At 35.7% G+C, this 72,089-nt stretch overlaps 2 protein-coding genes across 4 annotated transcripts; both read left to right on the forward strand.

The window, feature by feature from the left end:
* The first annotated feature begins 11,434 nt into the window (after positions 1-11,434).
* Positions 11,435-15,118, forward strand: LOC149235945 (uncharacterized). Of its 3 annotated transcripts, none has more exons than XM_089372285.1 (4): positions 11,435-12,890; positions 12,976-13,044; positions 14,345-14,514; positions 14,606-14,837. In XM_089372285.1, the coding sequence occupies exons 1-3, from the start codon at positions 12,777-12,779 to the stop codon at positions 14,498-14,500; spliced, it is 339 nt and encodes a 112-aa protein (XP_089228411.1). In that variant the 5' UTR covers positions 11,435-12,776; the 3' UTR covers positions 14,501-14,514; positions 14,606-14,837. The 3 variants fall into 3 exon arrangements, with proteins under 3 accessions (XP_089228411.1, XP_089228412.1, XP_089228410.1); XM_089372286.1 differs by having other exon boundaries at positions 11,581-12,890; positions 13,000-13,044; XM_089372284.1 differs by lacking the exon at positions 12,976-13,044 and having other exon boundaries at positions 11,587-12,890; positions 14,606-15,118.
* Positions 15,119-48,260: 33,142 nt separating this feature from the next.
* On the forward strand, positions 48,261-52,125 carry LOC149235946 (uncharacterized). The gene is made up of 4 exons (XM_089368720.1): positions 48,261-48,413; positions 51,053-51,151; positions 51,367-51,432; positions 52,062-52,125. The coding sequence occupies exons 1-4, from the start codon at positions 48,261-48,263 to the stop codon at positions 52,113-52,115; spliced, it is 372 nt and encodes a 123-aa protein (XP_089224846.1). The 3' UTR covers positions 52,116-52,125.
* The last annotated feature ends 19,964 nt before the right edge of the window (positions 52,126-72,089 follow it).

The following is a 72,089-nucleotide window of genomic DNA, read 5'->3' on the forward strand; positions in this document are numbered from 1 at the left end:
CCAAAGAAGCATTGGAGTACTTACCCGACATATCATGCTTGTGTTTAGCTGGATTCTGTCTCCACTCTCGGAGAGGTTCGGATGGCGATTCATTCTCCTTCGCGAATTTCTCCAAAAAAGCTCTATTATAGACTAGCTCGGGTTGAGGCAAATGATACATCCGTCTCAAGTCATCAGGCTTGAAGGAACCGAAAATCCTTCCATCCTTAGTATGGAAGGTTCTATCAGTGAGAGTAATTTCTTCAATTGCCCAACGTACCACATCAGTATAAGGCAAGACTTGTTCTCTGGCTGCTATTCTGTGCAGAAAGGAGTCAGCCAAATCTTTAAGAGTTGCCTCAGACTTTCTTAGTTCATCCACACTAGCCTCCGTTACTGTCTGTTCTGGTTGTTCTGCTTCTAGCAAATTGTATGTACCTTGCCATGTAGTACCAGGAAGACCAGTGCATGTAGTATCTGAGATTAAGCCTTTCTTTGAAATCATAGCAGCTTGGCCTGAGACAGGTGTTGGAGTAGAACCTGCCACCTTCTTGAACTTCTTTCCCATCATATTCAGACTCCTCTCGGTTGAATTCTACACAAATGCACGAGAAATCGTAACAAAGAAATAACAATGACGATCCATAACGGGATAGATATATAACTTGAAGCGTGGTGAGATTAATTCTAAGAGTGGCTGCGGATCTAATGATTTGAGAGGGCACCGCAGATGCAATGATGGTGATTTTACGGCCTGCTGCTTCATAAATGACCATTACTTAAGTTATTAAACCGAATGACCCCTTAAAGTGTGCAATGGATTTCTTCAAAGGTCTAATCGTAATTGCTCGTTAATTCGAAGGGGCAAAGCTTTAAATACGCATGCATTACCTTATCCCTTTACTTAACGGCATTTTGAAATTTGTACTTTTGTCAAATCGGATTTAAATATAACTTTAATGCTTTGAAATAATCATCCTTTTATTAGGAGTTGTGGTCATCGTTAAGCGTCATCGCATCGCATCGGGAGTGTGAGTGACATTATCACTTGGGAGAGATCTTGGCGAATGCCGATTGCGACATTGTATCATATTAGCGCGCGAACATAATCCCTAAATGCATATCACTTGATTTACCGACTACCGATAGCGATATCATATCGCATTGGGAAAAAGATCTGAACGTCTTATGAAGATGTATGGGATTCTGCCGACTACCGATAGCGATATCGCATCGGGGAAAAGATGTGTGCTTTTTCTGTGTGCGCATTGGCTATCGCCGATGGCCGATAGCGATATCGCATCGGAAAGAACCAAGGTAGCAAACGGTCTTGCGATTGCCTTTTCAGACTTAACCAAAAATTGCTTATATATTTGTTCAAAAAGGCTTTTGTTAACAAATTCATTTGATTATCATACCTTTTTCGAACAAATTCATTAATGCCAATTAAAATTTTTAAAAGGGACCCATTTCATATGTTAATTGTTTGTGATAAAAATATTATGAAATGGGGGGTTGTTGTAGGGCACAACATACCCTTCGGGCTGATCAATGCCCCTGCAACCTTTACATGTCTAATGAACAGTATATTTCATCAGTATTTAGATAAATTTGTATTATTTTTTATTGATGATATACTGATTTATTACCAAAGTATAGAAGGACATAAAGAGCATCTCAAAATAGTGTTGCAGACTCTCAAGGAACATCAATTGTATGCAAAATTTAGCAAGTGTGATTTCTTTAAAGAGCATATTCAGTATTTAGGCCACATCATTACCAAAGACGAAATTATTGTGGACCCAGAAAAGATAAAGACCATAATGGAATGGTCAGTAACAAAGGACGTGGCATATATAAGATCTTTTATGGGAATGGCAGGTTACCACAGACGATTTGTTGAAGGATTCTTCAGAGTGGTGGCAGGGTACCACAAACGATTTGTTGAAGGATTCTCTAGAGTGGTGGCAGGGTACCACAGACGATTTGTTGAAGGATTCTCCAGAGTGGTCTATCCCATTACCTCCCTACAGAAGAAGGGAAAAACCTTTAAATGGAGAGTTGAATGCCAAAAGAGCTTTGAGGAGCTTAAGCATTTACTTACCACTGCACCAATCTTAAGAAATGCATATCCAAATAAGGACTATGTGGTGTGTATGGACGTTAGCAAAGAAAGGGTTGGTGGTGTTTTAATGCAAGAAGGTAGAGTAATATCCCATGAACCTAGAAAGCTAAAGGAACACGAACATAAATACTCAGCCTATGACTTAGAATTAACAACCGTTATTCATGCATTAAAAATGTGGCGGCACTATTTGATGGGTAAGAAATTTCTTTTAATGACTGACCATCACAACTTGACTAATTATTTTAAGCAGCCCACTTTGAATGCCAGGAAAGCCAGATGGGTAGAATTTTTAAGTGGATTTGATTTTGAAATCAAGCACTTGAAAGGAAAGGAGAACCGAGTCACAGATGCCTTAAATCGAAAGGTACATTATCTTTATGAAATTTCTTACAGTGAGGTGCAGACAACCTTCAATGAGATGATTAGAAAAGCAGCTGAGCGAGATCCAGAGTACCAGTTTTTAGGACAACAAGCTCAAATTGAAAACAACCATGAACATCAGCTAGGATATGAAATAAATCTTGCAGGTATGTTGATTTATAAGAAAAGAATGTATGTGCCTAACCAAAACAACATTAAAGATTTAATTTTGGATGAATATCATAAGAGTCCCTATGCAGGACACCCAGGATACCAAAAATTAATTACTGCACTTTGAAAAGAGTACTACTGGCCAGGTATGAAAAAGAATGTAGCAGAATATTTGACTCGCTATCTAGAATGTCAGCAAGTAAAATGCTCTGGGGAAAGCCTCAGCTAAAAACCCCACTATTTGTATTATCATACAAGTCGAAATATGTTTGGATTACACAAAGTTTTAGCTCACAAGCTATCCATCTCTTAGTACAATCCCTCAATGCTGCTCATAAACAAAATAGACAACACATATGCCTTCCTTCAATCCTCCAAGCCTCCTATTTCATTGTGCAGTTTCTCTTGGGTCCTGTTATGAAACCAGCTCAAGAAAAGATAGAAAAGATAAATCCACGCCTTAAAATTCAGCCTCTTCGAGGGGGCAACCTCCTTTACATTACATAAATGAACAATTCTTGGATGATACAAATGACAAAACCTCCTTTCTATATATAGGAGTCTAAGGAGTCACAATATAATCCAGCCGACCTAACAATAATAATATAAAGCCACAAAAATAACAATAGAGGGATTCTATGGGGCACAAAAATAACAATATGGGGGTAATAGGGGCACAACAATATAAATAGGGGGTATAACTACAATAGTAATGGGGTAATCACTAGTATTATAGGGACCCAACATGCCCCTCTCCTTCAAAAAAGTGTTGTCCTCAACGCTTGAGTAGTTCTGGATACTTCTGCATAAAATTCTCATCCTCCCATGTGGAATCTTCAGCGGATAAGTTCTTCCACTTGATAAGATACTCTGAAATTGATCGATTTCGTAGCTGTCGAGTTCTTGTTTCTGTGACTGCTTCCGGTTCCAATATAATTTTTCCTTCCTCGTCAAGTTCTGGCAATATTGTTTGAACTGGGAGCTTGTCACCTATAACCTTCTTTAAACATGAAACATGGAAAACTGGGTGCAATCGAGAAGCTGCAGGAAGCTCCAATTTGTATGCCATAGTACCAATCTTTTCCAACACCTTGTACGGACCATAATACTTTGGTGATAATTTATTATCCTTCTTAGCTTGCTTTAGGGACATTTGCTTATATGGTTGTAGCCGTAGGAATACCCAATCACCTACATCAAAACTTCTTTCACTGCGATGTTGATCTGCCTGTTGTTTCATTCTATTTTGTGCCAACACGAGGTTATCCTTTAAGAGTTGGAGGACTTGTTGTTGATGTTCGATGTGATGTTCCACTGCCTGAACCTTAGAATTTTCTCTTAAATATGATGTGATGGATGGTGGTTGATACCCATAAAGTGCCATAAATGGGGTCATTTTTGTTGCTGTATGGAAGGAAGTGTTATACCACCATTCAGCCAGAGGCAACCATTTGACCCATTGTGTCTGTTTATCAGATACAAAGCAACGAAGATATCCTTCCAAACATTTGTTTACTATCTCAGTTTGCCCATCAGATTGAGGATGATAAGATGAGCTATGAGCTAACTGAGTACCAAGACAAGAAAATAATTCTGTCCAAAAATTTCCAGTGAAAATGGGATCTCTGTCACTTACAATAATCTTTGGGTTTCCATGTAGCTTTTGAACTGTTTCCATAAATGCAGTAGAAACTGTACTGGCTTTAAATGGATGTGATAATGCACAAAAGTGTGCTTGGTAAGTCTGTCAACTACCACCATGATGACACTCTTTCCCTCAGACTTGGGTAAACCTGTGATAAAATCCATTGAAACCTCCTCCCAACGTTGGCTTGGAATGGATAAAGGTTGTAATAGACCTGGTGTCTTAATTGTTTCAACTTTATTTTGTTGGCAAACCAAACATTCCGCCACAAACTTTTGAATATCTGATTTAAGGCCATCCCAAAAAAATTCCTTCTTAACCCTGTGGTAAGTTTTTAAAAATCCTGAGTGCCCTCCTAAGGGAGAAGTGTGCAATTCCATAAGAATCTTTTGTTTTAGCTGGGAATTCTTACAGAGGTATAAGCGATCTTTGTACCATAACGAATCATTTTGCCAGCTAAATGTATCAGAAGTACTGGAATCTTGTTGTAGCTTTCGAATAAGTGCCCACACTTCTTCGTCATTCTTCCATTCCTCCCTTGCTTCGTTTATCCAATCTGGTTGGATAATAGAAATGGCACACAACAATGCTTCCACATCCTCATCCTTTCTTGAGAGTGCATCTGCCACCACATTTTGCTTCCCTTTTTTGTAGATGATTTCAAAGTCATAACCCAACATCTTTGTGACCCACTTTTGTTGCTCTTCAGAGGATAATCTTTGTTCTAAAAAGTATTTAAGGCTATCATGATCCGTTTTTACCTTGAAGTGTCTTCCCATTAGGTAGGGTCGCCATTTCTTAAGTGCATGGAGTATTGCCAACATTTCCTTCTCATAAATAGCTTTGCTTAAAAACTTTCCCTTGATTGGACGACTTTCAAAAGCAATGGGTCTTTCATCTTGCATTAGAACAACACCAATTCCATTTCCTGAAGCATCACATTCCACAATAAAGGTTTTTGTGAAGTCCGGTGTAGCTAAGACCGGTGCTTGGCACATTGCCTCTTTAAGATGTTCAAAGGCCTTTGTTGCTTCCGGAGTCCATGAAAATGAATCTTTCTTCAATAATGTTGTTAGAGGTGCTGCTATTCTCCCATAATTCTTAACAAACTTGCGATAATACCCTGTCAACCCAAGAAATCCTCGCAGATGCTTTATGGATGTGGGGATTTTCCATTCCTTAATGGCTTTAATTTTGCTAGGGTCTACCTTAACTCCTTCATGAGATACAATATGACCCAAATATTCCACCTCCTGGACTCCAAAGAAACATTTGGATCTTTTTGCATATAATTGTTTCTCCTCCAATAGTTGTAGCACCCTGTCAACATGTTCAACATGATCCTTCCAAGACTTGCTGTAGATTAGTATATCATCAAAAAATACTAACACAAATTTTCTAAGGAATGGTTTGAAAATTGAATTCATCAAACCTTGAAATGTTGAAGGTGCATTGGTAAGGCCAAAAGGCATGACCAAAAATTCATAATGACCCTCATGAGTTCTAAATGTTGTTTTCGGAATGTCTTCAATCTTCATTCTGATTTGATGATATCCCGAACGAAGATCCAACTTGGTGAAGTAAATTGATCCATGCAATTCATCCAGTAATTCATCAATGACAGGAATGGGGAACTTATCTTTAATAGTGAGCTTGTTGAGCTCCCTATAATCTGGACACATGCGCCATGATCCATCCTTCTTGTGCACCAATACTACTGGAGCTGAGAAAGAACTTTGACTCGGTTGAATTATACCAGCCTCTAGCATTTCTGCAACCATACGTTCAATTTCACTTTTTTGGACATAGGGATATCTGTACGGCCTGATGTTTGGAGGAACACTTCCTGGAATCAGATGAATAGCATGATCATGATCACGCATAGGTGGGAGACCTTTGGGAGTCTCAAATACCTTGGAATGATTGTCCAGGACTTTTTGGAGATCTGGAGAAATAGATGATTCCAATGTGGAAACATCTAGCGAACATAATTGTGCAATTACACCTCTTTGCTCCTTTTTTAGAAGCTTTGTCATGCCATTAGAGCTGATTATCTTTCCTGGTTTCCCTGCAATACCCCTTAATTCAACTTCCTTTCCTTCCACAGAAAATTTCATGAAAAGTTCTTGAAAATTAAAAGCTATTGTACCCAAGGATTGTAGCCATTGGACTCCTAGTACAACATCAGCACCTCCCATTGGAATGGAAAGCATTGGGCTAGTCAATACATATTCTCCCATGGATAGCTTGATATTATGGCACTTTCCAGAACAATTTATTGTTCCTCCATTTGCAATCATCACTTGACACTCTGGTGCTGGATATAGGAAGCAATTCAATTCTTTTGCTACCCTACAATGAATAAAATTGTGGGTGCTTCCTGAATCAATCAACACTATTACCTTTTTCTTCTTGATTTGTCCTTCTATCTTGATGGTTTGAGGAGTGGTAATTCCCGCCAATGCATTACAAGATATGGTCGGATTTATTTGTTCTTCATCTAGGCTTTGTTCCTGGAATATATCCTCTTCTTTTGACCTTTCTTGCTCCTTTTCTTCTTCCTCTTCACAATCTATGTAGAATAATTTCTTCTCAGCACACTTATGACCTTTTGTGTATTTGCTATCACAATTGTAACAAAGCCCTTTTGCTCTTTTTTCTTCCAATTGTTGTGGTGTCAACCTTGTAGGTTGTGGAAGACTATGGGCAACAACACTTCCGTCTTTATAGTTGTGAATGGTATGCTTCCTAGTTGCCATAATTTTGCTTTCCATTTTTCTTGCTAACCTGAATGCCTTCTCTAATGAATCAGGTTCCCAAAGGCGCACATCATGTTGGATATTATCCTTTAAAGACCCTATGAACACATCAATCCTATGCTCCTCTGGAATATCTTTTACCCTTATGTTCAATTTTTGGAACTCCTCAATGTGCTCCATTATTGAACCCTTTTGTTTGAGACTTATCAATTGGCTAAAAAAAGTGTTGCTTTTTGTATCCTCATAATGTGCTATCAATTCTTCCGTAAAAATTGCCCAAGTGATAAATTGTTTACGAGAACAAAGCCATTGATACCATACAAACTGATTTGGTTCCAAATATAAAGTTGCCATACGTACCTTTTGTGTGTTTTGCACATTATTGAGATCGAAGAATTGCTCCATCTGTAATATCCATGTGGCGGGATCCTTGCCATCAAACTTCCTCATATCGATTTTTGGAACATGGTGAGTCTTCGATCCAACATTAGAGTCTATGGAATCATGATTAACATTTCTTTTGTTCTCATCATGAGTTTCCTTTACTACCTTTTCACCATTAGTGACCCTTTCTTGTAGCAACTTCTTCAATTCATCCATCTTATCATCCATGCCATCAATTTTAGCGTCCATGCCCTTTATTTTAGATTCCACGCCATTTACCTTAGATTCCACGCCACTTATCTTAGCTTCTGTTAGCTTTTGTGAGCGTGACATTTGTTGCACTTGTTCTTGTAATTTTGATATATCATGTAGCATTTCTTCCTCTTCTTCATGAGTCATGCTAGAGCTTTCAGGTTCCTTACTAGGTGTTTGCATTTTCTTTCCTCGGGGCATCAGTTACCGATAATAATGCTTTACTATGCCCTTTGAATTCCGTTAAACCAAGCTTACACAAAAATTAAAAAAAAAACTACACACCTTTTTTCACTTTATAGAAGCCTGATATTGAATCTGATGTATCTCTGTAATTTCGGATCATCCAATTCTGAAATTGCTACCTGTAGTAGCCTTCTGCGTCCTCTTTCCAATGCCACAAGTCTGAGCCAAATTGGATTCTCCAAGGAAGAGTTATGTGAAATCTCCCACAGTGACTTGCTTTTAGACTGGTTCAGTAGAGCGAACTTGTACGACGTGCCACGAGTCACTGTTTCAACCTTTGAATCTGAAACAAACATACAAGAAACTAAGTCCATCCTCTTTCTGTACCTTTTTACGAAATTTCAATCCGATCCTCAGAGAGAAAGTTATGACGATTTTCCCCAGGTCACCTGTTTTGAATGTAATTCAGGAGTCTGCAAAAAGACCAACTTCCTCAGATCATATCTCCGAAAATATCGCGCGAAAAGCTCTGAAATTCGGACCCAAGGTTCAGCGCCAATTCTTCTCAAATGGGTTTTTTTTGCGACTTCTGAAACGTCACAGAAAAAAAGTTATAGCGAAAATGCCACGATGACCTGTTTGGAGCAGCGAAACCCTAGAATCCAAAGCTCTGATACCAAATGTTATGAAACCAGCTCAAGAAAAGATAGAAAAGATAGATCCACGCCTTAGAATTCAGCCTCTTCGAGGGGGCAACCTCCTTTACATTACATAAATGAACAATTCTTGGATGATACAAATGACAAAACCTCCTTTCTATATATAGGAGTCTAAGGAGTCACAATATAATCCAGCCGACCTAACAATAATAATATAAAGCCACAAAAATAACAATAGAGGGATTCTATGGGGCACATAAATAACAATATGGGGGTAATAGGGGCACAACAATATAAATAGGGGGTATAACTACAATAGTAATGGGGTAATCACTAGTATTATAGGGACCCAACAGGTCCTATGGCTGCCACTTGTGTGAATTCACCTCTCACAACAACTCACCAAACTCAAAAGTAACTGCGCAATCTCCAAGGAATGAATTCCTTCTACATGCAAGAGATATCCTCAATGGAATATTCCTGCAACTGATAGTACACTGTCCCATCATCTGATCTCAACTGGGTCTCTGATTGAATTGACATGCATGAGTTATTTATGAGAGAATATTCAGTTATCTGAAGTGCAGTAGTTACATGCATGCATACATTAACTAACTGAACTCACAATCAGTTCCACAAACTCTTGGAACTAATCTAACTCGACTTAACTCAGTGAATTGAGTTAACTAATTACAACTCAAAGTACAACTCATCCTGATCTCCTTAATCAAGGGATAACTTCCTCAATTGAAGTGGAAACTGTTGCATGTCTTCACATAGACTTCATGTTTGATTTTCTCCAACTAATTAACTCAAGATGAATTAATTAATTATTTTGCAAACAGCTGCTAAAATCAAATTCAAATTTTAATTCTCAATTTTAGTTCAGGGACTAACTAAAATTGGAATGTATCCTGAAATGCTATTTATAGCAGTGCTATTTTTAGCACTTCTATATTTAACATTTCTTGTTGCTATTTCAACACCTATCAAGAGCATTTTCAAGACTGGAATCCTCTCGGTCTTTCATTATTTCCCTTCGCCTTTCTGGGATGTCCTCCAAATTTGATTTAGTGTTGCGTCTCCTTCTTGTGCCTTGGCTTCACATCCCACATTTGGCCAAGAATGTGGCTCTGATACCACTGTAATAAGCTTAATGAAGAAACAACACCACTGCTATAATATTCTTAATAAATGACAAATCATTGTAATAAGCTTATTGAAGAAACAACATCATTGTTGTGATATTCTTAATAAAGAGACAATGCTACTATAACGAACTTAATATTAAATCCCTCCCAGTGGAATATAAGCACATGACATATCCCTAAACTTCACTAATTAAATACCAATAATCATACCCAAACAAATCCGTATGGAATTCACCAAATATAAATTTTATAATGTGTTTGGCCCAAATATTACAATAGTTTGACCAACGACTTGTCTGCGTTGATGGGTCAATTACATGAGGAACTTCGAATTATAACAATAACGTATATTGTGATGAATATGCATGGGAGAATTGCATTGCAGGCTTGGGAAGTCATGCATCCTTCGCTAGGGATATCACTTCCTTGTGTAATGGCGCCCTCCTTTATTGCACAGAGACTGTGTCTAGTCCCATGACACTTCTTTTGTTGATGATGTGGCCAATGAACGAGGTGGCAATCTTGTTTGATGTGCCCACAGACCACTGCACTCTTCTCCAGTTCAGATCGCGACCCCTGGGGTTTCCCCTCTCATTCGTCGGTGTGCCTTTGGCCCCAACAGCTGCGCTTCTCACTCACACAGCCCACAAACTTTATTTGGCGGAGTTGTGAACAACCCTTCCAATTATTGTGCCTCCAACACTCCTGGTGTCGGCCCTCACTGCCACCGATCCACTTCGGATGTCAACCTTCAGTAACGTAGTCTCCTTCAATAAGAACAATTGCGCCCTGAATGAACCCTGGAAACTGTTGATCAGAAAACTCTTTGCTAGAAAGAAATAAAAATTGATCAGCTAGAGTGATGATCAATACCACCGAAACTGGGTTGTCGACTAGAGTGAGATCAAATCCCACCGAAGAGAGGTTGAGGATCTCCCCTGAAAACCCTCACTTGAAAATTATGTTCTTTACCCTTTTTATTATAAATTGAGAGTCCTCAAAACTCCCCTTCTTGCCAGCCTAAGGGAAAGAGAATGTCATCTTCCAACAAACAGTGGGGGATATTAGATAATTCCCTTCTTGCAAGCCTAAGGGAAAGAGAAGGTCATCTTCCAACAACTAGTTGGGGATATTACATAATTTATGACTTGTAATTTTTTAATATATTTTTCAAATACAAACGGTTGGTACAAGAAAAGATTGTCTTTGCCAATTAAATATGGTTTAAAATTTTATAAAACTGCTATAAAACTGTTAAAATTCTTATTGAAACTGTGAAACAAGCAAGGGAGGTTTGAAAACCCAGGTTGGATCTGTTTTAATTTTATAAAACTGTTAAAATTCTTATTGAAACTGTGAAAACAAAGAGGGTGCGGAAATCGAGGTTGGATCTGTTCTGAAAAAATTATAGGTCTGCCTAAAGTCTCCTCCCTTCACCTGTTGGTCGACCAAAAAGTAAAAGCAGTGGATGATATTTGAGAAAGTGGAACCTCTTCACGTGTTGGTCGGCCATAAAAACAAAAAGAAAGCCATTGAGCCGTGGATGATTTTCGAGAAAATAGTACTCTTCACGTGTTGGTCGGCCATAAAAAAATGAAAGCCGACGAACAAGGACTTCGTGCAATGTGGAAAGGACTCGGAGGCAGGCGCTTGTCGGTCATGCGTATTTGGAATCCAAAGCACCCACATCACATCATTGCTCAAAGCCTGGTAACCGGCATATGCGTTGTCTTTCCCTTGAACCTTCATCTTGTTATTTAGTTTATCAGGATTCATACATAAAAGTTGTAAGTTGTCTTTCTCTTGAAGGTTCATCTTGTTGTTCAGCTTATCAGGGGATTCATCCATAAAAGTTGTCTCTCTCTCGAAGCTTCATCTTGCTATTCAGTTTATCAGGGGATTCATAGATAAAAGTTGTCTTTCCCTTGGTTTACCAGGTATTCATACATAAAAGTTGTCTTTCCCTTGAAGCTTCATCTTGTTATTCAGTTTACCAGGGATTCATACATAAAAGTTGTCTTTCCCTTGAAGTTTCATCTTCTTGTTATTCAGTTTATCAGTCCACACCTTTCCATCAATGGCGAGCCTAACTATATGCCCTCAGGCTTCTGCTGCTTCCTCCTCCATGGCCTCATCATCTTCTGCCTCGAATTCTTACTCTCCTCCTTGGGATGTATTTATTAATTGTAGGGGCCCCGATGTTAAAAAGACCTTCACCAGCTATCTGTATCGATGCCTTGCTTCCAGGGGATTGAGAGTCTTTTTGGACAAAGAAGAGTTGGGGGCCAAGGTTGTGGGCATTGTGGGTCTGGGTGGAGTTGGGAAAAACCGATCTGGCCAAATAATTCTCCAACCCTAGAGATCATATTACAATAAATCCTCTTTTCTATTTGATGTAAGAGAAACCACAAATAGAAAAGCTGTAAATTATTTGCAGAGTAAGCTTTTAGAAGACTTAACAGGTATTAAAGAAGAAATTCAGAGTGTTGATGAAGGAGCAGGGATACTTCGAAAATATCTCTCATCCTGTCACGCTCTTATAGTTCTAGATGATGTAGATAATGTCTCTCAAATGGAAGCGATTTTGCCAATTAGGGATATCCTTGACCCCGATAGCTTGATTTTGGTGATTTTGGTTACCTCCAGGGACAAACATGTCCTCATAAGCTCAGGGGTGTTAGAATCCTCAATTTATAATCTGAAGGGGCTGAATCATCACATTCCAAAGAGCTCTTCTGTTGCTATGCCTTGAATCAGCGATTTCCATCACAAGAATTTGCAGATCTGACAGATCGATTTGTGAAAGCTTGAATACACAAAGCTTGCGATGTATTCGGGGCGCTTGTTTGCGGAAGAAGTGAATGTTACTGGGAAGCGACACTGGATGAACTTGACAAGATACTGCCTAACACTGAGATACATAAAAGCCTACAAATAAGTTACGAGTCACTCTGTTTAGATGATCAGCAAATCTTTTTAGACATTACTTCATTTTTCATAGGAGAAGATAGAGATGTTGCTATAAAAATATGGGGTTTGCAGGGGTTGCAAAATCTACAGGACAAGTGTTTGTTGGAAGTGGACGCATCACAGACAATACGAATGCATGATCACATTCGTGACCTGGGAAGAAATATTGCACAGGGATTAGGGATCCGTTGTCTTTGGCAGCAATCCACCAAAGACATTGATGATTTGCTGGAGCAATCCTCACTGGTAAGTGCTTCAATTATTGAAATCTTTGTATTCAGGTTAATTTGAATATTTAAAGTTCACAATAAATATACTTTTTTTTAATCAGAGGAAAAAAATGCTTCTTTGGCAGCATTCTACCAAAGACATTGATGATTTGCTGGAGCAATTCTCACTGGTAAGTGCTTCAATTATTGAAATCTTTGTATTCAGGTTAATTTGAATATTTAAAGTTCACAATAAATATATATATTTTTTTATCAGAGGAAAAAAAGGTTTCCGATTTATATTAATAAAAATAGATAGTACATAGTTTTTCAATCTCTCTGTATTCAAACCTTTTTCCAGAAAAACAATATTTTTGCTTCTATTTTTCATATGGACCTTACCTACTTTTATCTACTGTCCAAAAATACAAAAAACTTTCTTTCTACTCATAATATGACAGGAGTGATCTCAATTGTTCTTTAATTCCTTACAATATCCAAAAAAACTACAGACCATGTAATTCCTTACATTATCCAAAAAAACTACAGACCATCATGCCTCCATGCTCTATGAAAAATTTATGTCGTCAACATTTGCCAACATTTGTCATGGCTCCTTGTTCACAAGCAGAAAAGAAAAACTTACCGGGTTTTTTTATCAATACTTCTCTTTGATAGTAAGATAGTAAGTCTCCTGTAGAGTTCTGTTTCCTGTAAATGTGATCAAAATTGATATGATGATATGTGCTTACCAAAATCTTGATGTGTTTCATTTAATTGGTTAATATGGGATGATTGAACTTATTATATCTTATCTAATTGATTAATATGGGATGATTAAACTTATTATATCTTTTCACTCAGTTTGTGATTCCCTTTACATCACCATAAATCTATAAGGTGCACTAGGGTGCTTTGTTTCATTTTTTTTTGGGGCCATTCTTTCTTTCAATTTTTCTATTTTTCCTCGGATGGCTGAATTGTTTTCCTGGACCATTTACCCTTTGATGAGTAAGATTGGATAACTGTGGGTGTTTCCCCTTTTTGGGTAGTTGGTTTGATATATCACTGGTTATGTCTGTTGGTTGTTTTTCTTTATCTGCACTTTATTTTTTTTTGTTGATATACAGTGTATGGGGTTAGTCAGCCTGATGACAACAAGATAGGTAATATTTTCCCAGCAAAAAATAACCAGATGTAAGCTAATACAAAACATTTCTTTAATGAAAATGTTCAGCAAGATATAAGCTTAATACAAAACATTTCTTTAATGAAAATGTTCAGCAAGATATAAGCTTAATACAAAACATTTCTTTAATGAAAATGTTCAGCAAGATGTAAACAAATACAAAACATTTCTTTAATGAAAATGTTCAGTTTTTTCCTTCTTGACAAAAAAAACCTGTATGTCATCCAGCCATTTTCATATACTTGTTTATTCGAAAGAAAGATCTAATCTGTGTTATATGTATACTTTTCATATGCAATCAGATTATGACCGAAGTTCGCGGGATTACAATGCGTGGTTGTAATTATCATGAATGGAGGCAACTGAAGAGTTCAGCAATGCCAATGGCTGCTTTCATGATACGAATGGAGAACCTAAGAGTTTTAGAAGTGGCCGGGGACAAGTTGGAAACAGTGTGACAGGGGAATCTCGGGTATGCTCATTTTTCTTTTCTAACTTCATTTCATTTTGTATGCAAAAATCATCTTGTACCTCTTTCTGATAGATGCCAAATATTAATGCAGGCTCCTCTTGTACCTCTTTTTGAAAGGATGCCGCAATTTGACCTTCTCCAGCACCACGCTTGGAAATATTACGACATTGGAATACTTAGATATCTCAAGCTGTATAAATGTGACAGAATTGCCCCCCAGGTCGAACATCAACAGTCCTTGAAAGAATTACACATGGCTGGAGCGAACTTAAAAGAATTGCCCAGCTGGATTGGGAACCTATGCAATTTAGAAGCTTTGGCAATAGTTGGCTATTCGTTGGAAGTGCTGCCTCCTTTTTAGCTGACTTACCTCAAGAACTTGAAAATTTTGCTTCGCAGGGAACTGACTAGATTGCAGTACTTGCCCCATCACGTTCTACTTGAAGAAGAAACTCCGTGGAAGCGATTTAGAAAGATTGAAGAGTTGAATAAGTTGGAATCCTTACATGACAATGACAATGACAAATGCTTGTCTTGTATGCCTTATTCTCTGGCGCATTTATATTGACAAGTTAGAGGCATGTTTTGAAGAAGTAGGTCTTACTTGCATTACTTTAACTGAAATAATTATCATCTTTCTTTTGTATTAATGATATTGTTCTTATGACAAGGTGTTTCTTTAATTTTCTTGTATGCCTTATTCTCTGGCGCATTTATATTGACAAGTTAGAGGCATGTTTTGAAGAAGTAGGTCTTACTTGCATTACTTTAATTGAAATAATTATCATCTTTCTTTTGTACTAATGATATTGTTCTTCTTATGACAAGGTGTTTCTTTAATTTTGAAGGCAATTATGAATATTCATGGATTTGTTTTACCTCAGAAGTGATAATGAACATTGGCAAAATAGAAGTTATGATAATCAAAAGAAACTACTTTAACTGAAATAATTATCATCTTTCTTTGTACTAATGATATTTATCATCTTTCTTTTGTACTAATGATATTTTTCTTATGAAAAGGTGTCTCTTTAATTTCAAAGGCAACTATGAATATTGATGGATTTGTTTTACCTCATGGAAATTATGATCATCAAAACAAAAACATTATCTATTCCAATTTTGTATATATGACAATAACAACATAAATGAACCCAGCGTTTTTATGACAATAACAACATAAATGAACCCAGCGTTTTTGACTACTAAGTGAGTCCATCATCAGGGGATACGACAATAGATTTCAGAAGAAATTAATGATGTATCCAGGTGCTAATCTTGAGAGTATATATAAGGATAAGGGATACGACAATAGATTTAAGAAGAAATTAATGATATATCCAGGTGCTAATCTTGAGAGTATATACAAAAACATTATCTATTCCAATTTTGTATATATCACAATAACAACATAAATGAACCCAGCGTTTTTATGACAATAACAACATAAATGAACCCAGCGTTTTTGACTACTAAGTGAGTCCATCATCAGGGGATACGACAATAGATTTCAGAAGAAATTAATGATGTATCCAGGTGCTAATCTTGAGAGTATATATAAGGATAAGGGATACGACAATAGATTTAAGAAGAAATTAATGATATATCCAGGTGCTAATCTTGAGAGTATATACAAGGATAAGGATTATGAATACAAGAGTAATCTGAAATATATTGAAAATTTAGAATTTTTAAAATATTAGGGTTTTAATTAATTAATTCACTATAATCTATTTGTATATATAAATTCTAGATTTAAAGTGTATTTTATTATTTTATTGCTTTTATTTTTAATGATTAATTTTATATATAGATACATCATTAATTTCTTTTAAATCTATTGTTGTGTCTCTTGATGATGGTCTCACTTAGTAGTCCGAAATGTTGGGTTTATAAAACTTTATGACAGGTCATTTCTCGATTATCGACTCACTTAGTAGTCCGAATCATTGGGTTCATAAAACTCTATAACAAGTCATTCCTCCATTATCAAAAATTCTTCTCACATGTATGGGTTCATTATTTAAAAACATAAATGAAGTTACTTCATGCAAATATCTAGGAGTCAAAATTCATTAAAAGCTTAATTCAAACTTTAACATTGAGAAAATGATTAATAAATGGTGGAAAGTTAAATCTGGTCTTGAAAATAATTGTAAATTAGAGGATTTTTGGTGTGGTAAAAAGATCTTCTTTGAGGCCCTTGTCACTCCTCATACCTTATATGGATGTGATGGTTGGTGCTATAAAATCTGTAAAAACACGAAGAAAGATCAACCAAATCTTGAAGAGTATAATTTATAAAAAATAATGTACCTTTTCTTATCCTCCAAATAAAAGTTAATCTTTCTCCCATTGAGAATGTGGCTATGACTAGTGTTGGGGTCAGAATTTTGCTGCCAAAACGCCTCTTTTGACCCTCTATAAACCCTAAATTTACATCCTTATAGTCCCTTTTTGAATACAACAATGCATTACCATGTTAAAACCAGACACTTTAAAGTGTGTGGGGTAAATGCTTAATTTATGTCGGAAATCTATAGTTTGAATGCATTGTTAAAGATTAATCATTATTCATGGGTTTCTAACGAAGATTTTGTAGGTCTTGTAACCCTTGAAGGGTCCTGCAACCAATGTTTAAATGGCCTTATATATATACATATTCCAATAAGAAAGAAGCATGTGGGTCCCTTGGAGCACAACATTACACCCTTATCACTTCTCTAATTGGACCATTTCTCAAACCCTTTCGCACCTAATTGGTTTCCTCATCTGGAAATGTGTTCAACGGCAAGTCAAGACACCAGGGACCTTTATTCGAGTCTTCAATTAGGTTGCACCAATTCACCCCTATTTTAGACATCCTTGTTATCATTTTTCTCTAATATTGGAGACCGTTCAAATTTCTTTCAATTATGTTTCAAACCAAGATCGAGCATGGCTCGTTTTAGCACTGTCGCGTATTATAACTATTATAAAATTCCAACGCTAGGCTTGGGCCAGGTTAGTGATGGAGTCACTGGGTTTCTTTATTTTTTTAAGTTTGAAATACTGCTCACCATCTCTATCAGTGGGCCAAACCTCTCTATACAGATTTATGTAAAGACTGTCGAGTTTTATAATATCAATGTTGATGTTCGGGTTCTTGCATTTGTTGTGTTAAGCTCATTTTGAAATAATCTTTTAGAGAGGCAACGTCACTGGTTGGCTTGGCCCAGCAACCCAACACATTGCACTCCTATATTATTATTTTTCTTATGCTTAGGCTTTCTCCGATATGAAATATTTGACTTTGTTTTGAGTGGAGTTTACATGTATTTCACAGATCGAAGGTTTAATGGTTGATATTTGTGTGTTATTCTTATTTAGATTTCCTCCTTTATTCAAATCATTGAATGTTATAACTGAGTGTGTGCAGATTGAGATCCAAGCGTATTTGACTTCTAGTTTAGATCAAATCTGGAGTGTTTACATGTTAATCTTGTTTCTCAAATGAATAACTTTGTTGTCTCAGAATGCATGCTTTGTATGATTTATTGTAAATATAGGGTCAGGATTTAGTGTTGTGAGGTGTCTCTGGTTAATGCAAGACTATGTTGCCTTTGGCTTGCAATAATAATGCAGGTGGCGTAAGACATCTCGTTCATGATCACCATTCATGGTTTTCAAAGATTCATTGACAATATAAGGTTTTGTTTCAAGGAGATATGTTCACTCTAAACTATTTATAATTATTATGTAACATAGTTTGAACTCCTCTGTTTTTTTATAGATCTCGATGGATGCATGAATTGTGTATGCAGATACTGCATATAACTCTAAGAAGTTTATGTGAATCAAAGCTTTATATGTGTTGATAAGGGGAATGGTTAAAGGGTTGTGCATAGACTTCACATAAGATCATTTTTTATATTTGTTGTAAATTCATATTTAATAGCAATATTTTGTGTCATACTTATCAATGTTGAGTGAAGCTTTGGATTTTAACTTCAAACATCATTTATTTTATGTTTCTTTCTTGTAAGAAAAGAAATCTATGTTTACTAGTATATGAATGATAATCCTCTGGATCTAACTTGTGTTTTAATAATTTGGAGTAGGGTGTGTTACAGATTATACACATTTAACATCATTCATTTTGTATCTCAATCACCTCTGAGTGTTTAGTAGTGGTATGACCCTGGGGAAAACTTGGGATTAGTCACCCTTGCCTTTTAAACTAGTGCGACAATGGCACTGCTTAGTTAATTAGGAGTTGCTTATTAAAACCTAGGTTTCCTTTCCCATAGTGTTATTTTAGAACCCACTCTAGGTTCTTGAGTCCCTTTTCCACTTAAAGACAAGAGGGTACAAAAGGTCAATCGATCCAGAAGGATTTAATACTAGGAACTTAGTGGCCCCTTAGTTAGGATTTCATGATTGATTTGAGTGAAAACTGGCATTGAAGGTATTTCGATCATTGTTGTCCTGGAAATGACTCTTTGATGGAAACCAAGGTGATGCATGTTTTGATCTTTTTCAATATGAAACTTTATTAGGCAATTAGATAGATATTTAGCCTAACAAGTCTTTGTGGTTTCAATCCCCACATAAATTATTTAGTGACTCTAAGTCTACAACCCTAGATTGACAAGTAACTGTTGAGTAATTATTTTATCAATTATTCCATCTAGCATTTTTGCGTCATTGTCAGGGAGGAAATTGAGGGATAAAACCTTCGTGATCAATTTTTTTTCGACTTGATTCCACAACATTTAAGACTCAAAGGAGAATAGAAAGCAAGACCTTGCACAACCACCTTCGATGTGTCGCGCTTGTCATGTTGGTTCACATGGTGTGGTTTAATATAAGAAAACAAAGTTCTGTTGAAGCTAATTGAGTTATAATCGTCAAGAGTCGATAGTCTGGTTTGCTTCTTTTACTCTTCCTCCAAATGGGTTTTCTTTTTCTAGCCTGATGTGATTGTTATTAGTAAATGCAATTTTGTTGAACCTAACTGATTTATAATTGTGAGGGGCCAATGGTCTACTTTGATTCTTTACCTTCGTTTTTATGAATTTTTTATTTTTATTTTTTATTATTAAATATGTATGACTAGGGGAAAATGTCCCAAATCGAAAACTAGGGGTAAAGGTAAATATGATATCCTTGTAATCCCTTTTTCTAATGTTGGATCAGTTGCAGGTAAACTATCTAAGCAAAATCAGAAAAATGAGGCTATAAGCCTGGACTTGGATTTTGAAGAAGACAACTCTAGAGTATCTCAACCTACAAGAGACAAGAAGACAACTCCCACTATTGGCTCATATGTTATATCCACGCTGGCAGGGAGGAGAGATCCAATGATCTGGTGATCAAATTTTAGCTGAAAAATGAAAGTGTCGAGAAAGTTTTGAAAGTGACATCACGTCGAAGTGTTCATCATTCTGAATCCAATCTGATACCATATGCTCAAGTTATCGTGTTTTGATCGTTTGGCCCAAAAGCTAAAAAAATTAGCAGGCTTGTTGGAAAACCATATTGCTGACATTATCAGTTTGACAGGGAAGGTACAAACCAATGAGGATCTTCTAAGTGGAAGCCTTGTATTAGTTGAGTTGCTCATTTTTTATTGGGTCATGTTTGTTGTGGTGGACCAATTAGGGTGTGACACGTGGCCTAACCAGAGGCCGCCACATGTCACCCCATAGTTGGCCAAAATTTATAAGTGTTCGGATGTCCTGGGTAGGTCTCGAACCCCCAACCTGCAATTCAAAAATCTAACGCCTTACCAGTTCTCCTATGAGGTGGTTCTTACTCGTATATGGTGTGGATGCTAATTAAAGTTTACAACGACGCAAGTTTTGGAAAAGGGGTCGGGTGTTTAGCCCCAACCCCCCATCACCCAAATCAACACACGACCTTGAGTGCAAAGGAGAGGGGCTCGGGACCTAGCTTGGCCCTCGATCACAAGACCCTCACGTGACCATAGACGAAGCCACCAGAGCGCAGATGAAGAGGGGACTAAGGATTGGCCCGACCCCTGGTCACAGAGGCTCCACATAACCATAGGCCGAGTGAGGTATAATGCCAACAGAGCAAGGCTTAGGATTGGCCTTAGCCCTCGTCGTATGGAACCTTAATAAGACCACGACGCAACCAGAGTGGAGTGCTCAACCGGTGGGGAGCGGAATATGGGGACCAACCCCTAGTTCTATTTCGTCAAAGTGACCACGGCAAACCGCAACGTGGATTCGGTGGTAAGGGCAGGCCATGACCAGCGCCATGGGCGCCAGCATGACCACCAGCCTAAAAATTAAGGGGTTAGGCTGGTGGGGGCGGGCGGTTAGCCCTACTGCATGGCTCATGTGGCCATAGTTTTCGCACTTAAGGGTTATTTGGCATTTAAAGTGTCCAACAAATTGCACCTTCGGCAGGGGAATTTGTTGCCTCTGTAGCGGAAAACAAGGTGAAATTGTAGCGTTGTTAGACTGTTTATCCAATTTGTAGGCTGGATAACATAGGAGTTGACAAAGCTTGTGAGAACCATAACTTCGTGAGTTTTTGGCCTTTTGGAGCTCAAGAAGAGTCCAGATAGGGGATTTTGGACATTCTAGATCCAATGGTGACCTCTGTTTGCTAATTGGAAAACATTTGAAGAGAATTTTTATAGTTTCAAGTTCATGGGTAGTTTGGATCCATCAGTGTTTTGGAGTAGTTCTTGAAGGTGTTTAAGCATGGAGAAGGCCTTGTGGTGGTTTTCTTATGTTTAGAAGTTTACTGCAACAATTTTGACTTATAGGGTGCAGCGCATTTTGTCTTTCCTCACTATGTCTTGTTGAGGAAAGCCTTCTTTTTGTACCTCAATGTGGAATTGAAGTACTTGTATGCTCATTTTCAGATGGAGTACTGGGTCTTTGTAGGAAACACATTTTATTGCTGATGGTTTCATGACTCTTTGTAGGTTGTCATGTTGTTTATAGTGAGAGTTCTTTGCAGGAGAACGTTTCCTTGAAGGGGAAACTAGCCACTTGTTTTATCAACAAACTTTATGTACTCTTTTTCACTAAATATATGGAGTAGTCTAGCTATGTTGGCAGGCCCAGAGATGTAGCCCAGGAGGGGTGAACTCCATCACCAAATTCTTTGTTGTTTCTCTTCATGAATGCATGTATGAGTTAAATGATGAGATGTTTCTTATGTTTTAAGTTTACATGAAAAACTAACTCATGGTCGTTGAAGAGACTTTCGAAAACCTGTTTTTGTCGTAAGACCCATTTTTCCTTGCAAAGCATCAAGAGAATGATCACTTTTTAGGAAGGAGAAATTCTCCTCCAATTTCAGATCAAATTGGTATTAGAGCAAGGTTTGACCAAGTTGCAAGAATGGGCAAGAAGAGTCTCCAAGAGCTTGAGGAGATGAATTTGTCTCTTCGAATGGAGAACATTGAATTGAGAAGAATGCTAGAAATTGTTGAAGAGGAGAAGAGGCATACGCGCCTTCAGTGGTAGCATGTGTTTGAAGAACAAGTTGATGAAAGTTCAACTCTAATGGCAGCAAAGGAAACCTCCATACTGAACCCAATATGTAGGCATTGTTCAAACATAGGTTATGGACCTTATGAGGAAAATGATGCATGTGCATTTTGTAAGCATCTCATGGATTCTCATCATATGTCGGTTGGTAAGAGTGGATGGCTAGAGTCATCTACAAAGTCACCATCATCATCTGAAGTAGAAAATGTGGATGGAAAGTTCAAGGAGGTAATAATCATTTCAAGTTCAAATCCTTATGTTTATGTTAATAACACTCTTTTGCAGCATTTGAACAACATACTAGAGGCATTGGTATGAAGCTACTATCTAAAATGGGTTATGAAGGAGGAAGCATTGACATCAATGGCCAAGGGATCACTAATCTAATCATGGTACAAGAGAGACCAAAATATCAAGGATTGGGATATGGTCAAAGAGAGTTTGGAGAATGCTCTAAATGGTTTGAGGCAAATCAGTCATCAGAGGATGATATGTCACACCAAGATGGTGGTGACAATGTTCATTTGTCTCCTAAGAGAGATGAATGCTTTAAAGGACCTTGCATGTCATCATCCACTCCACATTGTCAAAGCTGCAGCCCAAGGGATAGGTATAAATCTCATGGGTGTTTTCTAAATGTTGGTAATTTTGACTATTTGTGGAACATGTATCCTTGCACTTTTTGTGATGCAGTTGACCATTGTGTGGTTGTTTGTGAGAAACACATGGTGATGTTCAAAAGAATGAATCGGATTCTTGGCATCAACCATGATGAAGTTCCTTCACATTTGAGTACTTCCTTGTCAGAAAGCAAGAGAAAGTATTTTTGTACACATTGCAAAATGCATGGGCATGGAAATGAACGATGTTGGAAATTACTTCACATGGTTGCAAAGTAAGCTAATTTTTGAGAATGTGGCTATCGGCATGGTCACACTTCACATGAATGAAAAATTTAATATTTTTAATGAAAAACTTAATGGAAATGCTAGAAACTATATCATGAGTGCATTTAATTTTAGCGACAAAGAAGAGGTATACAATACACCTATTAATCGTGAACTAGTGCATGTTAATCAACTATGCTCATATGCAACCGATGACTATGATTATTAAGGGACCTATGTGGATTAGTCACGCCTTTCCCTATTTTGAAAGATGATTTTTTTCCTTTCTTAAAATATAATATTTTTGCATCTGGTATTAAAACCACATTTATTACTTGGTTCCCAAACAAACATGAGGTTTATATATTCCAAAGTAATATATATGCACACATCAACTTGGTAGGGTACAGGGGATTTATTTTTAGGAACTTCTTATTATCATTGATAGATTTTTTTTAGTTTGTAAAGTGGTTTGAATTCATTAGATCTAGGTCACACAAGCTCTTAATATGACTGAATTTTTGTCTATAAAGTTTTGAACCAGTAACCTTCACATCAGAGAGTGACTTAACAATACACCCATCAATATCTATTTTATGCCTTCTCAACGATCACTCATAAATTTTATTCCTTGAAAAAGTTTAGTTTTTGCAAATGGCATTGTTCCAGCATTTCAAATGCTAAAGCCTATATATCTTTGGAGGTGATGAATTCGTGCTTATCAATTTCATCACATGATTCAATGAACTAAAGGTTTCTGAGTTTTTTTAGTCGACCTAAAAAGATTTCTGAATTTTTTGAGTCTTAAATATATGCTTTTCTAGGGTGGGTTGAATTTAGCTTTTTCTTCTACTCGAGAAAAGGTGACACCCATGCTCTCACTAATTTTGAAAATGACCGAAAGTTGGCATCGCTTAAAGAAATTCTTGCCATTTATCTTCACACAGGGTATGATACGACGGGGATTTCCTAATTCTAGGTTAAATCTAAGTTGTTGTTGTTGTTGTTTTTTTTTTTTCCCTGCAAAATTTTGGATTTGCTTTCTCTTTGTTGTTTCTTAGGTATGTCAATTTTGATTACTGCTCTAAATTATACATATAATTTTGTTGTAAAAAAGGGATACCTACTGCCCCAGAAATACTAAAGATTTATGCTCCAAGGTTTATACGAGCTTGTTTTTGATGATCGGTATATAATTTCTAACATGATAGCTCTCACTTACTCCTTTTATGAGAGATAGAAAACATGTTTTTTCAATCATCTTCAGAATGATATGTAATGGGTTCTATTCTGTACCTATTTTCCCGTTCATATAATATAAAGCTTTTTTCTTACTGGAAAAAATTAGCATTCACTAGTTTGTTAAATTTTTAACTCTTATTTGGGTAATGTATCAAAATTATTTGCACATCATCCTTTGCGTTTAAGTATGCTCTGAGAATGCTTTGAAAGTAAGACTTCTCGGCTATATTTGGCAAAGACATTAGGAAGGTTTTAACAAAAAGTCGAGATGAATATGCCTAACTTTTTAAGGGAATTATTTAGTGGAAAAATTTGCAATCGAACTTCTGCATTTTCAAGTTATTAGATCTAGGTTTTAGCAAAGAACGTTTGTTGCCTTGAAACATCTATTATTTTTTCAATATAGTTAAGCTTTATGTTTTTGTTAATATTTAGCATATGAATATTATTTAAATTTTAAAATAAATTAATATATTTAAAATATTTCTTTTTCAAATCAAATTTGCGATTATTATATTACCATGCTTAATATAAATAGATAAGAAAATGTTTAATATGAAATAATATTTTGAACATTTTATAATTTTAAAATTATATAGATAATAAATTATATTTTAATTAATTAATATTTAAAAATATATATTTTGTTTTTATATGTAAGTTTATTGTGTTAAGAGGAATATTTTATAGCCCAGAGTTATGTAAAAAAAAACTATATTATTGAAGAGTAATTTTTTAATCAAATTTTTATTGGTGAAGGATTAATTTATTATAAGAACATTACTCTTGAATGACAAATTTTGTAAATATAACGTTCTTTGACAAGAAGCAGAAGCATAAAAACCCAGAACATTAAAAAAAAAAAAAAATTGTGTGGAAAAATTAACATAAAGACACTCAAACAACATAAAGAATTTGACAACTCCAAGATACACATATATTAGAATTCCCTAGATCTTTTTTTAAGCGAGTATAAAAGGATTTCCATTAATATAAAAGTTTTACATTGATAGCATATGGTCACCAAGAACGTTGATCTGGGAGTATAAGTCTCCAAATAGATTGATCGACTCTCAAAAACAAGATCCCATAAGTCAAAAACAAGATCTCATAATTATCATCATTTATATCCACTTTCTAGTAGGAATGTTGTTTCCTATAACCAATATAGAGGAAATTAAACCATAATAAGGTACGCTCCCAATAGCCACATAAGAAAGAAGACCACAAGCTGAACTATCATGGAGAAATTCATCCATTGTCATCGTCTCGTTGTTGTATGAGATGGCAAAACCATTGAAAGGAAGTTAAACAATGATACCACCCCACTACAAGAAGAACACTGACAAAATGCCTAACTATATAATGATTGTTACATGTTATAGAAAAAGAGACAAAACACCTTATCAGATAAAGGTTGTCGCTACTTGATGAGTAGAGAGTCATAGATTTCCCTCAGTTTGAGATGATCGTTGGAGAGAGGGGAGATGTAGTAGAAGGTGGAGAGGTATTAGTTGGTTGCGCATTAATAACAACAGGCGGCTCAATGAGCTCCTAAGAATCATAATTAGACACCACATATTTCTCAACCTTTCAAAAACAAGACATTATATCATCAATGCAAAAACATATATTCTTGAGAAGTCACTTGATATCCTCTTGAACTGCAAAGATTTTGTAATTGTCTACATACTTATTTTTGAGAGCTAGACAAAAGAGGGTATCCATCAGTTGATACATACCAAGAGAGTGAAGAAAATGCAGTCTCCTCTTTCTAAATTTCCCAAGATCTGGAATCCATTTAAAATCTTTAACACCCACTTCTGAATTAGAGAAGCAATTCATGTTGCCAAACTCTCTTGATTTAAGGTGTAGAATTTCCATTCAAACCTCCAGTGGGATCAAATCAATAAAACTTGCAACCGAATTCCAACCAAATAATCGTCTACATTGAGGAGTAGAGTTGCTTGCACCCCTGCGTCGAGTTTCCATTCTTTGTCGAGAGGGCATAATCACCTAAAGGAACATATAAACCACATTAACCTCACCAAAACAAAAACCAATTGGACAATACCCCATGTTTTGGACCGTTGACTAGAGCAACAATATTTTGTCACTAATGTGCAATAAATGGAACTCATGGACCAAATATTACAAGCTATAAACTAATACAACTATTGACAGAGTAAAACCAAAAGTTTTGAACACACAACCAGTGCGAGAGCTATATCCAAAATTTTGGACCCTAAGCCAAAGTAAAAACTCGTCCTCTCTATGGGGATGACCAACTATGGTGGGCACTCTTGTTCAACCCTTGAGGAATATATATATATATATATATATATATATATATATAAGTGTAGGAGACCACAAATTAGAGACTAGGGTCGACCACAAAACATTGACCTAGGTCGAAAGGGACACAAACTAGAAGCATTAAACAATGAAACTCCCAATTTCCCAACTAAATTGCAGGAAAGGGAAATATTACTAAAACCACAAGAAAAATTATAGTATACCATACACCACAAACCAAGACAGGAGAATTGAATGAGATTCCTGTAGAATTAGTTCCTTGGAGCACTGAGGTAGGGAGAAACACGACCAATTTGAAGACTAATCTTGTCGCAGTGTTGTGCAAGAATAAGATAAAAAACATTGAACCCCTTCAAAACTCCAATATATTGTGAACAAAATCCAAATTTCCCCTAAAAAAAAGTAACGACTCCTCAATTTACACAAAGATGGATTCAAATGACCCCAACACACAATGTATACCATGACAGAGGAATAAAACCGACCATGTGAGTAGTTCTTCTACCCACCACCCTTGATCACATTGTACCCTTGCCACCATGTAGTTGATCCCATGCATTTATAGTGATAGGACATAAGAGAATGACGCAAGGTGCAACAACCATTTACATTCCACAACAAGACGAGGAGAGGACAAGTGTTGGTACTAGCACACTTGTTAAGAAAAACATTCCTCGCCTATTGTAGCATTTCATTTAATGATATTAGAGCATACGTCACCTAATTCCATGGATGAATGATTCAACCCAGGGGTTAAATTTGACGGGTCCCCTTACCCATCAAAGAATTTTTTTTGTGACGGTTTTACTTTTAAACCACTCTTCATGTGACTTTTAATATTTACTTTTACCTTGCATAATATTTTTCCAAACCATTTTTCCAAAACAGCAATGGGAGATGAAAAGTAATCTGGAAACAAGATGCAAGTTGGTTTCACAAGCTTAGCGGGTATGTTGGCTAGCATCCATCATGAACTACATTTATCCTTGTAGCTTTCGAACAAATAGCCCAGATTTCACACTATTTTAGCTACCCACTTCCCTTAATATTTAAGATTGATAATTAAAAAAGAACTATGAATCATTGTGTCTTCTCCATGTTATGCCATTCTATACCAGATTGGACGTATTAGGCACTTGGATTAAGAACTCCCCAAAACAATCATGATTTGGATAAGAACACCTGGTTTCTTGCACTAGTCGGAACAACCTAGATTTCTTGCGAGTTAAATTTATTTGGCGAAACTCATATAATGGACACTAAATAAGGATTTTTCTCGAGATAGAACCAAGATTTGGAGATTTTATTTTTATTTACTCAAAGTGATTTCTCGCTAAATTTCCCTTTTAATCTACACCAATTATGCTAATTTTTACTTCTACATCCAAGAAATAAACATTGAGGAATATTTGTTGTAAATTCATCTAACAGCCACATATCAATATTAATGCGTGAGAAAAAAACTATTTTGAAGTCTTACAGAAATGATAAAGTAGAACTAAACATGATGTGGATTAGTTCTATCCAATCCAATTCTAAATCAATAAAATCTTCACTTCAAGTTCAGATAAAAAACTAACTTATAACAAAATAATAGGAAACCCCAATTTTAAAAATATTCATCACCGTGTTCCATAAATCTAGGGAAAAAGGCAAATGCCAGTGAAAATGTGGTAAATATAGGTAATTTTAACTTACATCTTTTGAATTCAGAGTCGATTGTGCAAAACAACAACTCCCTCTTACTGAATTGAATATAAAATAATACCAAAAATGCATAAAAATTTGTGCGTTGGCCTTGATCTAGTTTGTTTGGGGTGATGGAGAAAATCCATTAGGAGAGGGACATGCAATAAACTTTGGTGTCTTGTCTCTGGGCATCTAAACTAGCAGAGTTCACCATTATGATTAAAAAAAAGGTATTTAAATTTTCTTTTATTTTCATACATTGTCGAAAACAATTTGGATAGACATGTTATATAGAGTTCTAATTGGTAGCCAACAAAAGGAAATAGAAGCATTCCCTGCTTAATAGTGTCTTTCGATGACGAAGAAGTTTACATGCAAACTGGGGTAACAGAGGGATCAGGAAAATTATTGTCCGTGTATTGGTTGTGCAGAGTCCTCAAGTTCTCCCAATAGTAACAACATGTAAACAATGCACTGATGCCAAAAACTATTACCAGAAACCGAGTTGTTCATGAAAGAAACCCCAAGAATCATCGTAGGGTTTCCACCCGAATAAACCAATGCACGCAACAGTTGTAGTAGGATATGAAAGGAGAAAGAAACAAGAACAATGACGGGAACGATCAACACAACACTCCAAAGAAATTTCGGACAATAAATTTCATTCAAAATTCCAACATGTATTAAAAAAGCCACCCACCCATAGCCATTTTGAAAAATGACATTAAATGTAATTCCCAATGCTACACTGACTTAAATAAATATATAAAATATATACATAAAATTTGAAACTTCCGATTTTTTTCCTGCCAGTTATTTTGACGTTTTCCCAAATAATTAACCAGTCAACAATGACGTGTTTATTTGAAAATCAACTGTATTTTACGGCAAAAATCGGCAAAAACGGGCAAACAGACGTCAATTTTAAACCCTGATTCAACCACCCATGATTACAAAGAAACACATGAATTCGATGAAGAGAATAAGACACACACTTCCACTAGCCTCCACTAACCTCGCACATTTAATGATGATACGACATTGGTTAACAACCATTGTCTTAAGGCAACCAATAAATCCCATGCTATTGCGCCATTAATGCATAAGATTTATTGGTTGCCAGTACCTTATGGCTACCATGAGCCATGAAAGCCATACCATGAGCCATGAAAGCCATACATATTTCCGGCGACGTTCAGCGTCAACTTCGACGGCACAGGCCTCTCGCTCCAACTCACGAAAGTCCATCATTCGTACTTCATCATTAATACAACTTGTACAAGCATTCAATGCCACCTCCCCCTTTACCATTTCAAACCTCCTCGGTTTTCGATTTCAAACTGGCATTGGCGCGCATACTACCATTTCAAACCTCCTTGCTTTCGATTTCAAACTGGCATGGGCACGCATATTTTATTTTCAAATGAATTGAGATCTTAAACGATTTCAATCTGGGCAATAGCACTCAATTCTTTTTGTTATGCTGCGCTATTGTATCCACTCTCGGAGAACAACAACCGACGAAGCATAAACAACCTCAACAGAACCAGAAACTATCCACAGCTCAAGCCACTGTTTTTCAAGGTTTCTTGTTCTGTATGCAGATATGGAAATAGCGAAGAAACTAGCTTTGAAACGCTTCCTCCAAAAGCGAAAGGAGAGGTAATCAAACTCTACATCTTCTATAATATTTTCTCTGTATAAATTGAGATGATTGAATCGGCAAATGTGTATTAATGCGATGTTTTTTTGGAGTGCAGATTCAACAGCGTTGCTCCTTACACCAGCGTGGAGAGGGCAACATTGCCTTGGAAAGTAGGAAAGGATTCAGATGACCAGATCATACTGTCGTTGGGTTGTGTATGAAAACAATTGTAAAATGTTGGGGAATGCCACTGACTTTTAATTGCATCACGCAGCATGTTTTACCCTTAACCGATCTGTTTTTTAATCAAATTTTTAGATCGAGGGAACCAACGCGTTTTCTGTATTTCTCCACTGTGAGTACACGGTGGCAGGCAAAACTGATGGCCCGGATAAGAAAGTGGCACTCGAAACGGCAATGTAGCATGAAAGTGCAGAGGAATTTCTTAATCCGGAAGTATTCAATCTTGAAACATTCAGATTAACATTAATGTTGTAACATTTTTTTTTAAGTATATTATAGATTTTTGTAATATATCTTATTTGTGTGGATGTTTGTTTATTTCCTCAAAAAAAATGAATTTAATTATTAAATAATTTTTAGAATAATTATTAATTAAATTAAATTATAGATATTTAATTTTTTAATAATATTTTAAAATATTCTTAATAATATTTATAAATAAATTAAATGTTTAAATTTACCATTTCATTTTTTAAAATAAATTGTTTAACTAAAAATGATATTATATAAAAAAGTTTTATATAAATCATGATATTAGTTTATGGTTTTGTAATAAAATAAGTTTATAAATTAACAATCTCAATATGAGTTTCTATAATTAAATAATTTTATTTATATATTAATATTTTATAATAATAAAATTATAATTTAATTTGATTTTATATTTATTTTGCTATTTAATATATCATATATATTATGGAGTAATTATTTTAATATTTGTATTAGACTAATGAAATATTCTCATTTAGAATTTTCAAGATTGTTAAAAGAAATATTTAATGAGTTGTTAGTGGAACCATTTTTTATTTATGGATATTTCTTTTAAGTCATTTATCTTTTTAGTTTTGTGTTTGGGAAATATTATTAAATTATAAAATATTTTAAAATCTATTTTTTTTTATAGTTAGGCTAACAATTTTTGTGGAAGTAAATTTAGTAATAAAATGATTTAGTCACTAAAGCTTTCTTTCACGATTTATTGTTTCAAAATTTATTTGATCATAACATTTTAATGAGATTATATTTATTAAATTTATTAAGGGTTATATTTAATTAATTAATACAATCTTTTCTACAATTTATTTAACTTAATTTACAATATATCAAAACACAAATACATTTAGAGACTAACAATATTTAGGTGCCTAATAATTTTTAGCATTTTCCATTTATAACTTTTATTCATGGAAAAACCACGAACATTTGTTCCTCACAAACTCATAGTCCACCTCTCTCATATTTCAAACTTTGAATAGAGACTTAACTTAAATTAGTTTGGACTTTGAATAGGGACCCAAACCTTATATTAGGATAGATAGATGGACATTAAATGGTAATTAATCCAAAATCTTTAGTTTAGATCTTGCTTAAAAATTCAACCGATGTCATTAAATATTTTTTCGGAAAGTAAAATTTAAATTAATTTAAAAAAAAAACATCATAGCAAGTTTTGGTTTGCCATAGTTTACCTTGGTTTAGCAATAAGAAAACCAAAAAAATAGAAAAACCATAATTATTTTAGCATCCAAACATAGTGTCTTTGACAATTCACACAATTCATATATACAAATAAACAGTGATACCACCACACCACATAACTCATTTTGTAATAAACTAAATTCACACAATTCATATATACAAATAAACAGTGATACCACCACACCACATAACTCTTGACTTGTTCTATTAGATGGCTTTCAATATCTATATAGGTTGAGATCTTGCACGGATTCCATTTTTCTCAAAATAAAGCTTAAATGAATTTTGAAACTCAAATGAATTTTGGATTACACACTTGATAGCATGTTGAAGTTGAACTTTTCAAAGCAACTTCCAAGATTTGGAATTTTTTTGACATGAGAAATGTTTAATAAATAATTTTTTTTTAGAATAAGTTAGATTCATATAGTATTTCTTGTTATTATATTTGTGTAGATTGAACGATATTAGATTTAATTTGAAGTTTGATTTAAATTTTAAATAACTTTTTATATAATTCCTTTAGAAAGGAAAGCCATCTAATAGAACAAGTCAAGAAAAAATAAATAGAATGAGCGACAAAATTCAAAAACAAGAATGTCAAGAACAAGACCATTAGTAAAACAACTAAACCAAAGGAAAAACCCTAGGAGGATGGAACAGACAAGGCTCAAAAGAGAAGGATTCGGGAAATCTTCAAAAGCAAGAAAAGGTTAAAGTGGGGGCGAGGGGTGGAAGGGGGGAAAGGAAGGCAAGACTAAGAAGAAAGGGCAGGGATCCAGCAACTACTGATCTTCCAGCCGTCATCTCTATTGAGATTGTTAGGCCTTCTTTCAATTTCAATAGCTTCCCTGAATTTTCGGTGATGGAACTGTGCAGTTCCATCACCGAAAATTCAGGGAAGCTATTGAAATTGAAAGAAGGCCTAACAATCTCAATAGAGATGACGGCTGGAAGATCAGTGTTGTTGGATCCCTGCCCTTTCTTCTTAGTCTTGCCTTCCTTTCCCCCCTTCTCCCTCCCCCCTGCCCCCCCTCTTTTGAGCCTTGTCTGTTCCATCCTCCAAAGGTTTTTCCTTTGGTTTAGTTGTTTTACTAATGATCTTGTTCTTGACATTCTTGTTTTTAAATTCTGTCGCTCATTCTATTTATTTTTTCCTGACTTGTTCTATTAGATGGCTTTCCTTTTTTTTTTCTCTTTTTAAGCTTTTACCTTTACCTTAAGATCAATATAAATTAAATATATTCCAACAAATATTATTAAATCAATATCAATAGTATTGAATTAATTCCACTAAATCAATATTTTTGAAAAAAACCCCTTTCACTTTCCCTGGTGATAATAAGTTGATTTAACAACCTAAGATTAATATATAAATAAAATGAAATTTAATAACATTCTTGTCCCTAGTAATTTAAGTGATTAAATTAATTAAAAAGGAATTGAATAAATTAATTTAATAACAAAGAAAATTTTTCTAAAAACCCCCCTTCACCATAAAATCTATGTTCCAAATCAATATCAATATTATTAAATTGATATTAATAATTTTAATTCCACTAAATCAATATTATTAAAAATAACCCCTTTTACCTATCCCTAATGATAATAAATTAATTTAATAATCTAAGAATAATATATAAATAAAATAAAATAAAATAACAATCCATAGTAATTTTAAATGATTAACTAAATTAAAAAGGAATTAAATAAATTTCTAAAACCCCTTTACTTATCTCTAATGATTTAAATAAATAAATTAAAAAAGAATTAAATATATTTATAATATATATAAATAAAATAAAATGGAATTACATTCTAATATATAATTATTTATTATATTTATAATATTATTTTGACATTAAAATATTATCTAGCCGTTTTTCTATATAGTCGTTGATGGTCAACCTAGTCAACCTTGCTGTTGGGAAGGTCTGCTCTCCTTATTTAATGTGCGGCCATGATGACTCCTCAAATTGTCGTGACAATGAACCACACTAGTTGGTTCGATACGCATGGACAAAAGTTTTCTACATGTAATTTATGGGGAAACTCTTCTCATAATTGTTATGAAAAGCCTCAATTCTACAAATAATTTTGACCTTTAAAAATAGTAATTTTAATTTTAACCTTTCAAAATAGTAATTTTAACATTGTAACGAGACATAAAAATTTATTCGAAATATTCAATGGCCAATGAAAATATATATTCTGTTATTTTTTTACTATATCTAAATTTAAAAATACTAATACAAACACACATTCCTTGATAATATCAACTGAAATACTAATACAAACACACATTCCTTGATAATATCAACTGAGAAACGATAAATCATAGAACCAATTGATAAAAGACACGGATTTGATACCAGAGTATTTTTTCACATATTTTATAACATGTAATGCATTTTGGCCAAATTTTCAAAAATGATCAGACTCTTCAAACTAGACAAGTATTCCACTTTGATGGTTACTGCATTGTACTTATACACCTTTCCTTCTTGTTGCAACTGTAAAACTCCCAAACATACTCATAATTTCAACATCATCTGTCAGGCAAGAGCTCCAAGACCTGTGTTGTTGCTCCAGGCAGGATGAGAACTGCCATCAATGTCTGCATGGTGATTTCCATCTGCTGGACGGCGAGAGAGTCCTCCCACTGTGACCCTGCAATCTGGGCATTGAGATGTCTACTTTGGTCCTCTGCATCCCCCTACCACGTAGTAATGGCCATTCAGACATTGATACCAATGCCCTCTTCCTCCCACACCTTTAGTAATAACTTCAATAACCTCTAGTTTCACTCAATTTTCCAACCCCACTCTTATTTCAGCGGTTTTTGCATGATCATGGTTTTTCTACATAATGATGTCGCAAATCGCCAAACCAGACGCAAAGTCGTTCGAGCGGAACAAACTAGTGCCCACTGTAAGTAGTGCATCAATGGCCAAATCATTATCTGCTAATATGGAATTAACATTATTGTTGCTGAAACTATATTTCAGTCTCAGCGTTGGAAGCTTTCCAAGCATGAGCACCTTGTAGGAGTTGTGCTCTATGATAAAAGAGAGACGGTGTATTGCTTGATCATGGTCTTGCAATCCACAGAGCGCACAGGCTTGGCAACTCTTGACATCTCCTCCCCGTGATGAACATGTCCCCTTTGTTATTCCCTCAGGGGGCTGGTTCTGTTGAGGTTGTTTATGCTTCGTCGGTTGCTGTTCTCCGAGAGTGGATACAATAGCGCAGCATAACAAAAAGAATTGAGTGTTATTGCCCAGATTGAAATCGTTTAAGATCTCAATTCATTTGAAAATAAAATATGCGTGCCCATGCCAGTTTGAAATCGAAAGCAAGGAGGTTTGAAATGGTAGTATGCGTGCCAATGCCAGTTTGAAATCGAAAACCGAGGAGGTTTGAAATGGTAAAGGGGGAGGTGGCATTGAATGCTTGTACAAGTTGTATTAATGATGAAGTACGAATGATGGACTTTCGTGAGTTGGAGCGAGAGGCCTGCGCCGTCGAAGTTGACGCTGAACGTCGCCGGAAATATGTATGGCTTTCATGGCTCATGGTATGGCTTTCATGGCTCATGGTAGCCATAAGGTACTGGCAACCAATAAATCTTATGCATTAATGGCCCAATAGCATGGGATTTATTGGTTGCCATGAGGGCTCATATTAGCTCAATCCATATATAAGGATCTTCCACCTCTAATCTCTGCAAGTATGCTTCCTGGCTCTCCGTCTGATCATCCAGTCTAGCATCCTCATCCTTCTCCATTTCCTCTAGTCTGCTTGATAGATCCAAGATACTATAATACAACGATCTAATCACCTATGACTGCTCCATAAGTTTTTCCTCTGTAGAAGACAACCTCTTATAGACTTCCTCATCTCGCTTGACTTCCTCCACATTCATCATTGTTAGCTTGCATTCGACTGTTGTAGCCCCTTTGGTTGGTATACCAATGGGTACTTCCTTACGCTCGTCATAAATATACAACTTCTTCATGTGTGGAACTATCATAGCTTCAAATTGCTTCATAAATTCCATGCCCAATACAACTTCATAGTCATCTATCTGCACAACTGTGAAATTGAGCTTCCCTGTCCATTCACCTAGTGTCACATCAACCTTCTCAACCACACCAATCACAGAATCAGGTGGAGAATTCACCGCTTTCAATTGTGCTTGAATTGGTATAAATTTCAGCCCAATCTTCCTCGTAGTATCTTCACTCATGAAGTTATGAGTTGCACCACTATCCACCATAGTGAGAATAGTGCCTTTCCCAATCTTCATCTCCACATATTCCAACTGGTTCCTTTCGGGATCTCTTCGTGAGATCACTTTCGTAGCCACTGCAACTCCCAAAATATGCATAACTCCAACGAAAGTTTCTTTTTTCTTCTTCTTCGCATCGAATTGTGCCATCACTGCCACTTTTGATAGAAGGAAAATTCTTCACCGTATGTGGTTCTTCACATATCCAACACTTCAAGGGCTTCTTCGTCTTCGTCTTATCATACGATCTCGAAGGCTCTTCTTTCGTAGACTTCTCTTTCGGCTTATCAATCTTCTTCTTTCTCTCTTCGGTTCCTTCATCATAATGTTCTACCAAGTGATCAACTGCTGCAAAATATTCTTCAAGTGTCTTAATATTTTGCCTCTTCACCTCATTGCATGCCCAAGGTTTCAATCCTATAATGAAATTGAACACCTTGTCCCTTTCTGCCATATCAGGTAACTCCAAAACTGCACTTGAGAACTCTCGTTGATATGCTTGTAGACTCCCTGTTTGCTTTATGTATTTTATCTTCATCCTTGCATCCCATGTCTCGTCTTGTGGACTAAAATGAGCTTGCAAAGCTTTCTTCATGTCATCCCACGAAGTGATTTCCACAACATTACCATTAGCAATCTGGTCCATCTTTCTTTGCCACCACATCTTAGCATCCTTCGTCAAGAATTGAGCAACTACCTTCACTTTGGCCTCATCATCAGACATACCCAAACGCTCCAAGTATTGCTCCATATCCCATAGAAAGTTACCAAGAGTTTTTGCACTTCTTGTCTCATCATAAGAATCAGGTTCTTTGACCTTCACATGAGAAACTCCTCCACCAGAACTTTGCCCAATTTCCTTCTTCAGAACCGTTATCTCATTTTGAGCATCTCCAAGATTTTTCTGCAACTTCAAGATTTCTGCCAAACCTTGGTCCCTTGCAACTCCAATCTCTTTGACTTCTTTCTTTGTTTGTGTATACAACCATTATGTATACTCGTATCGGATTTTGAGGTCTTCAAAATCTTCCTTCAACTTCGTGTAGCTATCTCGAAATTCAGCATTCTCGGCCTTCATCGAAGCTACTTCAGAAGCTAATTCCTCCATTCGATCCAATACCTTATCCATGAAAACTGTCTCAGCATCCTTGCTAGATTCCCCTGTCATAACTTGAGGTTCCTCCGCTTGACTTGCCATCATCTTTCTCTGTGATCTATTAGCGACCATATTCTTCTTGTAAATCTGGTTCAACTGAATCAACCTCTGATATCACCTGTCATGCCCCTATCCTAGCGGTAGTCTTTCAACTGCACATAGGCAGGTGCGGCACTGCTACCCAGTTTCTTTTTAACAATACTCTCGAGTACGGACTACGCCTAACATTCAATACTTAGAATATTTTTCAACTTCACTAAGCATTCATCATTCTCTTACACAGCGGAAACATTCATCATCATCATAAAAGTACAACAATACAATATTTCTTCAAAGGGAGGGGAAACTCCCTCATTAGATCTTGCCCAACAATATATAAATATATAATTTTTACAAGTGTTTATACAACATCAACCTTTACAAGGAAACCCCAAATTTACCTTGGGAAAAATTGCCAAACTTCACTTCCAATTCAGCCTTCGTTCAGCCTCACCCAAGCTTCGTTCAGCCCTGCCCAATTTCTCGTTCAGCCTCGCCCAGGCTATCGTTCAGCCTCACCCAAGTTTGTCATTCAACCCTTCCCAGATCGTCGTGTCACCTCACCCAGCTCATTGTGCCTAACTCTCTGTGTCAACTTGCCCAGCTGGTCGTTTGACCCGACCCGACTTGTCGTGCACACTCGCTCTGACTCGTCATTTCTCCTCGCCCAACGCCTTTATGTTACACTGCCCAGCTCGTGGGCAAGGGCGCCCGCACCTTCGTGCAACCTACCTGCACCTCGGGTTTGGCTAGCCCAACCTTGCCGCGCCTAACTCTTCACTCGCTTGACTGTTCACCCATACGTTCAAACTTCGGGCAGGCGTGCCCGCAGCAACTCACCCTGTGACTGTCACCTGACTCGTCCAGGCAGCCTCGCCCTTCGGTTCACCCGCCACACTGAAGTTTGGTTTTTATGCAATTTCGGCCTAGTGCTTCGGGCCAACCTATTCGCTTGCACCGTATGCTCACACTTCCTTTGCTCGCCAAGTTTTCTTGATTTGCTTGGAATGACTTGTGTTCTTGCTTGTATTCTCCTCCATGTGTCCTCCATCCTTTTATATGGTTCCTCCGTGGATGTCGATGGGTCGGCTTTCCCAGGACAACCATATTACTCGGCCACCAAACATGTCAGTTCGTCCATCCTCAAGTCGGCTTGCCCAACTATGGGTCGACTCCACCCAACCGTTCAATTTTTCTCCTATCATATAAACTCGTCGCAACTCGTCCCACACTTAGTCATTTTTCGAACCCCATGCTAGCTCGTCGCAACTTGCCCTCTTGTCATAATTCGTCGCACATGACTTGTACCTTCGTTGCATTTCTTCACATGTGACTTGGGCGCGTTTAACCGATCGCCCGACTCATCACACCACAACTCATCGCCTTTAACCGAGAGTTATGTCACCTGACTCATTGCACATCGCCAACTCGTAGGTGTGATAGTGATGGTAGAGTCAAAGGTGATATTATGCTTGCAGTTTGGATGGGAACACAAGTAGACGAAACATTCCCAGAGGCTTGGTAATATGATACAGGAGGTATGATGAATACAAGATCAAAAGTATATTTGTCCCCAAAATTATGGTATCTAAGGGTCAATGTAATTGAAGCCCAAGACTTGTAGATTCCTGAAAAGATAATTTTTCTGAGCTCAAAGTGAGGGTGCAACTGGGTATATAGGTTTTGAGGACTAGAACTTCTAATTCTAGAACCTTGTCAAGCCCATTTTGGAATGAAGATTTGATCTTTGTAGCAGTTGAACCATTTGAGGAACAACTTGTGTTATTGGTTGAGGATCGACCTAGTAGCAGTGGTAACAAGGATGTGGAGGACTTAGGCCAAACCAGAATTGCACTAAATACAATTGAAAGGAGACTAGATTACAGTATGGTAAGCTCAAGGTGGTTCAATTGAGAAAAAGTAAATGGAGAACCAGATGTTAAGTATCATGGAAGAATTCATCTACGCTTGTGTTTTGATGGGGGTGTAGAAAGTTTGAATTTAGTTTATTACAAAATGAGTTATGTGGTGTGGTGGTATCACTGTTTATTTGTATATATGAATTGTGTGAATTGTCAAAGACACTATGTTTGGATGCTAAAATAATTATGGTTTTTCTATTTTTTTGGTTTTCTTATTGCTAAACCAAGGTAAACTATGGCAAACCAAAACTTGCTATGATGTTTTTTTTTTAAATTAATTTAAATTTTACTTTCCGAAAAAATATTTAATGACATCGGTTGAATTTTTAAGCAAGATCTAAACTAAAGATTTTGGATTAATTACCATTTAATGTCCATCTATCTATCCTAATATAAGGTTTGGGTCCCTATTCAAAGTCCAAACTAATTTAAGTTAAGTCTCTATTCAAAGTTTGAAATATGAGAGAGGTGGACTATGAGTTTGTGAGGAACAAATGTTCGTGGTTTTTCCATGAATAAAAGTTATAAATGGAAAATGCTAAAAATTATTAGGCACCTAAATATTGTTAGTCTCTAAATGTATTTGTGTTTTGATATATTGTAAATTAAGTTAAATAAATTGTAGAAAAGATTGTATTAATTAATTAAATATAACCCTTAATAAATTTAATAAATATAATCTCATTAAAATGTTATGATCAAATAAATTTTGAAACAATAAATCGTGAAAGAAAGCTTTAGTGACTAAATCATTTTATTACTAAATTTACTTCCACAAAAATTGTTAGCCTAACTATAAAAAAAAATAGATTTTAAAATATTTTATAATTTAATAATATTTCCCAAACACAAAGCTAAAAAGATAAATGACTTAAAAGAAATATCCATAAATAAAAAATGGTTCCACTAACAACTCATTAAATATTTCTTTTAACAATCTTGAAAATTCTAAATGAGAATATTTCATTAGTCTAATACAAATATTAAAATAATTACTCCATAATATATATGATATATTAAATAGCAAAATAAATATAAAATCAAATTAAATTATAATTTTATTATTATAAAATATTAATATATAAATAAAATTATTTAATTATAGAAACTCATATTGAGATTGTTAATTTATAAACTTATTTTATTACAAAACCATAAACTAATATCATGATTTATATAAAACTTTTTTATATAATATCATTTTTAGTTAAACAATTTATTTTAAAAAATGAAATGGTAAATTTAAACATTTAATTTATTTATAAATATTATTAAGAATATTTTAAAATATTATTAAAAAATTAAATATCTATAATTTAATTTAATTAATAATTATTCTAAAAATTATTTAATAATTAAATTCATTTTTTTTGAGGAAATAAACAAACATCCACACAAATAAGATATATTACAAAAATCTATAATATACTTTAAAAAAAATGTTACAACATTAATGTTAATCTGAATGTTTCAAGATTGAATACTTCCGGATTAAGAAATTCCTCTGCACTTTCATGCTACATTGCCGTTTCGAGTGCCACTTTCTTATCCGGGCCATCAGTTTTGCCTGCCACCGTGTACTCACAGTGGAGAAATACAGAAAACGCGTTGGTTCCCTCGATCTAAAAATTTGATTAAAAAACAGATCGGTTAAGGGTAAAACATGCTGCGTGATGCAATTAAAAGTCAGTGGCATTCCCCAACATTTTACAATTGTTTTCATACACAACCCAACGACAGTATGATCTGGTCATCTGAATCCTTTCCTACTTTCCAAGGCAATGTTGCCCTCTCCACGCTGGTGTAAGGAGCAACGCTGTTGAATCTGCACTCCAAAAAAACATCGCATTAATACACATTTGCCGATTCAATCATCTCAATTTATACAGAGAAAATATTATAGAAGATGTAGAGTTTGATTACCTCTCCTTTCGCTTTTGGAGGAAGCGTTTCAAAGCTAGTTTCTTCGCTATTTCCATATCTGCATACAGAACAAGAAACCTTGAAAAACAGTGGCTTGAGCTGTGGATAGTTTCTGGTTCTGTTGAGGTTGTTTATGCTTCGTCGGTTGTTGTTCTCCGAGAGTGGATACAATAGCGCAGCATAACAAAAAGAATTGAGTGCTATTGCCCAGATTGAAATCGTTTAAGATCTCAATTCATTTGAAAATAAAATATGCGTGCCCATGCCAGTTTGAAATCGAAAGCAAGGAGGTTTGAAATGGTAGTATGCGCGCCAATGCCAGTTTGAAATCGAAAACCGAGGAGGTTTGAAATGGTAAAGGGGGAGGTGGCATTGAATGCTTGTACAAGTTGTATTAATGATGAAGTACGAATGATGGACTTTCGTGAGTTGGAGCGAGAGGCCTGTGCCGTCGAAGTTGACGCTGAACGTCGCCGGAAATATGTATGGCTTTCATGGCTCATGGTATGGCTTTCATGGCTCATGGTAGCCATAAGGTACTGGCAACCAATAAATCTTATGCATTAATGGCGCAATAGCATGGGATTTATTGGTTGCCTTAAGACAATGGTTGTTAACCAATGTCGTATCATCATTAAATGTGCGAGGTTAGTGGAGGCTAGTGGAAGTGTGTGTCTTATTCTCTTCATCGAATTCATGTGTTTCTTTGTAATCATGGGTGGTTGAATCAGGGTTTAAAATTGACGTCTGTTTGCCCGTTTTTGCCGATTTTTGCCGTAAAATACAGTTGATTTTCAAATAAACACGTCATTGTTGACTGGTTAATTATTTGGGAAAACGTCAAAATAACTGGCAGGAAAAAAATCGGAAGTTTCAAATTTTATGTATATATTTTATATATTTATTTAAGTCAGTGTAGCATTGGGAATTACATTTAATGTCATTTTTCAAAATGGCTATGGGTGGGTGGCTTTTTTAATACATGTTGGAATTTTGAATGAAATTTATTGTCCGAAATTTCTTTGGAGTGTTGTGTTGATCGTTCCCGTCATTGTTCTTGTTTCTTTCTCCTTTCATATCCTACTACAACTGTTGCGTGCATTGGTTTATTCGGGTGGAAACCCTACGGTGATTCTTGGGGTTTCTTTCATGAACAACTCGGTTTCTGTTAATAGTTTTTGGCATCAGTGCATTGTTTTCATGTTGTTACCATTGGGAGAACTTGAGGACTCTGCACAACCAATACACGGACAATAGTTTTCCTGATCCATCTGTTACCCCAGTTTGCATGTAAACTTCTTCGTCATCGAAGGACACTATTAAGCAGGTAATGCTTCTATTTCCTTTTGTTGGCTACCAATTAGAACTCTATATAACATGTCTATCCAAATTGTTTTCGACAATGTATGAAAATAAAAGAAAATTTAAATGCCTTTTTTTTAATCACAATGGCGAACTCTGCTAGTTTAGATGACCAGAGACAAGATACCAAAGTTTATTGCATGTCCCTCTCCCAATGGATTTTCTCCATCACCCCAAACAAACTAGATCAAGGCCAACGCACAAATTCTTATGCATTTTCGGTATTATTTTATATTCAATTCAGTCCGAGGGAGGTGTTGTTTTGCACAATCGATTCTGAATTCAAAAGATGTAAGTTAAAATTACCTATATTTACCACATTTTCACTGGCATTTGCCTTTTTCCCTAGATTTATGGAACACGGTGATGAATATTTTTAAAATTGGGGTTTCCTATTATTTTGTTATAAGTTAGTTTTTTATTGGAACATGAAGTGACGATTTTATTGATTTAGAATTGGATTGGAAATTGTTTTTAGGAAAATAGAACTAATCCACATCATGTTTAGCTCTACTTTATCATTTCTGTAAGAATTCAAAATAGTTTTTTTCTCACGCATTAATATTGATATGTCCCTGCTAGATGAATTTACAACAAATATTCCTCAATGTTTATTTCTTGGATGTAGAAGTAAAAATTAACATAATTGGTGTAGATTAAAAGGGAAATTTAGCGAGAAATCGCTTTGAGTAAATAAAAATAAAATCTCCAAATCTTGGTTCTATCTCGAGAAAAATCCTTATTTAGTGTCCATTGTATGAGTTTCGCCAAATAAATTTAACTCGCAAGAAATCTAGGTTGTTCCGACTAGTGCAAGAAACCAGGGGTTTATCCAAATCATGATTGTTTTGGGGAGTTCTTAATCCAAGTGCCTAATACGTCCAATCTGGTATAGAATGGCATAACATGGAGAAGACACAATGATTCATAGTTCTTTTTTAATTATCAATCTTAAATATTAAGGGAAGTGGGTAGCTAAAATAGTGTGAAATCTGGGTTATTTGTTTGAAAGCTACAAGGATAAATGTAGTTCATGATGGATGCTAGCCAACATACCCGCTAAGCTTGTGAAACCAACTTGCATCTTGTTTCCAGATTACTTTTCATCTCCCATTGCTGTTTTGGAAAAATGGTTTGGAAAAATATTATGCAAGGTCAAAGTAAATATTAAAAGTCACATGAAGAGTGGTTTAAAAGTAAAACCGTCACAAAAAAAAATCTTTGATGGGTAAGGGGACCCGTCAAATTTAACCCCTGGGTTGAATCATTCATCCATGGAATTAGGTGACGTATGCTCTAATATCATTAAATGAAATGCTACAATAGGCGAGGAATGTTTTTCTTAACAAGTGTGCTAGTACCAACACTTGTCCTCTCCTCGTCTTGTTGTGGAATGTAAATGGTTGTTGCACCTTGTGTCATTCTCTTATGTCCTATCACTATAAATGCATGGGATCAACTACATGGTGGCAAGGGTACAATGTGATCAAGGGTGGTGGGTAGAAGAACTACTCACATGGTCGGTTTTATTCCTCTGTCATGGTATACATTGTGTGTTGGGGTCATTTGAATCCATCTTTGTGTAAATTGAGGAGTCGTTACTTTTTTTTAGGGGAAATTTGGATTTTGTTCACAATATATTGGAGTTTTGAAGGGGTTCAATGTTTTTTATCTTATTCTTGCACAACACTGCGACAAGATTAGTCTTCAAATTGGTCGTGTTTCTCCCTACCTCAGTGCTCCAAGGAACTAATTCTACAGGAATCTCATTCAATTCTCCTGTCTTGGTTTGTGGTGTATGGTATACTATAATTTTTCTTGTGGTTTTAGTAATATTTCCCTCTCCTACAGTCTAGTTGGGTAATTGGGAGTTTCATTGTTTAATGCTTCTAGTTTGTGTCCCTTTCGACCTAGGTCAATGTTTTGTGGTCGACCCTAGTCTCTAATTTGTGGTCTCCTACACTTATATATATATATATATATATATATATATATATATATATATATATATATATATATATATATATATATATATATATATTCCTCAAGGGTTGAACAAGAGTGCCCACCATAGTTGGTCATCCCCATAGAGAGGACGAGTTTTTACTCTGGCTTAGGGTCCAAAATTTTGGGTATAGCTCTCGCTCTGGTTGTGTTTTCAAAACTTTTGGTTTTACTCTGTCAATAGTTGTATTAGTTTATAGCTTGTAATATTTGGTCCATGAGTTCCATTTATTGCACATTAGTGACAAAATATTGTTGCTCTAGTCAACGGTCCAAAACATGGGGTATTGTCCAATTGGTTTTTGTTTTGGTGAGGTTAATGTGGTTTATATGTTCCTTTAGGTGATTATGCCCTCTCGACAAAGAATGGAAACTCGACGCAGGGGTGCAAGCAACTCTACTCCTCAATGTAGACGATTATTTGGTTGGAATTCGGTTGCAAGTTTTATTGATTGGATCCCACTGGAGGTTTGAATGGAAATTCTACACCTTAAATCAAGAGAGTTTGGCAACATGAATTGCTTCTCTAATTCAGAAGTGGGTGTTAAAGATTTTAAATGGATTCCAGATCTTGGGAAATTTAGAAAGAGGAGACTGCATTTTCTTCACTCTCTTGGTATGTATCAACTGATGGATACCCTCTTTTGTCTAGCTCTAAAAAATAAGTATGTAGACAATTACAAAATCTTTGCAGTTCAAGAGGATATCAAGTGACTTCTCAAGAATATATGTTTTTGCATTGATGATATAATGTCTTGTTTTTGAAAGGTTGAGAAATATGTGGTGTCTAATTATGATTCTTAGGAGCTCATTGAGTCGCCTGTTGTTATTAATGCGCAACCAACTAATACCTCTCCACCTTCTACTACATCTCCCCTCTCTCCAACGATCATCTCAAACTGAGGGAAATCTATGACTCTCTACTCATCAAGTAGCGACAACCTTTATCTGATAAGGTGTTTTGTCTCTTTTTCTATAACATGTAACAATCATTATATAGTTAGGCATTTTGTCAGTGTTCTTCTTGTAGTGGGGTGGTATCATTGTTTAACTTCCTTTCAATGGTTTTGCCATCTCATACAACAACGAGACGATGACAATGGATGAATTTCTCCATGATAGTTCAGGGAAGCTATTGAAATTGAAAGAAGGCCTAACAATCTCAATAGAGATGACGGCTGGAAGATCAGTAGTTGCTGGATCCCTGCCCTTTCTTCTTAGTCTTGCCTTCCTTTCCCCCCTTCCACCCCTCGCCCCCACTTTAACCTTTTCTTGCTTTTGAAGATTTCCCGAATCCTTCTCTTTTGAGCCTTGTCTGTTCCATCCTCCTAGGGTTTTTCCTTTGGTTTAGTTGTTTTACTAATGGTCTTGTTCTTGACATTCTTGTTTTTGAATTTTGTCGCTCATTCTATTTATTTTTTCTTGACTTGTTCTATTAGATGGCTTTCCTTTCTAAAGGAATTATATAAAAAGTTATTTAAAATTTAAATCAAACTTCAAATTAAATCTAATATCGTTCAATCTACACAAATATAATAACAAGAAATACTATATGAATCTAACTTATTCTAAAAAAAAATTATTTATTAAACATTTCTCATGTCAAAAAAATTCCAAATCTTGGAAGTTGCTTTGAAAAGTTCAACTTCAACATGCTATCAAGTGTGTAATCCAAAATTCATTTGAGTTTCAAAATTCATTTAAGCTTTATTTTGAGAAAAATGGAATCCGTGCAAGATCTCAACCTATATAGATATTGAAAGCCATCTAATAGAACAAGTCAAGAGTTATGTGGTGTGGTGGTATCACTGTTTATTTGTATATATGAATTGTGTGAATTTAGTTTATTACAAAATGAGTTATGTGGTGTGGTGGTATCACTGTTTATTTGTATATATGAATTGTGTGAATTGTCAAAGACACTATGTTTGGATGCTAAAATAATTATGGTTTTTCTATTTTTTTGGTTTTCTTATTGCTAAACCAAGGTAAACTATGGCAAACCAAAACTTGCTATGATGTTTTTTTTTTAAATTAATTTAAATTTTACTTTCCGAAAAAATATTTAATGACATCGGTTGAATTTTTAAGCAAGATCTAAACTAAAGATTTTGGATTAATTACCATTTAATGTCCATCTATCTATCCTAATATAAGGTTTGGGTCCCTATTCAAAGTCCAAACTAATTTAAGTTAAGTCTCTATTCAAAGTTTGAAATATGAGAGAGGTGGACTATGAGTTTGTGAGGAACAAATGTTCGTGGTTTTTCCATGAATAAAAGTTATAAATGGAAAATGCTAAAAATTATTAGGCACCTAAATATTGTTAGTCTCTAAATGTATTTGTGTTTTGATATATTGTAAATTAAGTTAAATAAATTGTAGAAAAGATTGTATTAATTAATTAAATATAACCCTTAATAAATTTAATAAATATAATCTCATTAAAATGTTATGATCAAATAAATTTTGAAACAATAAATCGTGAAAGAAAGCTTTAGTGACTAAATCATTTTATTACTAAATTTACTTCCACAAAAATTGTTAGCCTAACTATAAAAAAAAATAGATTTTAAAATATTTTATAATTTAATAATATTTCCCAAACACAAAACTAAAAAGATAAATGACTTAAAAGAAATATCCATAAATAAAAAATGGTTCCACTAACAACTCATTAAATATTTCTTTTAACAATCTTGAAAATTCTAAATGAGAATATTTCATTAGTCTAATACAAATATTAAAATAATTACTCCATAATATATATGATATATTAAATAGCAAAATAAATATAAAATCAAATTAAATTATAATTTTATTATTATAAAATATTAATATATAAATAAAATTATTTAATTATAGAAACTCATATTGAGATTGTTAATTTATAAACTTATTTTATTACAAAACCATAAACTAATATCATGATTTATATAAAACTTTTTTATATAATATCATTTTTAGTTAAACAATTTATTTTAAAAAATGAAATGGTAAATTTAAACATTTAATTTATTTATAAATATTATTAAGAATATTTTAAAATATTATTAAAAAATTAAATATCTATAATTTAATTTAATTAATAATTATTCTAAAAATTATTTAATAATTAAATTCATTTTTTTTGAGGAAATAAACAAACATCCACACAAATAAGATATATTACAAAAATCTATAATATACTTTTAAAAAAATGTTACAACATTAATGTTAATCTGAATGTTTCAAGATTGAATACTTCCGGATTAAGAAATTCCTCTGCACTTTCATGCTACATTGCCGTTTCGAGTGCCACTTTCTTATCCGGGCCATCAGTTTTGCCTGCCACCGTGTACTCACAGTGGAGAAATACAGAAAACGCGTTGGTTCCCTCGATCTAAAAATTTGATTAAAAAACAGATCGGTTAAGGGTAAAACATGCTGCGTGATGCAATTAAAAGTCAGTGGCATTCCCCAACATTTTACAATTGTTTTCATACACAACCCAACGACAGTATGATCTGGTCATCTGAATCCTTTCCTACTTTCCAAGGCAATGTTGCCCTCTCCACGCTGGTGTAAGGAGCAACGCTGTTGAATCTGCACTCCAAAAAAACATCGCATTAATACACATTTGCCGATTCAATCATCTCAATTTATACAGAGAAAATATTATAGAAGATGTAGAGTTTGATTACCTCTCCTTTCGCTTTTGGAGGAAGCGTTTCAAAGCTAGTTTCTTCGCTATTTCCATATCTGCATACAGAACAAGAAACCTTGAAAAACAGTGGCTTGAGCTGTGGATAGTTTCTGGTTCTGTTGAGGTTGTTTATGCTTCGTCGGTTGTTGTTCTCCGAGAGTGGATACAATAGCGCAGCATAACAAAAAGAATTGAGTGCTATTGCCCAGATTGAAATCGTTTAAGATCTCAATTCATTTGAAAATAAAATATGCGTGCCCATGCCAGTTTGAAATCGAAAGCAAGGAGGTTTGAAATGGTAGTATGCGCACCAATGCCAGTTTGAAATCGAAAACCGAGGAGGTTTGAAATGGTAAAGGGGGAGGTGGCATTGAATGCTTGTACAAGTTGTATTAATGATGAAGTACGAATGATGGACTTTCGTGAGTTGGAGCGAGAGGCCTGTGCCGTCGAAGTTGACGCTGAACGTCGCCGGAAATATGTATGGCTTTCATGGCTCATGGTATAGCTTTCATGGCTCATGGTAGCCATAAGGTACTGGCAACCAATAAATCTTATGCATTAATGGCCCAATAGCATGAGATTTATTGGTTGCCTTGTCTTAACACGTTATAAAGATGAAAGGACAAATGGAAAATATGGCACACATCTCAACATGCAAAAACTTGTGGTTATTGTTCCCAGCCCCATCGCGGATACATATATGTGAGAGTTACCTTTAGATAAGAATGTGAGAAATATCTAACAAAGTGATATGGGAAAGTTAAACTGCGAGTTTGGAAACCTATAAAGACTTATTATACCTGTTGAGGTAGATATATAGCGATGGATATTCCATTGACCATGTATTAATTGCATTGAATTATTTCTTATTTCATTACTTTAACCAATATTTTTCATGGGATTGAGCAGTGCGAACAGTGATGTTTAGATTTTAACCAAAGTTTTCCTGTTGTTTGATTGAGCAACCAAACAGACCTCTTATTGTAACCTTGCTTTCCATTACCCTATTAACTTTTGTTCAAGCTATCATTATTGAGAATTTTATTGTGAGGCCAACTTCTAAGTATCATATCGTAAATTTTATCCTAAGTTTCACTTTTAGGCCAACTTTTTTTTCCATACATTATTTTGTTGCGACTTCTAGTAGCCTCTAACTATGTGTTGCAATGTCCATGATATTCAACTATGGTTTAAATACAATATATTTTATGTTATTACATAAATAAGAAGAGCACTAGAGGATGGAAGCCTCGTCCTAGTCTTCAAGTGGAAGCTCTCCTTGTGCTCTTCAACTAAAGTCGCTTCCTCAACTTGGTATTATCAGCGACACCAAGAATTGGGGATTCATGAGACTATTTTAAACTAAATACATCTTAGGTTCAACATTCCAAGCATTCTGAAAAGATTGGAGAATTTTATACCTTAAATCTATTAAATTGATCATTATTGTCTCCAAACAATCCATAGCTAGGGAATCCAAAACCACTCACACAACCAAAACTTTAGATCGATTGACAACTTATTAATGCTAGTTGATTGATGAAAAATAGTCGCAAGCAATGGATCAAGGCACACTCAAAACAAAATATGAGATCAAGAATACTATAACAAAATTTGAGATCCAAACTAGAGCAACGACATGATTACATTTATAGTTGTCATATCCTAGATCCAAATTTGTAGTCACCGTATCCATCATGACTCTACTGCATTTCTTATTTGATCTGTCGCCCTCTCCTGCCATTCTACTAGCAATATCCTCACTAAAACTAAATTAGGATATTATGTTTACATCGCTGTTCTGTTTCTTGGCAGTGGATGCCCGAGCTTAGACATTATGCTCCTGGAGTTCCAGTTGTTCTAGTTGGAACAAAACCGCGTAGCCTTGTGCTTCTATCCCAAATCTGTTTAAATTTATGCAGGGTACAGATCTGTTTTGTACATTTTGAATGAAGCTAATACATGGGAAATTAGGATATTATGTTTACATGGATGTTCTGTTTCTTAGCAGTGAATGCCCGAGCTTAGACATTATGCTCCTGGAGTTCCAGTTGCTCTAGTTGGAACAAAACCGTGTAGCCCGCGTAGCCTTGTGCTTCTATCCCAAATCTGTTTAAATTTATGCAGGGTACAGATATGTTTTGTACATTTTGAATGAAGCTAATACATGGGAAATTAGGATATTATGTTTACATGGTTGTTCTATTTCTTGGGAGTGGATGCCCGAGCTTAAACATTATGCTCTTGGAGTTCCAGTTGTTCTAGTTGGAACAAAACCGCGTAGCCTTGTGCTTCTATCCCAAATCTGTTTAAATTTATACAGGGTACAGATCTGTTTTGTACATTTTGAATGAAGCTAACACATGGGAAATTAGGATATTATGTTTACATGGCTGTTCTGTTTCTTGGAAGTGGATGAAGGTCTCTGTTTATCTTCAGGGTGAGGAGTTGAGGAAACAAGCTGGTGTTGCTGCATACATAGAGTGCAGCTCAAAGACTCAACATGTATACCATCTGATATGTGCCATGTTCATATTTGCCTTATGCCATGAAGTGTTGTCATCTAATTTCTGTTTATCTTCTCCAGTTTAATACTCTTAAATAGTGGTTGCCTGGTAGCTTCAAAACGTGTGCATTTTGTGCAAAGAAGTGACCTTTTTCTCAGTAAAAGATGCTTAAAGTGTTCCCAAAACTGGCCTCTTTTGGATGGATAATGTAAGTGTATCATCACCGCTATAATAATAATACAAAACAGTAGAAATCCCCTTTTTAACCTGGAAAAATTATATTAATGTACAGAAATTACCAAAGTAAATTCATAGGACTTCCAAATCCATCCAGAATAACTAACATAAAGCAATTAGCTATATCATGTTTACCTTTTGCCTGCTATTTCCCTCTCAATCAGATAGTATGATAATCTTGAACAGTTAACTTATTACTTCTCACTGAAAGAATTTCATCAGCATGTGATGTTTGTAAAATTGGTGAATTCTCTGATGACATCTCACAGTTCAAGCATTTTACAAAAGTAGATTGAAAACATTCTAACCTCTGCTGCCTGCTCTGCATTTTTGAAAACATTCCAACCTCTGCTGCCTGCTCTGCATTTTATGAGACATATATCTAACTTGTCAGGCTAATTCAGTGGTGAATTTGATTCACAATGCAGATCTTCGTGAAGATAAGTGTTATTTGGCTGACAATCTGGGTACTACACCAATAACAACTGCACAGGTATGTTTGTTTCATTTTGCTTACTCTCGATATTAGATTGTTAGGTTGTTAATAATAAGGGCAATTCCAGTTTAGGTGAAGTTGCTTAGATGTTCCCATGTTTGGGATTTTAGCTTGCACAACTTTTGAATTTAGATGATGGACATGCTTAATAAAACTGCATTTACACCCTACATGCTCCACGAAAAGATATGAAGGTCTCTGTTTATCTTCAGGGTGAGGAGTTGAGGAAACAGGTCGGTGCTGCTGCATACATAGAGTGCAGCTCAAAGACTCAACAGGTATACCATCTGATATGTGCCATGTTCATATTTGCCTTATGCCATGAAGTGTTGTCATCTAATTTCTGTTTATCTTCTCCAGTTTAATACTCTTAAATAGTGGTTGCCTGGTAGCTTCAAAACGTGTGCATTTTGTGCAAAGAAGTGACCTTTTTCTCAGTAAAAGATGCTTAAAGTGTTCCCAAAACTGGCCTCTTTTGGATGGATAATGTAAGTGTATCATCACCGCTATAATAATAATACAAAACAACAGAAATCCCCTTTTTAACCTGGAAAAATTATATTAATGTCCAGAAATTACCAAAGTAAATTCATAGGACTTCCAAATCCATCTAGAATAACTAACATAAAACAATTAGCTATATCATGTTTACTTTTTGCCTGCTATTGCCCTCTCAATCAGATAGTATGATAATGTTGAACAATTAACTTATTACTTCTCACTAAAAGAATTTCATCAGCATGTGATGTTTGTAAAATTGGTGAATTCTCTAATGACATCTCACTGTTCAAGCATTTTACAAAAGCAGATTGAAAACATTCTAACCTCTGCTGCCTGCTCTGCATTTTATGAGACATATATCTAACTTGTCAGGCTGATTCAGTGGTGAATTTTATTCACAATGCAGATCTTCGTGAAGATAAGCGTTATTTGGCCGACAATCTGGGTACTACACCAATAACAACCGCACAAGTATGTTTGTTTCATTTTGCTTACTCTCGATATTAGATTTTAGGTTGTTAATAATAAGGGCAATTCCAGCTTAGGTGAAGTTGCTTAGATGTTCCCATGTTTGGGATTTTAGCTTGCAAAATTTTTGAATTTAGATGATGGACATGCTTAATAAAACTACATTTACACCCTACATGCTCCACGAAAAGATATGAAGGTCTCTGTTTATCTTCAGGGTGAGGAGTTGAGGAAACAGGTCGGTGTTGCTGCATACATAGAGTGCAACTCAAAGACTCAACATGTATACCATCTGATATGTGCCATGTTCATATTTGCCTTATGCCATGAAGTGTTGTCATCTAATTTCCATTTATCTTCTCCAGTTTAATACTCTTAAATAGTGGTTGCATGGTAGCTTCAAAACGTGTGCATTTTGTGCAAATAAGTGACCTTTTTCTCAGTAAAAGATGCTTAAAGTGTTCCCAAAACTGGCCTCTTTTGGATGGATAATGTAAGTGTATCATCACTGCTATAATAATAATACAAAACAATAGAAATCCCCTTTTTAACCTGGAAAAATTATATTAATGTACATAAATTACCAAAGTAAATTCATAGGACTTCCAAATCCATCCAGAATAACTAATATAAAACAATTAGCTATATCATGTTTACCTTTTGCCTGCTATTGCACTCTCAATTAGATAGTATGATAATCTTGAACAGTTAACTTATTACTTCTCACTGAAAGAATTTCATCAGCATGTGATGTTTGTAAAATTGGTGAATTCTTTGATGACATCTCACAGTTCAAGCATTTTACAAAAGCAGATTGAAAACATTCTAACCTCTGCTGCCTGCTCTGCATTTTTGAAAACATTCCAACCTCTGCTGCCTGCTCTGCATTTTATGAGATATATATCTAACTTGTCAGGCTGATTCAGTGGTGATTTTTATTCACAATGCAGATCTTCGTGAAGATAAGTGTTATTTGGCCGACAATCTGGGTACTACACCAATAACAACTGCACAGGTGTTTTCGGGAAAAGTGTCTATTCAGAACGACCCTATCCCACAGGGTTGTGACAGAGACCTCAGAAACAAAAAAGGAAAACTACTCTTGTATTCTTCTTTATGAACTATAAACGAAGATGATTAAGATGAACCGGCCTGTGTCTTGCGCTAGTTGTTCGATCCAATCTCTCTTCTCTTTGCCAGCTTCCACCGATCTGCTCCCTCACTTGCCCAGCGTCACCAAGTTCCTGCAAGTTCACAGAAGAGAGAAACTACACAAAGACATAGATTTATGTTCATAAAAAGCTTAAGATCAGATTTAAGCTAAACATACAAATATAACACACATCAGATATACAAGCATGTAGGAGAAACTCAAGTAGTTTTATTGATAAAACAAGAAGATCCAGGAGGAGTTACAACCGATGATTCCTGATCCAGCATCAGCCTCCCAGCATAGAATCCCTTCTTCACCTCCAACAAAGCATAAATCACCCAATACTCTGATATCTATCACAAAACCAACAGCAATTCTCTGCAATGTACAAAATTCCAGCCTCTGGATCTCTTGGTGAGGGATCCATATATAGATGTATGCAAAGAGGATGAGTCAGCTCTTGAATTGATTAGTGGCTTCTCTCTGTCAGTTCTTGCTTCCACTTGGAGACTGAGAGCCTCTTACTCATCACTGGTCGAATTCAGTGAGGCAAGTGTCATTGGAGAAGATTCTGGAAGCTTCCATTGTCTCTCCACCTCGTTGAATGACTCTGCCACTTGTCATTTCCCGCTCAACGCACCCTGGTAGTGCATTCAAGTGCGTTGCAACACACCTAGCCAGTGTATTTGGGTGCTTTGCAACGCAGCCAGCTAGTGGAGCACTTGAAATGATCCTGTTTTGACTAGTTTTGAGCAGTTTCTGGTGGAGAACTTCTGGGAGAAGCTGTAAATTGTTGACCTTGTTTCTTTAGGAGCTGGGACAACACCTTTAGGGACTTAGGATCCCTTGGTTTATGGACATTTCATGCTTATAGCTGTAAGGCACAAAAATGTCTATAACAACAAGTATGTTTGTTTCATTTTGCTTACTCTCGATATTAGATTGTTAGGTTGTTAATAATAAGGGCAATTCCAGTTTAGGTGAAGTTGCTTAGATGTTCCCATGTTTGGGATTTTAGCTTGCACAACTCTTGAATTTAGATGATGGACATGCTTATTAAAACTACATTTACACCCTACATGCTCCACGAAAAGATATGAAGGTCTCTATTTATCTTCAGGGTGAGGAGTTGAGGAAACAAGTCGGTGCTGCTGCTTACATAGAGTGCAGCTCAAAGACTCAACAGGTATACCATCTGATATGTGCCATGTTCATATTTGCCTTATGCCATGAATTGTTGTCATCTAATTTCTATTTATCTTCTCCAGTTTAATACTCTTAAATAGTGGTTGCCTGGTAGCTTCAAAACGTGTGCATTTTGTGCAAAGAAGTGAGCTTTTTCTCAGTAAAAGATGCTTAAAGTGTTCCCAAAACTGGCCTATTTTGGATGGATAATGTAAGTGTATCATCACCGCTATAATAATAATACAAAACAAGAGAAATCCCCTTTTTAACATGGAAAAATTATATTAATGTACAAAAATTACCAAAGTAAATTCATAGGACTTCCAAATCCATCCAGAATAACTAACATAAAATAATTAGCTATATCATGTTTGCCTTTTGCCTGCTATTGCCCTCTCAATTAGATAGTATGATAATCTTCAATCAGATAGTATGATAATAACAATATAACAATGAGATATAACACCATAAAAGAACAGTGCATAACCTTAGGCATTTTCTTTGTGTTATATCTATATCGGACGTTGACCAAATTAACGTCATGTAGTAATTGTCAGATTTTTTGAATTCAGAATAGTGGGGCCTATATTTGGAACTGATTTATTACTGGCATTTATCTCCTGAAAAATAACTTCTGGTTTCTGGATTCGAATCTCAAACCATTCTAGCAATGTTTGTTATCTCTATCTATATGCTTTGTAAATGTTGTTTGCACCATAAAACGTCAAGCTATCATGGTTTATTCTCAGAAAGTTGTGATGATGTTGAGAAACAATTTTATTTTAAATTGTTGTCATTCTAAGATCTATTGTGTAAATCATTGTTGGTAAATTATCCTCATCTAAATAGCAGGGATCCCAGCTGGTCCTATTGTTTATTTTATATTGTTGTTGAGAAATTCGTGTTGATTTATATGGGCAGTGGCAATGTCTATCCGCTTGTGATTGCTGCACATCCATCAGAACCTAATCAGTTTGCCATTGGGTTGACTGGGCGTTGTCTCAACACCAAGATTGCCATTTGTTTGAAAGTTCTCATTTGTTAAATAAGAGCGCTCCCAATAGATCTCGGGATAGGTCCAGATATGTTATTGTTAGAAATGTCCCTAAATTCACATCACATCACAGGGCAATAAAAATGTAAGGACTACCCTTGCAGCTATTATGTTTTTAGATATAGTTCTAAAAGGGAACCTTAGAAGCCTTAACCAAGACATTAGAATAACTAAAACTCACAATCTGTCTAAATTTATAATATGCCCCAGCTCTACAGGAATTTTTCCTGTGATATTGTTGGAGGACAGATTAATGTTTGATACTTCCAACAGTCTCTAACTCAGTTTCGAATTCCCGCAAGCTTTGTGGATAGTGTGTGTATAGTCTTTTAATAGCAACTGGCTTACCGTTCTTAAGATCACATCTGTAAACTGTGCTTGTAGCACCATTTCCAATTATAAATTTCTCATTCAAGTTTTCGGTCATTCTCATGATATCATCATACATGTATAGGGCCATATCCATGTGCAATATTACAAGCCTTCGAGAACCTGGTCAGGACATGCAAGAATCTTTTAACAAGAGGCATAGATATTGATGGTAAGATGATAGCTTTACTCTGGGAAATAACAAATTTGAAATGAGGCATAATACCTTGACCCGTTTTGCTTGATGACCCTTTAGTGAATGGTTTATGTTGATTTGAAAGGTAGAGAGTGATGGTGATTACACACACTAATATCACTGAACCAAATGAGATGCAAACAATAGCTGTTGTTGACACAAAAGCTGTCCATTTACACAATCAATAGGTAACACTGTCAATATAATCTAAAGGATATTTAATACAAATCTATGGAATCTGATTTGTAATATCTAGTTTTGTTTTCACCTTTTGGTTGTCTGGCAGATATCCCACAAAGTGATTCAATCCAATAACCACAGAGACCTGGATTTCCAAAAAACTGAGGCAAAAATCGTTCCCATCAGATAAAATGTACAGACTTGACAATATCAAGAAGAAAACTGAATTTGATCTAGAAATAAAATGTGTTCATTATATCTACACCTTTCTCGGGTAAACCTTGTAAAGTTCTGTGTGACAGGAATATTCCCAGACAAATTGTTGTAGGAGAGGTTTCTATAAAACAAATTGATCGTTTCCAGTATGAATAACTACGAGTTAATATACGAGGATTATTTCCTCTGTAATTTCACGATGAAATGAACAAAAAATAGCACCAATTCAGGCAAATTCTTACAGACTAGTAAGGCTAAAGCAGTTGGTCAACTGCCATGGCATCTCCTCTGATAAACTGTTGTTATTCAGTATCCTGTATATTATCCATTTACAGAGTTATTTTCAGAATAATTGTGAAGGTATTAATAAATTATAATTTAGGGATCACTCCAAGGAACTTACAGTGAGACCAAATTCTGTAGTTGTCCAAGTTCTGAAGGAATAGGGCCTGATAATTGGTTGCCAGAAAGGTCCCTGCATTGAAAAATACCGCACTATGTTACTGTTTTGATGAAGTGGCTAGGGCACACCAGAAAGAGATGTAGAAAGAACTAGAAAATAGAACTAGTTCACAAGCTACACAAATCAAATACTAAGGACTTACATATCCTCGATACTTCTCAAGTTTCCCAAGTATACAGGGAGAAACCCACTCAGTTTATTTCCACTCAAGTTCCTTGAATTCATAATCCAATAGAAATCATGGGATTAATATAACTCTCACCCATTAAGCTTTTCATAATCCAATGGGGTTAAAAATAAATATAACTTTCACACATAAAACTTGTAGCTTAATAATTCAAAAACTTTTCTACATAAAAGACTTACAATTTTAATAGATGTTCCATGTTCCCAATAGATCTCGGGATAGGTCCAAATATATTATCGTTAGAAATGTCCCTAAAAATTCACATCACATCACAGGGCAATAAAAATGTGAGGACTACCCTTGTAGCTATTATGTTTTTAGATATAGTTCTAAAAGGGAACCTTAGAAGCCTTAACAGGGCACAACTGAATTCGATATCTATGCACCTTGGAGAAAGTGTTAGGTAATTTTTTCTTTACTACTCGTTCTCGGATCATCTTGCATGCAGTTTAATCTCTGTTCTGTTATTGAATTTGCAGTTGTTTCTCACTACCTTTATTTGACAATAGCCATTTTTTACTATATAGCAAGTAGCTGCAAGCTAAATATGATATTATGAAAACCCTATTTAGAAAACAAAAATTCCTGATGGCCTGGGTTCCACATCATATAAAAGTGTGTTCCATTTGGGTTTTGGTCTTGATGGCCTGTCTATATTTGTGGTATCTGTTTCACTTTCCACTACCACATTACTTTTATCTAGTGGGATTTTACATTTCTTTGGCTGTTTTTGAAAATGAATTCTTCCTTATCGAAACATCTGGTTCTTCTCATTGATAGTGGTAATGACATATACAATATACTAAATATATGTAAAAAAAGCTATGCAAAACAAATGCCATGGAGATTAGAAAATACTAACTCAATAGTTTGGATTCTGTTACTATAAAGATGCCAGTACAAAATGAGTGGCTTATCAGCGTTACAAATTATCAGTCACTCCACAAACTAATATATTATCAAACAGATGTTCACCTTTAGAACATCGTAATTTAACAACAGTTTACATTTTCCAATTAGAAATTTCTTCACCGTGGTCAGCCCATCCTCCAGCAAAGTGACTAAAGAACATCAACAAGGTTTCTAGTACTCAGAAACAGGCTTTGCTTTTATCTTTGATGAGTCAAAATTTTCTTGGGCAGAATTTGGCAAAAGAAATTGTAAGATGGAGGCAAGCTATTCAATGCCTTTATGAGAACAAGGCACAGTTGAATTCGATATTTATGCACCTTGGAGAAAGTGTTAGGTAATTTTTTCTTTATTACTCGTTCTCAAATCATCTTGCATGTAGTTTAATCTCTGTTCTGTTATTGAATTTGCAGTTGTTTCTCACTACCTTTATCTAACAATAGCCATTTTTTACTATATAGCAAGCAGTTGCAAGCTAAATATGATATTATGAAAACCCTGTTCAGAAAACAAAAATTCTTGATGGCCTGGGTTCCACATCATATACAAGTGTGTTCCATTTGGGTTTTGGTCCTGATGGCCTGTCTATATTTGTGGTATCCGTTTCACTTTCCACTACCACATTACTTTTGTCTAGTGGGATTTTACATTTCTTTGGCTGTTTTTGAAAATGAATTCTTCCTTATCGAAACATCTGGTTCTTCTTGTTGCATATATTCAAGATCTTCCAAGCAATGCCCAATAAGCTTTTCTAGGTAATCTAAGGACTTCAAATGTTTTGTGAGGAGTGATCTCATAACACTGTGTTCTTACTGCCATCAATTTACCTATGGTCTTGCAAATAATGTGATTGGCCACCCTTATAGGGATCTTATCATCTTTCTTGGTTTTAGAGGTGGTTTTCTGAATAACTCTTCCCAACAGAGATTAGAGATGATGCTCATCTCTGCTTGTGTCTACTACTGCATCAAAATTTCTCTTGCCCATTGTTAATGTAGGTACCTGTAAGCCTTTATGAAAGAATGTATTGTTTTTTCATATATTTGTTCTATTGTGAATTTATGATCACCATGTTCATCTTCATTGGCATTTAGTAGGGGTTCAAGGAATCCATATACCATTTTCACGGAATGCTTGTCTTGAGAAAGACTTGGCCCCTTTACTTTTAAATTTTCTGTCCCTTGAGTTTCTATCACTTAGGTCAAGGCTTGTATCTTTTTGAGGCCTCTTCCTTGCCAGTGAATTGGAACCCGACATAGGTATATGCTGTAGCGATCTTGATTCTCTACTTCATCCCCTGTAGATATGAAATGGAAGTATGTTTGTTCTTAGAAGTACTGAAGATCACCTGTAGATATGAAATGGAAGTATGATTGTTCTTAGAAGTACTGAAGATCATAACCTTAGTATTGTTAGGGTTCACTGTCATAATCTATTTTTTGTATTGAATATTGTAACCTTAGTCTTCTTAAGGTTCAATGTGATAAGTCTATGTTTGATATCGAGGATCATAACCCTCATCTTTTTCAGGTTCACTGCCATTAGTCTATGTTTGCAAAAAGTTACATACAACATCGAAGGTCCAACTGCCTCTGAAGGCCTTGAAAAGATATTTGGTTCTTTATGTGGGAATTGTGCCTTCAATACTATCACCTTATTTCTAGCCACCAAAGTTAGAAATTTATGCAGTGATCTGTGCTATATTAGATGTATTCAGACATGGAAACTCCTTTTCTTTTTTAAATAAAATACTTCCTTTGATTATTAGCATACAAATATGTACAAGGAAAGCTATACAAAAGCAATGGGCTGCATTAAACAACCACCACGACCTAAAGGCCTAAAAGACATGTCACATCTCTGTCTCTCCCTCTCTATTTTAGTAATTTGTGTGTCTTCTAAAATCAAACAAAATCTCACCATTGAAAGGATGGGTGTTAATACATGTATGTTTATGAAAGAACAATTCGATAGGCTGAATCATGCTTGAATAGGAGAATTTGGAATACTGTAAGATTACGCAAATATGGAGAACATCATTAAGAAAGCCTCCTCCATGGGAAATAAGTTTAATAGAAAGAAAAGTAAGGATTTGTAATTTTCACATATCGGAATGATGATTAAATGCAAATGGGCATGCAACAAAATTTAATAGGTAAACCTCCAGTAACAATTCTTGTTATATTTCTCTCTAGTACAATCTCTAAATTTAATGATATCATGTTTGTGACTAAAGAACATCAGCAAGGTTGCTAGTACTCAGAAATAGGCTTTGCTTTTATCTTTGATGAGTCAAAATTTTCTTGGGCAGAATTTGGCAAAAGAAATTGTAAGATGGAGGCAAGCTGTTCAGCGCCTTTATGAGAACAGGGCACAGCTGAATTCGATATCTATGCACCTTGGAGAAAGTGTTAGGTAATTTTTTCTTTACTACTCGTTCTCGGATCATCTTGCATGCAGTTTAATCTCTGTTCTGTTATTGAATTTGCAGTTGTTTCTCACTACCTTTATCTGACAATAGCCATTTTTTACTATATAGCAAGCAGTTGCAAGCTAAATATGATATTATGAAAACCCTGTTCAGAAAACAAAAATTCCTGATGGCCTGGGTTCCACATCATATACAAGTGTGTTCCATTTGGGTTTTGGTCCTGATGGCCTGTCTATATTTGTGGTATCCGTTTCACTTTCCGCTACCACATTACTTTTATCTAGTGGGATTTTACATTTCTTTGGCTGTTTTTGAAAATGAATTCTTCCTTATCGAAACATCTGGTTCTTCTCGTTGATAGTGGTAATGACATATACAGTATACTAAATATATGTAAAAAAAAGCTATGCAAAAAAAATGCCATGGAGATTAGGAAATACTAACTCAATAGTTTGGAACCTGTTACTATAAAGATGCCAGTACAAAATGAGTGGCTTATCAACGTTACAAGTTATCAGTCACTCCACAAACTGATATATTATCAAGTAGATGTTCACCTTCAGAACAACGTAATTTAACAGCAGTTTACATTTTCCAATTAGAAATTTCTTCACCATGGTCAGCCCACCCTCCAACAAAGTGTAAAAAAATCCAGCTAAAGATGAAAATCATGAAAACCCTGTTCAGAAAACAAAAATTCCTGATGGCCTGGGTTCCACATCATATACAAGTGTGTTCCATTTGGGTTTTGGTCCTAATGGCCTGTCTATATTTGTGGTATCCGTTTCACTTTCCACTACCACATTACTTTTATCTGGTGGGATTTTACATTTCTTTGGCTGTTTTTTAAAATTAATTCTTTCTTATCGAAACATCTGGTTCTTCTCGTTGCATATATTCAAGATCTTCCAAGCAATGCCCAATAAGCTTTTCTAGGTAATCTAAGGAATTCAAATGTTTTATGAGGAGTGATCTCATAACACTGTGTTCTTACTGCCATCAATTTACCTATGGTCTTGCAAATAATGTGATTGGCCACCCTTATAGGGATCTTATCATCTTTCTTGGTTTTAGAGGTGGTTTTCTGAATACCTCTTCCCAACAGAGATTAGAGATGATGCTCATCTCTGCTTGTGTCTACTACTGCATCAAAATTTCTCTTGCCCATTGTTAATGTAGGTACCTGTAAGCCTTTATGAAAGAATGTATTTTTTTTGCATATATTTGTTCTATTGTGAATTTATGATCACCATGTTCATCTTCATTGGCATTTAGTAGGGGTTCAAGGAATCCATATACCATTTTCACGGAATGCTTGTCTTGAGCAAGACTTGGCCCCTTTACTTTTAACTTTTCTGTCCCTTGAGTTTCTATCACTTAGGTCAAGGCTTGTATCTTTTTTAGGCCTCTTCCTTGCCAGTGAATTGGAACCCCACATAGGTATATGTTGTAGTGATCTCGATTCTCTACTTCATCCCCTGTAGATATGAAATGGAAGTATGATTGTTCTTAGAAGTACTGAAGATCATAACCTTAGTCTTGTTAATGTTTAGAATGATAAGTCTATGTTTGGTATTGAAGATCATAACCTTAGTCTTGTTAGGGTTCACTGTCATAATCTATTTTTGGTATTGAAGATTGTAACCTTAGACTTGTAAGGTTCAATGTGATAAGTCTATGTTTGAGATCGAGGATCATAACCCTCGTCTTTTTCAGGTTCAGCTTTCAAGGACATTTCTGGACGTTTCTGTATTACTTCATCTCCGGTAACAGCCTTAATCTCCTTTCTGAATTTTTGTTTAATTTCTATTTCATCCATGGACCATGATAGAAAATCCTTTGCGATCAATTGTACATTAGCCACAGAGCAGATACAGAGTCTTATAAATTTGATTCAAAATTATTTCCCAATTGAATTGATTCAGTTATATATATGATTTCTTGATAATTTAAACTTTATTCCTTTGTGTTAAACTAATGCAAAGTGGTGCCATCGTGACTGTCTTGTTTATGGTGAACAGACTCTAGAAATCTTAGATACCAAATTTAATAGCTTTGCTCATGTCTATCAGAATTCTGGAATAGTCATATCCCTGTATTGATATTATATTCCACTTGGCATTTTTTTGTCATCCACACATTAAGAAAGCGGAAAACAAATACATGCATGTGCATTTAGAATGCATGCGGAAATTGATTTATGACTTAGTGTGTGCTCTCTGCTCTATGTTGAAACATTTTCACTTCTCTTTCCTTAGTAGCTAGGATTTTCACTGCAAAAAGAAAGTAAATGACTGTTTATCATCTTAGATTGCATATTTAGGAATTGTATATGTACATCACGCGATCAACCTTAAAGGCAAACTTCTTAAGAAAGATCAACTGTAAAATAAATTTCAATAAACATAAAAACGCTTTGGAACCTAACGCATAACATTTAGAAGTCTAGGCTAGAGACGTATTCCGGCGTCGTAAAGCCTGGTAACTATTGCTTTCATCGTAGGTTGGGTGATTCCTCCTCTTTGAAATGACAAGTGCCAGTATGGACTTGTGCTCCCACATACCGTAGAGTATATATTGGGAGACCACAGTAGTCTATACCCTTTATCCATAGGAAGCCATGTTTGCCGCCCTATCGATCTCAATGCACTGAACACAACATTCGGGAAGATTGACTGCCGTACCATAAAAAGTATTCTGCAGTTTTGCGATTGGTTTGGTAATCCGCCTGTCTAGATATCTAGAGTAGTCACTTTCGTTCCTTTTCAGACTCCTTAAAAGAAAAGGTCCATCTGAGCACTTGTCACTTCAAGCTCATTAAAAATCGAAGGCGACTAGAGTCATCTTTAGCTTTTTCTCGACTCTTAAAAATTGAAAAATCAAATTGTGTCAAAGCGTCATAAAATTTATTTAAATCAGAATAACATTGCTATTCCCTCGTTGGTCTTAGGGTGAGAAAATGGAGTCCACCAATCAAGGATTCCCCCTTGGGGGAATCCTACTCCCTTTTCCTCTAGGGGAGATGTTGGTGCACCTCATATGGCTACATTATCCCTTCCAGGGCTTGCAATTGGCCCGCCAGTATGGCTTTTCTCGACCTCTGTCGTTCAAAACACCATGATTCTTGAGCAATCAAATCAACAACCAGATGATACTAGAGTTACCCAAATCGAAGGTGACTAGAGTCATCTTTAGCTTTTTCTTGAATCTTAAAAATTGAAAAAGCAAGTTGTGTCAAAGCATCATAAAATTTATTTAAATCGGAATAACATCACTGTTCACTCATTGGTCTTAGGTTGAAAACATGGGGTCCACCAATCAAGGATTTCCCCTTGGGGGAATCCTACTCCCTTTTCCTCTAGGGGAGATGTTGGTGCACCTCATATGGCTACATTGTCCCTTCCAGGGCTTGCAATTGAGCAATCAAATCAACAACCAGATGATACTAGAGTTACCCTCCAACCTTCTACTTCGTTTGTTTCTCCCTCTCCTTCTTCCTTTTCGCTTGGTGAAACTATGTTTAAAAAAAAATGATCGTATAAAAGTTGTTGTAATAAATATATTTCTTCATTATGTTTCCAAGCTTAGATATCCACTCATTTAGAAACAAATTGAACATGCTTCTTGCCCTTTTCCCTTTAATTCATATATTTTCAAGTAATGCTGTAGGAATGTAATGAATATTAAACATCTTACGCGAAGAAAACAACATTTTTGTGTTTTGTTTTGTACCAGAAAATGACAACAAACCTTACTCAGAATGCAATTTCCTCAATGTTATCTGGATCAACTCATATTCAACCATACCTACAAATTGTTGAACTTGAACCAATACAATCAATGCAAAATTCAACTCCACGATATCGTACTGCAATTTCAGACGGAACACATAAGAAACACATCATGCTTCCAAAAGATTTCAATGATCTCGTAGCAACAGGCTTGCTACAAAAGGGTTCTGTTATAAATGTTAAAAGTTGGACTACCTCAGCTATCGGTCCATCAACGTAAGTTTGTTATAAATTTCTTATTTCAAATTTAACATTTTTTATTTATAACACAACCGCTTCTAACAGTTATTCCTATGACTCTCATTGTCGTGTAGGTCTATAAAGCTAATGGACTTTGAAATATCTACTTCATTTGCACCCTTAATTGGCAATCCAAAAACTATGAGTATCCCGATCACATCTGATGAAAACACTCCATCCTCATCGGACCCAAATCCTTTATCAAAAAGACACTGCCCTCTTCCAACTACTCCAACTCCATCCGTTCTGCCAGTTCAAATTCCCATCAAATCGTTAAACCCTTACCACTCAAATTGGTGCATAAAAGGATACGTCCAAAGGAAAACAACTCTTCGACAGTTTCAAAATCAATACGGACTCGGTAAAGTGTTTGGTTTTGACCTGTTCTATACAGAGGGTGGAGAAATAAATATTACATGTTTCAATAATGTCGCAGATTATTGTTTCGACAAAATCCAAAATGAAAATGTCTACATTGTCTCTAAAGGGAATGTAAAAATGGCTAATAAGCAATATAGCCACTTGAACAATGACTGGGAAATTTTGTTGAATGCAACATCTACCATAGAACATGTTGCCAACGAAAAAAAACATAATCCAACAGTGTGATTCAATATAAAATCAATTAATGATATCAGAACAACAAATGTCAACTCCATTGTTGATATTCTTGGTGTTGTCACAACCATTTCCATTGTATGCACTATACGTAGAAAAGACGGCTCTGAAGTTAATAAACAAACAGTACAACTTCAAGACATGTCAGGGTATAACATAGATGCAATCTTTTGGGGAGATAATTTTAATGCCGTGTCACAGGAAATCTCCTCCCTATGTGCTACAGGAAATAACCCCATCATTGCAATCAAATCTGCGCATGTTGGAGAATTTAATGGAAAAAATATCGGCACTACAATGAGATCCATTGTTCTTGTAGATCTTGACATTGAAGAGGCCCATATGCTAAAGTCGTGGTTTAAAAAAGAAGGTTCGACTGCAGCTTCTACATCTTTGACAACAAGATCTCCTTTTGGCCATCAACAAAAAAAAATAACAATTGCTGACATTTACAGTATGGATTCCTTAGATAAACCAACATTTTTTCAATTAAAGGACACAATAACAAAAATTGGGATGGATAGTTTTTACTACATTTCTTGCCCATCGATCGTTGGTGGGAAAAAATGCATGAAAAAACTTATTCCACAAAATACAGGGATGTGGTTCTGTCCAAAATGCAACGCTGAAGTAAGTTACTGTGATTACAGATACTTATTGAAAATCGACATACAAGATCACACTAGTGAATTAGCTTCAATTGTTGCTTTCGAAGATGCGGGATCTACAATTCTTGGAAATAATGTCAAAGACTTCTATTTAATGTCTTCAGATCCAGAACTGATCAAGGAAATTGTCTCTAAAGCTCTATGAACAGATCATATCTTCACGCTATCAGTGAAGACATAAACTTTTAAAGAAGTGCCACGATTGAAATGCGTTATCATAAAAGAAGAAAAGTTGCATTTCACGACAGAATGCAACAACATCCTTCAAGAAATTCAGAACATCTCGACATTGTAGATAAATATTGCAAAATGTATTCCTTGCTTTTTGACAATTCCTATTGTCCAATTTTATAAATACAACTTTGCAAGATATACTATTGCATTCCTTCTTATGAAATTTTCTTATATACCATTGAAATAAGTATTCGTCCTCCATTGTATCTAGCATTATGTGAGTAGACAAATTCACATTCTTTTTTTATTTTATCATCTTCTTTTAAAAAATGACGTAACTTGCCACGTTACACATGAAACTATCTACATGTATAAAGAAAAAATACTACTATGTTCTTTCAAACAGATTATCCAAATAAAAAAATTCACATAAAGCTATTCAAAACTTAGATTTTTTTCCCTTCTTTTGCTTTTGCTTGAATTTTTTACCCTTCTTTCGCTTTCATACAATAACATGGTTGTTGTCTCCAAATAACATTCTTCTTTCCCCCTCTCTTGCTTATAGGTACCATAAATTTTGCGAATGGCTTCTTCTTCTAATAATGAACGTGATCGAAGATACTATGCAACAAATAAAGAACGAAAAAATGCACGTCACCGTGAGCTTTATCACGCAAAAAAAGACATCGGAGAATGTCAAAAACACAAAAAAAAAGAAGGAAAACCAACATTCCTCGTCTGAAATGGCCCACCCAGAAAACAATCCTCCCTTGCAATTATCAAATTCTTTATCTTCTCAGCACACCTCTCAAACAAATACATCCATGCCTCATTGCCTTAACCCCTCCTTCGCACATGCTTTCAACAATGTTTATACTAATTGTAGTGTTCTATCTAGGGTACTAGACTAGACCATATTTATTATCGACCATGATGCGTAAGCTTAGAGGCATGCGTCTAAAGTATATAGACATAAAGGATTATTGGCTAAGTGGTTATGATGTAGGTCACAGAACTTCTTTACGGAAGATTGGGGTATGTTACCTATCATCCAAACACTCAGGTCACTCTGCTAATATACCTGATTACAATACTATCATTAAATTCATTTACCAAATTAAACACTGAAACTAAACGCTGTGTATCACTGCAAACCAAGATTTCAATCTCCTTACAGAGACACTATACATAAAACCCTTGTTCAGCAAACACCCAGCATTCACTAATATTTATATAAGATAAAAATATACAGAGATCATAAACGGATTTTGAAATGAAAACAAAGTTCATGACATTGCTTTTAAAAGACAACACAGGGATCGAATCCCTTACAGGATGCGCTTCAAGATCTTAGCGATGACTGTTCAAGCATTATCACAAACGCAAACCATATACATTTGATTGAAATCAACAACCAATCTGAACTATTGAAATCGGAAACCAATCGTAACTACTGTGCAAACCATATAATACCTTAAGTGCAAATCAAACGAAAAGGACAGTATACCAGTTTAACGCAGGGCCCGTCCGTGTTCCAGAGGTATACTGGACTATATTCAACCGGTTATCAAATCAACGCACAAGACAAGGGTCGTGACTGTAACTGGATTCTTAATATTAACTTCAAAAACTCTGTTTCAAAATGATACAACGATTAACCATACATCGATTACCCGGACTGTATTTACATATGTCTTTTTACAACCATGACATTTCGAAAATGAATGTACATTCAGGATATGGCTGTTGCCGCTTTTACTACATCGAGATTTTCAAAATGTTTCCATCCTAAACTGATTTCAAAAAGAACAAAAACTAAATCAAATTAGAATGCTCTGCTGTTGTTGCCTTTGTCGCCAGTGTGCCATGCTTTGACCTGTGTTGACCGCGCATGTAGGAGGGTCGATTCTGCTGTAGGATAGGTATTCGTCCATGCTTGGACATTCTACTTTTCATCCATGACTTTCGCTCTAGCCTAGCTGTTGTGCCACATGTCAAACAATGAGCTAATTACAGGATATTGGAACTTCCTGTAATCACTTCACCAAAAACTTCTAATTCTTTAACATAAAACTCCTAAATCAATTTCAATGCATTTTAATAACTATATGACTATTAACTAATCAATTTTCAAGGATTCTAAGAGATATATGATGAAAAGGAATGGGCAAATGATATGTTTTAGGAGGAAAAAGGAGGTCATGGGATGATACCAACATCTCTCCCCGACTTAAGGAATTAGCATGTCCTCATGCTAACCCCGAAGTGCTTCCCTTGAACTCTGTCCCTGCCTGGATCTCTGCTGCCTTTAGCAATGTGTCCACATTCTTTTTCACCTAGGTATCTTTCTGACCCTTGAGCTCCTGCTTTAACCTTTTGTATATTTCTTTGAGGGTCTTCTTCTGATTGTACCACTTAGTGGCCTAGTTAGAAATCTCCGTTTGCTCAGTCTCCAGTTCACTGATTCTCTCCCTTAACTTTTCATTCTTCTTTTGAGTTTCTTTACTCTGCGCTTGGAGCATTTCATTTTCTCTCTTGATAACTTTTTCTAGCATATTAGCCTCCATGAGCTCTTCCTTTAATTCTTCAATTTGTTTCTCCAATTTCTTCTGTCTCTTAATGGGAGGTGGTGAACATTTTTCCTGCCTGTTATTGCTTTCTACCTCTATATCAACTCCTGGCCCTGGTAGTGAGTGGTCACCACTCTCAACATCCATTTGTGCAGGTGCATTGGATTCAAGTTGGTTTTCTTGTAACTGGGCTTTTGGTGTCCTCCTTGTTCTTCGTGAGTAAGTGGTGAAAATTTTATCTTGTTCTGCCCTCTTAGCATCTTCCTTTCTCATGTTCCTAGTCCTTATGCTGCCCACAGGTAGAGGTGCCTTGCTGGCTTTGGATACTGGGATTTCTTCATCAATATCCTTCATGAACCCTGAGTCCTCCTGCACTTCTTCTTTGTCTTCCTCATCTCTAATTTGATTAGCAGCTAGGAATTCTTTCCACGGTTTCCCTCTTCTCTGCAATTCGTGCTCAATAAGAATTTTAATTAAGCCAAAGTGATATAGGCTCTTGTCTTCATTCCCCTTCTGCTTCTGGATGGTCTTGGACATCTTGGTTAAGCTTTGTAATAGAAAATATGGTAGACTGATAACACATTGTTTCTTCAAGTGGAGCAGTAGTTTAATATGGTATAGATAGACAATACTGTAACGGCCTTCGCAGGTTATGAATTTTTGAAGGATATAGACCATCTCATCCCAGGGATGCATCAACCAACTTCTTGGAACACCTTTCTTCCAGTTAACTGATGAGACTCTGGATCTAGACATAAACTGCGTCCACGATTTCTCTTTAAATTGCTTTGTTTTAAAGTACTTCTCCCCTTCTGGGCTAATCCCTATTGACTGGGCTATAGTATCCTCTGAAACCCTGAATGAGAAGTTACCTATCAGGGCTTTCTCTCCATTGAATGTGAAAGCAAATTGCTTGGTAACCTCTTCATTACTTCCATGAAATTTCTCTAAAAATGGTAACCACTGTATCTCTCTGAGAATTGCAATGCAATCTTCATGATATTGAGAACTGTCGAACACACTTGGCTCGACCCTATTAGTCATAGTGGCAGAGGGTCGTGCTCTAACCCTTCTCTGTTTATGTTTTTACAATTTCAACAAAGAAATTTCAAATTTGTTACCTGGTGTATCGCTTCCCTTAATCTTCAGTATGATGCTCGGTCAGTCGATTGTCTTATGACTATGGTGGGAGTCGAAACAGAGTAGTTATATTTTCCTCTTTCGGCGCTCACTGCTTCCAATCCTCACTGTGTAAGTCGAACCCAAATGGTAATACTTCTTTCGGCGCTCACTGCTTCTAATCCTCACTGTGTAAGTCGAACCCAAATGGCAATACTTCTTTCGGCGCTCACTGCTTCTAATCCTCACTTTGAAAGTTACGGGAATCAAATGCCAGCGTAAGATAACTGAAGATGATGGTGGGATAACCAGCTGTACTTACTTCACAACGTATTCATTTTTTTTAGAACAGAGGAGTGTTGTACGCTTGCATAGATGTCACCACAAGAGCGCTGGGAGCGTATATATATATTGCTAGGTATGATTTCGGGGAGTCCCTTGAATCATTTGGGTACGTCGAGTGGTGGAGTCATAATTTGGCCGTGTGGAATACAATGAATAGGCCGCTTTACATTTGTTTCTTTCCCTTTTATTTAAAAACACAATCCACCACGTGTCCTGTTTCGGTTGGCATTCGGTCAGATGGAGGATGTTGGTATGGCTGTAGGATGCATTTAGCATGACAAGGTTGATGTGTTGGTAATGGGTTTAGAAGTATGAATAGGTTGAAGTATGAGAAATGATAAGAATTGGTGGAATAAGGGATGATAGAAAATGTAGGTGTCCTTGAAATCGATCATAACAGTCACAGTCATCAAATTTACATTAAAAATTAATCTAAGAAATTAAATGTTAAGAATAAGAAACATATTACTCTTTTGTTGGTTGTTGTTGTATTGACATGCTGAGTAGGACTAGTCCCTTTTGACTGTTCTTTTGCTTGTTGTAACAGGTCCCCTAAGAAAGATTGAATGCACAGGTCCTTTGAGAAAGATTTGAAAATGTTCATGCAGCTCCTTATATGTATATAGGTTCATTGAGCTTGGGCATTTGATGGAATCTTGGTGCCCAAATCCTTGTAGAAACTTGATGAAACTCTTGTAGAAACTTGATGAAACTTTGTTGAAGTAGCCCTGGGTGTCAATCTCTTTAACAGGTCCCTTCTGGGTGTCTTAAACAGGTCCCATTATTGCTGGTGTTGGTAGCATAGTTGTCTGGACAGAACAGGTCCCCTTGCATAATGTTTATAACCAGGTCCCTCTGAGATAGAACAATGACAAAACATCTTATTTATTGAAGTCTGGAATGCTGGAACAAGTTGCTTTGGAAATTTACAGTGAAGAGATAGGATAAGAAATCTTTAAGAATTTACAATGGAGAGATAAAAGAACAAAATGCTGATGCCTCTCTCCCCGACTAAAATTTTGACTTGTCCTCAAGTCATGATTCAACTGATAAATCAAACAGTGAACAAAATAAAGAGAATTCTTACTCGCCAACGAATTGGTTTTCAAGTAGGAATTCGGGGTTAGAGTGTGCCATCAACACCGCACACTATTTGATATTGAATCTGTCACAAATGATACCTCAACTATTCATGAAACCAATCCTCCAGACACCATGGAAATAAATGAATGGGAATTACTTTCCCAATGACACCCTACAAATGAGCTTTTCATAAATGACCTTGACATGCTTGGTCTTCGTGGCTTTGATGACACCCATAACTGGAATCATACCACTATCCCATTGGATCTACAAAATAATGCCATACAATTAATTAAGAATAGTCGCTCCATCCACCACATTCTTCAAACACATCAACATAACCTAGTGACCCTTACTACATTATCTCCAATGCAAAGAAAAGCTCTAAATATTATTTCTAATCATTTTGCTAGGAAGGATTATTTACCCGCTCTCAGAATGATAATACAAGGCACTGCTAGTACAGGAAAATCCCTCCTTATTAATTGCATCAAAGATATGCTCATAAGCCTTGCAAGCCCAGAACCTTCACCGATCATGCTCCTCGCCCCTATAGGGGTTGTTGCCTTCAACATACAAGCATCGACAATCCATTCTACTCTGCACCTTCCTATAAAGGATCATATGCCCTTACAAGGTAATGTTCTTGCAAAATTCCAAGAAGAACTCAGGCCTTGTATTATCATTCTGAGAGCGGGTAAATAAGAGCGGGTAAATAATCCTTCCTAGAAAAATGATTAGAAATAATATTTAGAGCTTTTCTTTGCATTGGAGATAATGTAGTAAGGGTCACCAGGTTATGTTGATGTGTTTGAAGAATGCGGTGGATGGAGCGGCTATTCTCAATGAATTGTATACAAGGCATAGGTTACTTTCAGGGACATTCTCCAGAACATTAGAGATGCAAATCCAACAATCGACAACTACAACATACTCATGTTGCGCATAGATTCCTTTTCATCGGAAGAAGAAATATGTTCATTCCATGATTCCATGCATCTATTTCCAACAAATG

Source organism: Pinus tabuliformis, chromosome 8 (assembly GCF_031772625.1).
Source record: "Pinus tabuliformis cultivar Carrire ecotype Pingquan chromosome 8, CPIR1, whole genome shotgun sequence".
In the NCBI taxonomy this organism is placed as follows: Eukaryota; Viridiplantae; Streptophyta; class Pinopsida; order Pinales; family Pinaceae; genus Pinus; species Pinus tabuliformis.

Coding starts and splice junctions, on each gene's coding strand:
- LOC149235945 (XM_089372284.1), top strand. CDS start 14,395: ATGGAGGCAACTGAAGAGTTCAGCAATGCCAATGGCTGCTTTCATGAT. Junction 14,515..14,605: donor GTGTGACAGGGGAATCTCGG/GTATGCTCATTT, acceptor ATATTAATGCAG/GCTCCTCTTGTACCTCTTTT.
- LOC149235946 (XM_089368720.1), top strand. CDS start 48,261: ATGGTAAAGGGGGAGGTGGCATTGAATGCTTGTACAAGTTGTATTAAT. Junction 48,414..51,052: donor TATGGCTTTCATGGCTCATG/GTATAGCTTTCA, acceptor CTAACTTGTCAG/GCTAATTCAGTGGTGAATTT. Junction 51,433..52,061: donor GCAGCTCAAAGACTCAACAG/GTATACCATCTG, acceptor TTCACAATGCAG/ATCTTCGTGAAGATAAGCGT.